The 66366-nt window shown below is 43.2% G+C and overlaps 5 protein-coding genes across 8 annotated transcripts in view; 2 read left to right on the plus strand and 3 right to left on the minus strand.

The window, feature by feature from the left end:
* The window catches only part of LOC311128488 (CAP-Gly domain-containing linker protein 1-like), a 36515-nt gene extending 28745 nt beyond the window's left edge, over positions 1–7770 (minus strand). Inside the window, exons 1-8 of the mRNA XM_084160659.1 lie at positions 7653–7770; positions 5147–5359; positions 4563–5050; positions 4328–4452; positions 3870–4071; positions 3462–3659; positions 3160–3263; positions 2880–2940 (exon numbers count right to left, since the gene is read on the minus strand). Coding sequence (XP_084016785.1) covers positions 2880–2940; positions 3160–3263; positions 3462–3659; positions 3870–4071; positions 4328–4452; positions 4563–5050; positions 5147–5234 — 1266 coding nt within the window. The 5' untranslated portion in view covers positions 5235–5359; positions 7653–7770. The remainder of the gene's footprint in view (positions 1–2879; positions 2941–3159; positions 3264–3461; positions 3660–3869; positions 4072–4327; positions 4453–4562; positions 5051–5146; positions 5360–7652) is intronic.
* A 14102-nt stretch (positions 7771–21872) lies between these two features.
* Positions 21873–22883, minus strand: LOC311128492 (hydroxycarboxylic acid receptor 2-like; the record flags this gene model as incomplete). The annotated part of the gene is made up of 1 exon (XM_084160663.1): positions 21873–22883. One exon carries the CDS (start codon positions 22881–22883, stop codon positions 21873–21875), a length of 1011 nt encoding a protein of 336 aa, XP_084016789.1.
* A 5085-nt stretch (positions 22884–27968) lies between these two features.
* Positions 27969–32113, minus strand: LOC311128493 (density-regulated protein-like). 4 transcript variants are annotated; one of them, XM_084160665.1, is made up of 7 exons: positions 32069–32113; positions 29514–29632; positions 29257–29361; positions 29053–29133; positions 28675–28791; positions 28424–28563; positions 27969–28281 (listed from the first exon to the last, which is right to left on the minus strand). In XM_084160665.1, the coding sequence occupies exons 2-7, from the start codon at positions 29620–29622 to the stop codon at positions 28237–28239; spliced, it is 597 nt and encodes a 198-aa protein (XP_084016791.1). In that variant the 5' UTR covers positions 29623–29632; positions 32069–32113; the 3' UTR covers positions 27969–28236. The 4 variants fall into 4 exon arrangements, with proteins under 4 accessions (XP_084016791.1, XP_084016790.1, XP_084016792.1 ...); XM_084160664.1 differs by having other exon boundaries at positions 31964–32113; XM_084160666.1 differs by having other exon boundaries at positions 32065–32102.
* Positions 32114–32346: 233 nt separating this feature from the next.
* On the plus strand, positions 32347–43584 carry ccdc62 (coiled-coil domain containing 62). Its single transcript, XM_084160661.1, has 13 exons — positions 32347–32741; positions 33022–33062; positions 33246–33416; positions 33757–33946; positions 34245–34411; positions 34592–34693; positions 38726–38897; positions 39240–39341; positions 39817–39905; positions 40275–40375; positions 42042–42201; positions 42339–42617; positions 42835–43584. The coding sequence occupies exons 1-13, from the start codon at positions 32666–32668 to the stop codon at positions 42904–42906; spliced, it is 1722 nt and encodes a 573-aa protein (XP_084016787.1). The 5' UTR covers positions 32347–32665; the 3' UTR covers positions 42907–43584.
* Positions 43585–44096: 512 nt separating this feature from the next.
* On the plus strand, positions 44097–55969 carry LOC311128487 (huntingtin-interacting protein 1-related protein-like; the record flags this gene model as incomplete). The annotated part of the gene is made up of 33 exons (XM_084160658.1): positions 44097–44183; positions 44818–44881; positions 45166–45308; positions 45546–45602; positions 45697–45777; positions 45973–46049; positions 46258–46319; positions 46413–46553; positions 46660–46717; positions 46808–46883; positions 48574–48711; positions 48840–48895; positions 49015–49105; positions 49253–49436; positions 49521–49609; positions 49687–49803; positions 49994–50095; positions 50231–50425; positions 50543–50653; positions 50759–50953; positions 51052–51286; positions 51381–51488; positions 51561–51697; positions 51844–51954; positions 52046–52104; positions 52426–52519; positions 52657–52757; positions 52992–53097; positions 53200–53323; positions 54705–54766; positions 54928–55479; positions 55648–55752; positions 55934–55969. 33 exons carry the CDS (start codon positions 44097–44099, stop codon positions 55967–55969), a joined length of 3954 nt encoding a protein of 1317 aa, XP_084016784.1.
* Positions 55970–66366: the final 10397 nt, after the last annotated feature.

The following is a 66366-nucleotide window of genomic DNA, read 5'->3' on the forward strand; positions in this document are numbered from 1 at the left end:
GAGGACAGGCAATTTTTACGCGCCCCGTGCTTCAGCACTTGCCGGTTCCATTCTGTGAGCTTGTGTGGCCTACCACTTCGCGGCTGAGCCGTTGTTGCTCCTAGACGTTTCCACTTCACAATAACAGCACTTACAGTTGACCCGGGCAGCTCTAGCAGGGCTGAAATTGCCGAATCCACTAATTTGAAGGGGTGTCCACATACTTTTGTATAAATAGTCTATATATACAGTACCAGTCAAAAGTTTGGACACACCTACTCATTCAAGGGTTTTCCTTTATTTTTACAATTTTCTACATTGTAGAATAATAGTGAAGACATCAAAACTATGACATAACACATATGGAATCATGTAGTAACCAAAAAAGTGTTAAACAAATCTAAATATATTTTAGATTTTAGATTCTTCAAAATAGCCACCCTTGATGACAGCTTTGCACACTCTTGTGGTCCTCTGTAGCTCAGCTGGTAGAGCACGGCGCTTGTAACGCCAAGGTAGTGGGTTCGATCCCCGGGACCACCCATACACAAAAAAATGTATGCACGCATGACTGTAAGTCGCTTTGGATAAAAGCGTCTGCTAAATGGCATATTAATTAATTAATTAATATTAATTAATTATCTCAACCAGCTTATTGCGCAATAATAGTGTTTAACATGTTTTTTTAATGACTACCTCATCTCTGTACCCCAAACATACAATTATCTGTAAGGTCTCTCAGTCGAGCAGTGAATTTCAAATACAGATTCAACCACAAAGACCTGGGAGGTTTTCCAATGCTTCGCAAAGAAGGGCACCTATTGGTAGATGAAAAAAAATCTATACAACCAGTCACTACAAAGAGAAAGGCGTCCTTCCTAACTGAGTTGCCGGAGAGGAAGGAAACTGCTCAGGGATTTCACCATGAAGCAAATGGTGACTTTAAAACAGTTACAGAGTTTAATGGCTGTGGTAGGAGAAAACTGGATGGATCAACAACATTGTAGATACTCCACAATACTAACCTAATTGACAGAGTGAAAAGAAGCAAGCCTGTACAGAATAAAAATATTCAAAAATATGAATCCTGTTTGCAACAAGGCACTAAAGTAATAAATACTGCACCAAATGTGGCAAAGCAATTCACTTTTTGTCCTGAATACAAAGTGTTATGTTTGGGGCAAATCTAATAAAACACATTACTGAGTACCATTCTCCATATTTTCAAGCATAGTGGTGGCTGCATCATGTTACTCGTATGCTTGTAATCATTAAGGACAGGGGAGTTTTTCAGGATAAAAAATAAACTGAAGGGAGCAAGCACAGGCAAAATCCTAGAGGAAAACCTGGTTCAGTCTGCTTTCCACCAGACACTGGGAGATGAATTCACCTTTCAGCAGGACAATAACCTAAAACACAAGGCCAAATCTACACTGGAGTTGCTTACCGAGAAGACAGTGAATGTTCCTGAGTGGCAAAGTTACAGTTTTGACTTAAATCTGCTTGAAAATCTATTGCAAGACCTGAAAATGGTTGTCCAGCAATGATCAACAACCAATTTGACAGAGCTTGAAGAATGTTGAAAAGAATAATGGGCGCACAATTGGCCCAGCGTCGTCCAGGGTAGGGGAGGGTTTGGCCGGCAGGGATGTCCATGTCCCATCGCGCTATAGCGACCCCTGTGGCGGGCCGGGCGCAGTGCACGCTGACTCAGTCGCCAGGTGTACGGTGTTTCCTCCTACACATTGGTGCGGCTGGCTTCCGGGTTAAGCGGGCACTGTGTCAAGAAGCAGTGCGGCTTGGTTGGGTTCTGTTTCGGAGGACGCACGAATCTCGACCTTCGCCTCTCCCGTGTCCGTACGGGGGTTGCAGCGATGGGACAGGGACTGTAACTACTACCAATTGGATACCACAAAATAAATATTACAAAAAATATAAAAATGTGATTTAAAAAAAAATGATTTAAAAAAGTGACCAGTGTTGAATGACTATGTACATAGGGCAGCAGTCTCTCAGGTGCAGGGTTGACTAGCAGGTGGTCGCCGGCTAGTAACAGTGACTAAAGTTCAGGGTAGGGTACTGGGCGGAAGAAACTTGAGCAAATGAAATAGCGAAAGAAAACAAATGAATGAACTCATGAATGAGTGAATTGATGAGAGCTGAGAAATGAATGACATTAAAGGAATAGATGATCAGATGAAGAATTGAATTGAATGAATGAAAGAATGTGTGGATAACCAAAAGCCTTGATAGAATTAGAGAATATCATCAGTATCTTTATTAATACAGCAGCAAAAGCCACAATCAAAAGCAGAGTATTGTGAGTACAATGAACTCACCACCATGCCAACATGTACACTGTAGTGGGTTGAGAATACGGGTAAAAAGAAGCACATCCTCAAACTGCTGGAGCTACTGAACCGGAACTCTGACAGAGTAGAGGACATTTATGAAGTAGCTATATCGAAGAGAGACTATGAGAAAGATTTTAAGCTAACCAATCGGATGAGAGTGAGAGAGCTTCAGGTAACCAATCAGATGAGTGAGAGAACTTGAGCTAACCAATGAGAGATGACGAGAGAGCCGTGGTCAACTGGTGAATCTATATTTTATACACACCCAGCATTGTTCTCTGAGTGTATAAAGGGTGTGCCATAGAACAAGACATTGAGTCATGACACAGTACAGATGAGGGAATGATGTATATGATAGACCAAATGAAGTAGCTGATATGAAGGAATTCTGCATCAGTGTTTCATGAGGGGTTGAAATATGAAAGGTCTAACAACTGTGTAACAACATTACATCAGCTCTACGTGGTATTTCATTATGTAAAATAACACTGTCTGGGTTCTGTTAGCAGGTGTGTGTGTGTACAGAGTACTGAATCATTTATTTACCTCTAGGTCACCTTTAGTGATGCAAGCTTCCTCCACAGTGAACTGCAGGTCTTCCACTTTCCTGTCAGACAGGTAGAAAGTGTCATCCTCTCCTCCAACATCCCAGGCTCTATCCCATACCAGGCATCTAAAAACAGCAATGCTTTCCAAACGACGCACATTCAAATACTAACATAGAGAACAATACTGACCTAACCAACCAATATACCCCCTCCATTTACTACAATTCTCATTACCCTCCCTCCCTCACACACACACACACACACACACCACCACCCACCTCTTCTCCTCCTCCAGTTGGTTAAGCAGCTCCACCTTGTCTCTGTCTGCCGTCTCCACCAGTTTACGCAGTTGGTCTAGCTTAGCCTCCATCTCCATAGCATACTAACACACACACGCACGCACATGTGCGCACGCACACACACAAACACACACAATCATGACATGACATGGTTTGCTATAGGTCATACTTTTCAATGGTCAACTACATAAAGCCTGGGTGGGAGACGGATATTCCACATGTGTATTGTATTTTTCTGTGTGTGTGTGTGTGTGTGTGTTGCCTGTGCTTTCTCCCCTCACCTGCTCCTGAACATTCGTGAGCAGTGACAGTTCTTGCTGCACATCCCCAGCATGGCTGGTTGCCTTGGCGACCTCCCCGCGTTCCATGTCCCTCTCGGCCAATAGCTGCTCGATGTGCTGCTGCTTCTCCTTCAGGGCTTCCTGTAGCGCTGTAGTGCCAGAGATCTTACGTGCATACCGCGACGAGGTCTCGGTCAGCTAGAGGGCAAGAGATAGAGAGGGCACATTCAGATAAGACAGACACAAGTAGAGAGAAGAGAGTGCAGGGAGAAGATAGAGAACGCTGTGTGTGTGTGTGTGTGTGTGTGTGTGTGTGTGTGTGTGTGTGTGTGTGTGTGTGTGTGTGTGTGTGTGTGTGTGTGTGTGTGTGTGTGTGTATTTGCAGTAGCGTGTATGTGTGTGTCTCACCAGGCCAGCACGGCTGGGTTTCCCACTAACAGAGGACGTGACAGAGCTCAGGGAGCTCATGGAGGAGGCGCTAGGACTCCTCTTCATGGCGGAGCGTCTCCGTGAGGAGGCCTTGGCTTTAGCCAGGGTGCTGGGGAAGCCGATACGAGTCACCTTGTGGACCGGCGCAAACAGGCCGTACCGCGGCAGGCACTGGAAATACCTGGAGACATTTGAAAGGGATATCAGAGGATGTCAAAAATCCAGAACACACCTGAATTATATGAAAAAGACAGATTCTTAATACATATAATTTTTAAGACTATCTCTATACAGGTCAAGCTTTAACCACTGAATTTCATGACACTTGAATCATTAGAGAAGGACATGTTTTTAATCGTTATCATTATTTTAAAAATACTTTTTCTACAGGTACATCTTTAACCACGGATAATAAACCTGTGTGTCACATATCTAACCTGGATCCAGCCACGGCTCCATCATTCTTCCCAAGTGGTTCGTCCAGCTCCACTCCACACCACTCCCCCTTGGCAAACTCTGTCTCCCCCATGAACCTCACCACCCCTGCCTTATTACCCCCCACCTGGAGAGGGAGAAAGACGGAGAGATAGAGAGGGAGGGGGTAGAGAAGGAACAAGAGCTGTGAGTTAACACATTTGTGAGCCAGAAGCACACACACACACACACACTCACCAGCACGCGGTCTCCCAGTCTCAGTTCACTTCTGGTCTTCTTGGCTGAGTCCGTCTCAGAGAGGTTGGACACTGACCCACTGCCCGTCACGGTTCTACTCAGCGGTGTCTTGGTGCTGTTACCAGTGGTAGTAGCAGCCCCAGCAGCAGCAATGGTAGGGGAGTCTGCTCCTGTCTCGCCAGGGTTAGGCTGTCCACAGTTGGCCTCCATCTCTGGCATGGCTGTCTTGGTCAGCTTGGAGGGCCGTGTGAATATACCTCTGCCATCCTCGCACTGGAAGTACTGGACCCCCGCCACCGACCCGTCGTTCTTTCCGATGGCCTCATCCAGGACGATGCCGGCCCACTGACCTGGGGCAAACTGCGTGCCCCCCAGGAAGTGGACGTATCCTGGCTTGTTGCCGTTGACCCACACCTTCTCCCCCACCTGGTAATCCATTGCTCCATCCTGGGTGGGAGACTTCTCAGGAGGAACAGGCTTTGGAGCAGCTGGAAAAACAATCATCATCATCATCAGCAGTAGTAGCAGCAACAACACACATACACACACACACACACACAATGAGCCCTGCAGCTGATTCTTACCAGAAGAAGGGGAGGTGCGTGTTGGTAACCCAGTTGGCCTGCTTATCTTGCTGGGAGGCTTGATTCCACTGGGCTTGCCTGTGCTCATGGTCCCTGCTCGGTCCTGAAGGGGCTATGGGCTACTGGAGCAGAAGCTGGCCTCTTGTCAGGATGGGGGGCTGGGCCTTCCTGCCCCACCACCCACTTTGCTCTGCCCCACCTTGAGGCCGAGGCCTGGGAGACACAAGACACAGAATAGGTCTTAATAGATTTCATTAAGTTCACAAAAATGACATGCAATTCATTATGATGCTCATTATTGAGCTGAAAATATAATATGCATAAGCCAAATATGAACAGAGAAAATGCTCTTATCAACCCTATAAAGATTGGTTTACGATGCCTGTTATCTCCCCAGGTATTGACCAGCTCTGGACAGTAACAGTGTAACAGTGTGTGTGTGTCTCTGTGTGTGTGTGTGTGTGTCTGTGTGTGTGTCTGTGTGTCTGTGTGTCAGTCAGTCAGTCAGTCAGTCAGTCAGTCAGTCAGACAGACAGACAGACAGACAGAGAAAGAGAAAGAGGAAGAGGAAGAGAGAGAAAATGAGAGACCCCTGGCCTCTAGCCAGGAAGCAGCAGGTCAGTTTAAGGCCAAACACACAGTTGACAGGAAGTCAAGACATTCCAAACCTACCCTGCAGCACTTCAAACTTACAGTGTACACACACACAGGAAACAGCATCATTATAACTCCATTATAATTCCAGACTGGTGCTTGTTTCTGGACAGGCCTGACTAGTGACTAAGAGCTCCAGAATGACATGACTAAATGGTCATAAACAGAGCAGAGAAGAACAGCCATCCTCTATGTAGAGATACTCCCGTCCCATCCCTCATCCAGTCAGGGTGTAGCTTGGGAACATTGGCTACTTGTTCCTTGTCTTCCCTATGGGCGTAGAGACACTAAAACTGAATGTTGGACGCAACTCAACACGAGTTTGACCACAGTCACATCCAGTGATGTAGAGGTTTTTTTAAATAGTAGGTAAACTGATCGCAGTTCACGATTAATAAAGTAACAGACCCTATACTTTCAATGCCTTTTTCCGCAAAAGGTGGGTAAACCCTCGCAAAATAAAAAAGGTGCATCAACTTTTATTATCAAGACAATCAGTTATCCATTCATCTTCAAATGAACAGCACTCATTTGGTGCCAGAACACTCATCACACATCAGCTATGACTGTGGCGGGTGTGACTGTGTGTGAAGAGGGTGTGAAAGGAGTGATGGTGCCATTAATGGGGCCACATTATTCATTCATTATTACCCAGACAGTATTACATGGCCATGGATGGTAGAATAAGGGAACAGCAGGAGGCTCTAGGGAGAGAGAATTGCCATGGGTACTTTCTGAATATTGTGCCTTTATCACAAAGTCTGAGTCTACCAGGTCTTTTGAACTGCCCCAATCAATTCAATTAATTTCTAAATTCAAGTCCCAATATCAAAACGCATGTTGAACGATAAGGCCAGTCTGGTCTGGAGCCATCCATGTAAAAGAAGAATGGCAGATCCGTGGTGACGTAGCCACGGACACTCCTCCCCCTCGGGGTGTCAGACCAAAACAACGCGAGCATGATGCTGTATCTTGCTGATATTAACTCTCTGTAAAACGACTATCTCCAGATCGTAATACACGTATTATAATAAATTAATATTGAAACGAAGCCAAGTTACCTGTTACTTTTAAGCGAATATTGCTGATTACCATATATAGTATAGGTGTCTAAGTCAACTAGATAGACTGGTTCAAGTAATGACTGAGGATTAAGGAATGGTTGCTATTATTGAAACTCAAATATCTAGCTAGCTGACTAAAGCATCAGTTACAGGACAGCTTTACTGAGGATAAATGCAGCTTGCCTTTGCTGAGCTCACCTTTACACGAGTCAGTCTCTCCAAGTACCGGTAGGTGGATTTCTCTCTACATCCCTGGCTTCCATAATAAGATTAGTAAACCAGTCTTCATGACTGGAAGCTATCAAGCTATATGGCTCTTGAGTGATATAGCAGAAAGGCTACTTCTAATAGTTTTCTATTAGCTGGTTAGTTGCTGCTAGCTAACCAGCTGGTTAGAAACAGGGGAGGAATGACAGATCCTGGTCTGAATGTGACGCTTGCTTGTCTAGCTGACACACCTAGCGCGAGCTCTGGCAAAATCAAGTAAGCTGACTCGCAGAAACTTGATTGAACAGTTTAGCTTTATTGAAAGCACGTTATATGCTCTCATCCACTTATATATTGTATTAGAGAATAATAACTTAATTAGCGATAATAACCAGCTAGCTAGCTAACCCGCTACGCACTTCTGCTTTGGACCAGTGGGTGTAATTCCGATACCTTCCTTCCCTGCTCTCCCTCCCTGTCGGAATTTCAGATAGCTAGTCACTATCTAGGCAGCTTTCCCTTGCATAAAAATAAAAACAAATGGGGATATGAGTGGTATGTAAAAAAATATTATTGCTTACCTGAAGTGTAGTCGATAAATCACTGTTTGTTTTGATCGAAGTGATTAAAATAACTGCTACAGTACGCCCGTTAATTCCCAAACCCTGCCCAACACACTGATGTATAATAAGAACCGCCCAGCATTGTGAACATAGCGGCATTAAGGTCACGTGATCATACGGCTAATTTCCAAAATAAAAGTCCCCCTGAAAATGTTTTACTTAACTGTAGTTACTGATTTAAAATCACAAACAATATTGTTGGAACGCCAACTCCAGTAGAAATTCACTTTTTCGAGCAGATAGTTTACCAGAAATGTATAATAATCAATTGGATCATTTGTCAATTTTCACTTATTTTTGAGCTAGTCTGTATTAATATATGTACAGTGGGGAGAACAAGTATTTGATACACTGCCGATTTTGCAGGTTTTCCTACTTAGAAAGCATATAGAGGTCTGTAATTTTTATCATAGGTACACTTCAACTGTGAGAGACGGAATCTAAAACAAAAATCCAGAAAATCACATTGTATGATTTTTAAGTAATTAATTTGCATTTTTGCAAATGTATAATTAAAATATATATATATATATATCACATTTACATACAGTTGAAGTCGGAAGTTTACATACACCTTAGCCAAATACATTTAAACTCAGTTTTTCACAATTCCTGACATTTAATCCTGGTAAAAACTCCCTGTCTTAGGTCAGTTAGGATCATCACTTTATTTTAAGAATGTGAAATGTCAGAATAATAGTAGAGAGAATGATTTTTATTTATTTCATCACATTCCCAGTGGGTCAGAAGTTTACATACACTCAATTAGTATATGGTAGCATTGCCTTTAAATTGTTTAACTTGGGTCAAATGTTTTGGGTAGCCTTCCACAAGCTTCCCACAATAAGTTGGGTGAATTTAGGCCCATTCCTCCTGACAGAACTGGTGTAACTGAGTCAGGTTTGTAGGCCTCCTTGCTCGCACACGCTTTTTCAGTTCTGCCCACACATTTTCCATAGGATTGAGGTCAGGGCTTTGTGATGGCCACTCCAATACCTTGATTTGTTGCCCTTAAGCCATTTTGCCACAACTTTGGAAGTATGCTTGGGGTCATTGTCCATTTGGAAGACCCATTTGCAACCAAGCTTTAACTTCCTGACTGATGTCTTGAGATGTTGCTTCAATTTATCCTCATAATTTTCCTTCCTCATGATGCCATCTATTTTATGAAGTGCACAAGTCCCTCCTGCAGCAAAGCACCCCCACAGCATGATGCTGCCACCCCCGTTCTTCACGGTTGGGATGGTGTTCTTCGGCTTGCAAGCAACACCCTTTTTCCTCCAAAGATAATGATGGTCATTATGGCCGAACAGTTCTATTTTTCTTTCATCAGACCAGAGGACATTTCTCCAAAAAGTACGATATTTGTCCCCATGTGCAGTTGCAAACCATAGTCTGGCTTTTTTATGGCGGATTTGGAGCAATGGCTTCTTCCTTGCTGAGCGGCCTTTCAGGTTATGTCGATATAGGACTCGTTTTACTGTGGATATAGATACTTTTGTACCTGTTTCCTCCAGCATCTTCACAAGGTCCTTTGCTATTGTTCTGGGATTGATTTGCACTTTTCGCACCAAAGTACGTACATCTCTAGGAGACAGAACGCGTCTCCTTCCTGAGCGATATGACGGCAGCGTGGTCCCATGGTGTTTATACTTGCGTACTATTGTCTGTACAGATGAACATGGTACCTTCAGGCGTTTGGAAATTGCTCCCAAGGATGAACCAGACTTGTGGAGGTCTACCATTTTTTTTCTGAGGTCTTGGCTGATTTCTTTTGATTTTCCCATGATGTCAAGCAAAGAGGCAGTTTGAAGGTAGGCCTTGAAATACATCCACAGGTACACCTCCAATTGACTCAAATGATGTCAATTAGCCTATCAGAAGCTTCTAAAGCCATGACATAATTTTCTGGAATTTTCCAAGCTGTTTAAAGGCACAGTCAACTTAGTGTATGTAAACTTCTGACCCACTGGAATTGTGATACAGTGAATTGTAAGTGAAATAATCTGTCTGTAAACAATTGTTGGAAAAATTACTTGTGTCATGCACAAAGTAGATGTCCTAACTGACTTGCCAAAACTATAGTTTGTTAACAAGAAATTTGTGGAGTGGTTGAAAACCGAGTTTTAATGACTCCAACCTAAGTGGGGCGGCAGGTAGCTTAGTGGTTAAGAACGTTGTGCCAGTAACCGAAAGGTCGCTGGTTCTAATCCCCGAGCCGACTAGGTGAAAAATCTGTCGATGTGCCCTTGAGCAAGGCACTTAACCCTAATTGCTCCTGTAAGTCGCTCTGGATAAGAGCGTCTGCTAAATGACTAAAACAAAACAAACAAGTGTATGTGAACTTCCGACTTAAACTGTACACAGTGGGGGAAAAAGTATTTAGTCAGCCACCAATTGTGCAAGTTCTCCCACTTAAAAAGATGAGAGAGCCCTGTAATTTCCATCATAGGTACACGTCAACTATGACAGACAAATTGAGGAAAAAAAATCCTGAAAATCACATTGTAGGATTTATTTGCAAATTATGGTGGAAAATAAGTATTTGGTCACCTACAAACAAGCAAGATTTCTGGCTCTCACAGACCTGTAACTTCTTCTTTAAGAGGCTCCTCTGTCCTCCACTCGTTACCTGTATTAATGGCACCTGTTTGAACTTGTTATCAGTATAAAAGACACCTGTCCACAACCTCAAACAGTCACACTCCAAACTCCACTATGGCCAAGACCATAGAGCTGTCAAAGGACACCAGAAACAAAATTGTAGACCTGCACCAGGCTGGGAAGACTGAATCTGCTAAAGGTAAGCAGCTTGGTTTGAAGAAATCAACTGTGGGAGCAATTATTAGGAAATGGAAGACATACAAGACCACTGATAATCTCTCTCGATCTGGGGCTCCACGCAAGATCTCACCCTAGTGAATGACCTGCAGAGAGCTGGGACCAAAGTAACAAAGCCTACCATCAGTAACACACTACGCCGCCAGGGACTCAAATCCTGCAGTGCAAGACGTGTCCCCCTGCTTAAGCTAGTACATGTCCAGGCCCGTCTGAAGTTTGCTAGAGTGCATTTGGATGATCCAGAAGAGGATTGGGAGAATGTCATATGGTCAGATGAAACCAAAATATAACTTTTTGGTAAAAACTCAACTCGTCGTGTTTGGAGGACAAAGAATGCTGAGTTGCATCCAAAGAACACCATACCTACTGTGAAGCATGGGGGTGGAAACATCATGCTTTGGGGCTGTTTTTCTGCAAAGGGACCAGAATGAATGGAGCCATGTATCGTGAGATTTTGAGTGAAAACCTCCTTCCATCAGCAAGGGCATTGAAGATGAAACGTGGCTGGGTCTTTCAGCATGACAATGATCCCAAACACACCGCCCGGGCAATGAAGGAGTGGCTTCGTAAGAAGCATTTCAAGGTCCTGGAGTGGCCTAGCCAGTCTCCAGATCTCAACCCCATAGAAAATCTTTGGAGGGAGTTGAAAGTCTGTGTTGCCCAGCGACAGCCCCAAAACATCACTGCTCTAGAGGAGATCTGCATGGAGGAATGGGCCAAAATACCAGCAACAGTGTGTGAAAACCTTGTGAAGACTTACAGAAAACGTTTGACCTGTGTCATTGCCAACAAAGGGTATATAACAAAGTATTGAGAAACTTTTGTTGTTGACCAAATACTTATTTTCCACCATAATTTGCAAATAAATTCATTAAAAATCCTACAATGTGATTTTCTGGAGAAAAAAATTCTCATATTGTCTGTCATAGTTGACGTGTATCTATGATGAAAATTACAGGCCTCTCTCATCTTTTTAAGTGGGAGAACTTGCACAATTGGTGGCTGACTAAATACTTTTTTTCCCCACTGTATGTACTCACCCCCTTTGCTATGAAGCCCCTAAATAAGATTTGGTGCAACCAATTACCTTCAGAAGTCACATAATTAGTTAAATAAAGTCCACCTGTGTGCAATCTAAGTGTTACGTAATCTGTCACATGATCTCTGTATGTACAGTGGGGAAAAAAAGTATTTAGTCAGCCACCAATTGTGCAAGTTCTCCCACTTAAAAAGATGAGAGAGGCCTGTCATTTTTATCATAGGTACACGTCAACTATGACAGACAAATTGAGAAAAAAAATCCAGAAAATCACATTGTAGGATTTTTTATGAATTTATTTGCAAATTATGGTGGAAAATAAGTATTTGGTCACCTACAAACAAGCAAGATTTCTGGCTCTCACAGACCTGTAACTTCTTCTTTAAGAGGCTTCTCTGTCCTCCACTCGTTACCTGTATTAATGGCACTTGTTTGAACTTGTTATCAGTATAAAAGACACCTGTCCACAACCTCAAACAGTCACACTCCAAACTCCACTATGGCCAAGACCAAAGAGCTGTCAAAGGACACCAGAAACAAAATTGTAGACCTGCACCAGGCTGGGAAGACTGAATCTGCAATAGGTAAGCAGCTTGGTTTGAAGAAATCAACTGTGGGAGCAATTATTAGGAAATGGAAGACATACAAGACCACTGATAATCTCCCTCGATCTGGGGCTCCACGCAAGATCTCACCCCGTGGGGTCAAAATGATCACAAGAACGGTGAGCAAAAATCCCAGAACCACACGGGGGGACCTAGTGAATGACCTGCAGAGAGCTGGGACCAAAGTAACAAAGCCTACCATCAGTAACACACTACGCCGCCAGGGACTCAAATCCTGCAGTGCAAGACGTGTCCCCCTGCTTAAGCCAGTACATGTCCAGGCCCGTCTGAAGTTTGCTAGAGTGCATTTGGATGATCCAGAAGAGGATTGGGAGAATGTCATATGGTCAGATGAAACCAAAATATAACTTTTTGGTAAAAACTCAACTCGTCGTGTTTGGAGGACAAAGAATGCTGAGTTGCATCCAAAGAACACCATACCTACTGTGAAGCATGGGGGTGGAAACATCATGCTTTGGGGCTGTTTTTCAGCAAAGGGACCAGGACGACTGATCCGTGTAAAGGAAAGAATGAATGGGGCCATGTATCGTGAGATTTTGAGTGAAAACCTCCTTCCATCAGCAAGGGCATTGAAGATGAAATGTGGCTGGGTCTTTCAGCATGACAATGATCCCAAACACACCGTCCGGGCAACAAAGCAGTGGCTTCGTAAGAAGCATTTCAAGGTCCTGGAGTGGCCTAGCCATTCTCCAGATCTCAACCCCATAGAAAATCTTTGGAGGGAGTTGAAAGTCCGTGTTGCCCAGCGACAGCCCCAAAACATCACTGCTCTAGAGGAGATCTGCATGGAGGAATGGGCCAAAATACCAGCAACAGTGTGTGAAAACCTTGTGAAGACTTACAGAAAACGTTTGACCTGTGTCATTGCCAACAAAGGGTATATAACAAAGTATTGAGAAACTTTTGTTATTGACCAAATACTTATTTTCCACCATAATTTGCAAATAAATTCATAAAAAATCCTACAATGTGATTTTCTGGAATATTTTTTCTCATTTTGTCTGTCATAGTTGACGTGTACCTATGATGAAAATTACAGGCCTCTCTCATCTTTTTAAGCGGGAGAACTTGCACAATTGGTGGCTGACTAAATACTTTTTTTCCCCACTGTATACACCTGTTCTGAAAGGCCCCAGAGTCTGCAACACCACCAAGCAAGGGGCACCACCAAGCAACCGGCACCATGAAGACCAAGGAGCTCTCCAAATAGGTCAGGGACAAAGTTGTGGAGAAGTACAGATCAGGGTTGGGTTATAAGAAAATTTCATAAACTGTTAACAATCCACGGAGCACCATTAAATCCATTATAAAAAAATTGAAAGAATATGGCACCACAACAAACCTGCCAATAGAGGGCCGCCCACCAAAACTCATGAACCAGGCAAGGAGGGCATTAATCAGAGAGGCAACAAAGAGACCTAAGATAACCCTGAAGGAGCTAGAAAGCTCCACAGCGGAGATGTTTATTTGTGTATATTTTAGCTTTAGGACATTTTATTAATATTTGTTATTACATTCATTATTTCAGCTGGAAAGTTGAAAGCTTCCAAAGTTTTGAATAGAAAAAGCCATTCAAGAAGGTCGAAAGCCTAAAATCTCAGGATATAAATCTTTGGGGGGGGTTTTGACCCTTTTTGTCGCCAATTTCGTGATAACTACCAATCGCTGCAACTCCCGTACGGGACACGGTAGCCGTGCGTCCTCCGAAACACAACCCAACTGAACTGCTTCTTGACACAATGCCCGCTTAACCCGGAAGCCAGCCGCACCAATGTGTCGGAGGAAAAACTGTACACCCGGCTACGGTGTCAGCGCCACAGGAGTCGCTAGTGCGCGATGGGACAAGAATATCTCTGCCGGTCAAACCCTCTCCTAACATGGACGACGCTGGGCCAATTGTGCGCCGTCTCCCGGTTGCGGCCGGCTACGACAGAGCCTGGACTCGAACCAGGATCTCTAGTGGCTTAGACCACTGCGCCACTCAGGAGGCCCATGATTAAAAAATCTATATGATTTGCCCATGATTGATAAATCTATATATTTATAAATCTTTATATTTTTTGAATATTGTATTAAACTGAAACATGTTCTTGTGTTTGTTTGTAAGTGTCTAGTTTTAATTGATATGTATCAAGTCTGGTAAAACTTTTGCCATTCTATTTCGTATGAGCTTTGTTATTTTTTTATTGTCACAATGTATTAACCCTAAGGGTCTGTAATCAGCAGGAGACTCTCCAGATTTTCCTGGTTTTAATATAACTGAAATAACTGTTTGATACATGGAACTAGGAAGCACTGAATTGAGTGACATGTGTGTTGTCGTTTGTGTAAATAGGGTTGATACTTTGTCCCAAATTGTTAAATACAATTCTATGGGAAAGCCATTAATTCCTGCTGCTTTTCTCTGCGCTAATGTATTAACAGTGTCTAAAATGTCTTTATGGGTGTCTGCTGATAATTACTTCAGGGTTGTTGAGTCTAGATGTCTTAACATGTGCCTGTACTAGAGAAGCTGTACATGTTGTAACATAATGTGGCGGCAGGTAACTTAGTGGTTAAGAGCATTGTGCCAGTAACCAAAAGGTTGCTGGTTCTAATCCCTGAGCCAACTAGGTGAAGAATCTGTTGATGTGCCCTTGAGCAAGGCACTTAACCCTAGTTGCTCTGGATAAGAGCATCTGCTAAATGACAAAAAGAAGGCAATAGGATCCGTCCTGCTGTTGTTTAATATAGAGTTTCCTAGAAGCTTTTAACATTTTCATTAATCGCATTGTTGTTTCTGATTAACGCATCTGTATCTTTATCTTTTAAGATTATAACTTATTTGGCGTGTATTCGTTTTGTGAGGGCTGCGAGATGTTTACCATGTTCATTTGCCATTAAGTAGTGTGCTTTATTTGACTTTAACCTGTAGTTGTTGGCTCTCTTCAAAAGTAAAATATCATATTCCTGCTTAAATTCTTGAATAGCTTTCTGAAAGCACTGTACATCTCATTTGCAGCGTGCATGATCATGAGCAAAGTCATTGTAGCCTATCATTTCCCTTCCCCTGTGAGAAGCATGAGCAAGGGCTGACTTGGCTTTGCTGTACCGCTGCCTAAGCCTGACTGCAGCCTACTTACGAAAGGTTGCACCGTGTCCATTACAATGTAGAAAAACGCATATAATCTTCTTTCAATAGTTATCTACAGTGAGGGAAAAAAGTATTTGATCCCCTGCTGATTTTGTACGTTTGCCCACTGACAAAGAAATGATCAGTCTATAATTTTAATAGTAGGTTTATTTGAACAGTGAGAGACAGAATAACAATAACAAAAATGAGGGAAATAAGTATTTGACCCCTCTGCAAAACATGACTTAGTACTTGGTGGCAAAACCCTTGTTGGCAATCACAGAGGTCAGACGTTTCTTGTAGTTGGCCATCAGGTTTGCACACATCTCAGGAGGGATTTTGTCCCACTCCTCTTTGCAGATCTTCTCCAAGTCATTAAGGTTTCGAGGCTGACGTTTGGCAACTTGAACCTTCAGCTCCCTCCACAGATTTTCTATGGGATTAAGGTCTGGAGACTGGCTAGGCCACTCCAGGACCTTAATGTGCTTCTTCTGGAGCCACTCCTTTGTTGCCTTGGTCGTGTGTTTTGGGTCATTGTCATGCTGGAATACCCATCCACGACCCATTTTCAATGCCCTGGCTGAGGTTTTGATGGTATCACCCAAGATTTGACGGTACATGGCCCCGTCCATCGTCCCTTTGATGTGGTGAAGTTGTCCTGTCCCCTTAGCAGAAAAACACCTCCAAATCATGTTTCCACCTCCATGTTTGACGATGGGGATGGTGTTCTTGGGGTCATAGGCAGCATTCCTCCTCCTCCTAACATGGCGAGTTGAGTTGATGCCAAAGAGCTCGATTTTGGTCTCATCTGACCACAACACTTTCACCCAGTTCTCCTCTGAATCATTCAGATGTTCATTGGCAAACTTCAGACGGGCCTGTATATGTGCTTTCTTGAGCAGGGGGACCTTGCGGGCGCTGCAGGATTTCAGTCCTTCACGGCGTAGTGTGTTATCAATTGTTTTCTTGGTGACTATGGTCCCAGCTGCCTTGAGATCATTGACAAGATCCTCCCGTGTAGTTCTGGGCTGATTCCTCACCGTTCTCATGATCATTGCAACTCCACGAGGTGAGATCTTGCATGGAGCCCCAGGCCGAGGGAGATTGACAGTTCTTTTGTGTTTCTTCCACTTGCGAATAATCGCACCAACTGTTGTCACCTTCTCACCAAGCTGCTTGGCGATGGTCTTGTAGCCCATTTCAACAATCTTGTCCCTGACATCCTTGGAGAGCTCTTTGGTCTTGGCCATAGTGGAGAGTTTGGAATCTGATTGATTGATTGCTTCTGTGGACAGGTGTCTTTTATACAGGTAACAAACTGAGATTAGGAGCAGTCCCTTTAAGAGTGTGCTCCTAATCTCAGCTCGTTACCTGTATAAAAGACACCTGGGAGCCAGAAATCTTTCTGATTGAGAGGGGGTCAAATACTTATTTCCCTCATTAAAATGCAAATCAATTTATAACATTTTTGACATGCGTTTTTCTGGATTATTTTGTTGTTATTCTGTCTCTCACTGTTCAAATAAACCTACCATTAATATTATAGACTGATCATTTCTTTGTCAGTGGGCAAATGTACGAAATCAGCAGGGGATCAAATACTTTTTTTCCTCACTGTATATTACTGGAGCTTCATCTTATTATTTCTAACTATTTCTGAGGATACTTAAATACCCCCCTTTATTGCTGACAACTTGTATAGATTAAACAGTAGAGTAGTAAACCGCTGTGTAGGGCTGTAACGAAGGCCTTTATTGATAATGTCAATTTTCGTCAGCGGTGACAGTAGATTTCTGCCTAAATAAGTATCTTACGCGGCCAATGTCTAAGGTATGTCACTGGATCTTATTAGTAAAAGGTCAGAGGATTCTGAAATACCCCCTTTTATGCTGACAACTTCTTTAGTTTAAATAGTACAGTAGAAATTAGATATGTAGAGTTATAATAATAAAATGATTTAGAGGGTGCAACAGTTCAACACCTCAGGAGTCAATAGCCATGCATTTCATAGCCATGCATTCAGAGGTTGAAACAGCAGGTCCGGGAGAGCGAGACACACGGTAGCACACCGGTGAATCAGGTCAGGGGTCCACAGCTGCAGGTAGAACAGGGTCAAGTGCCTTTTGGACTTCATAACTTCACAAAAAGGACATTTGACTTTCAGAAAAATATATTGGTCAAGCTCAGGCACTTAAATCAATTTTAGGTGCATAATCCCGTACAGTTATTGCATAATACTAACAAGGTGGAACCTTATGGTGAAAATGTGGAGCCTAAATTAGCCATAGCTCTGTGGGTGATTGAGATTAAACTAGCATAATTGTACACACTTAAGAGGATTTTAACTTAAATATGAAATTTATTAAAACAATTTTTTTTATATATATTTGTTTTTTTCTTCTGATTTTTCAGGGGGTGCTGCAGCACCCTCAGCAACCTTACTTCCCGAGACTATGACCTCTATACCAGGTGGTGTCAGAGAAAGGCCCCAAGCCAGCTTCTACCCCCAAGCCATAAATAGTTAGTTCACTAGTTAACCAAATAGCTACCCAGACTATCTGCATTTACCCTTTTTTTACTTATCATATATGCTGCTGCTACTGTTGACTATCTATCACTTTAAGCCTAGTTATATGTACATATTTACCTCAATTACCTCGTACCCCTGCACATCCACTTGGTACTGGTACCCTTTGTATATACCCAAGTTATCATTACTCATTGCGTACCTATTATTACTTGTATTATTATGTGTTTTGCTTTTCTATTATTGCTCTATTTTATTTCTCCCTACATTGTGTCTCGCTCTCCCGGACCTCTGCTCTTGTCCTTCTAGACCTGTCTGCTGCCTTTGATACTGTGAACCATCAGATCCTCCTCTCCACCCTCTCCGAGTTGGGCATCTCCGGCGCGGCGCACTCTTGGATTGCGTCCTACCTGACCGGTCACTCCTACCAAGTGGCATGGCGAGAATCTGTCTCCGCACCACGTGCTCTCACCACTGGTGTCCCCCAGGGCTCAGTTCTAGGCCCTCTCCTATTCTCGCTATACACCAAGTCACTTGGCTCTGTCATATCCTCACATGGCCTCTCCTATCATTGCTACGCAGACGACACACAACTAATCTTCTCCTTTCCCCCTTCTGATAACCAGGTGGCGAATCGCATCTCTGCATGTCTGGCAGACATATCAGTGTGGATGACGGATCACCACCTCAAGCTGAACCTCGGCAAGACGGAGCTGCTCTTCCTCCCGGGGAAGGACTGCCCGTTCCATGATCTCGCCATCACGGTTGACAACTCTGTTGTGTCCTCCTCCCAGAGTGCGAAGAGCCTTGGCGTGACCCTGGACAACACCCTGTCGTTCTCTGCTAACATCAAGGCGGTGACCCGATCCTGTAGGTTCATGCTCTACAACATTCGGAGAGTACGACCCTGCCTTACACAGGAAGCGGCACAGGTCTTAATCCAGGCACTTGTCATCTCCCGTCTGGATTACTGCAACTCGCTGTTGGCTGGGCTCCCTGCCTGTGCCATTAAACCCCTACAACTCATCCAGAATGCCGCAGCCCATCTGGTGTTCAACCTTCCCAAGTTCTCTCACGTCACCCCGCTCCTAAAGTGGTTATCCCACTGGCTATAAGGTGAATGCATCAATTTGTAAGTCGCTCTGGATAAGAGCGTCTGCTAAATGACGTAAATGTAAATGTAAAATTGTTGGGAAGGGCCCATAAGTAAGCATTTCACTGTTAGTCCACACCTGTTGCTTACAAAGCATGTGACAAAAACAATTTTATTTTATTTGCTAGCTGCTCAGCCAAAATATACTAAAATGTGTGGTATTGTGTTCAAGTAAAGGTAAGACTTTTATTTTGAAACTTTTTGCGCGATTTGGAACTGTTAATGCCGCTTAATGCCGCTAAAATACGCTAATTTCACGGAGCTACGCTGCCCAGCTAGTTTTCTCTAGCAGCCAGCCCTTCCCAGCGCCAGACTGTGACGTCACCTGCGAAGCATCGGTTCTCCCTCCATCCACCAACTGTGTTATTGGCATAACTAAACATTGGCCAAATATAATAAAATAGTTTTATATATGTACAGTGATCATTAAAAGCATATTGTACATGTTATATAACAACTGATATAATCACATTTGCATTTATGCAAACACATTGCCAGCGTACCTATTAAACCATAGACAACCTCCTCTGGTCCTCTGTAGCTCAGCTGGTAGAGCACGGCGCTTGTAACGCCAAGGTAGTGGGTTCGATCCCCGGGACCACCCATACACAAAAATGTATGCACGCATGACTGTAAGTCGCTTTGGATAAAAGCGTCTGCTAAATGGCATATTATTATTATTATTACAACCTCACAAAACACACTTGTATCACTTGGAAAGTCATTGTATTTGACAAATAAGACTTTCAATGAAAATAATCTCTCTGGAAATAATATATTTGAATCATTCCTTTGTGGAAATCACAATTAATTAATGTGCTTGCTGAAGGCAAGAACACTTTAGTTTTCTTATGCACAGTTTAGACACAGAACTTATGGCAAGTCAAACTGAATAAAAATTATGAGCAGGCTGGCAAGGTTAAGGGTTTTTCTTGACATAGGATTGGTCTCATCCAACCACTCCTCAACACTGCAGGCTTCCTAGTTGGTTTTGGGTCGAATTCAGGCATAACAGCGAAATAGCGTAAAAAGGAAATAAAGACGATTCACACACCTGTGCAATGCTGAAGTTAATGTTTCAAACAGTGATTATGATCGGTTTAATGTGTCTTGGCTAATGTAACTTGTCTTCAGATTTCATAACTCCCTTTTACTAAGGAATCGCAGTCTCCTCATCCCTAAAATACACCATGAGATATGTTAGAGATAGTGATATTACTGTGCAACGTAGACATTCTATTTTCTCCCACAAAACAATTTGTATGTTGATGTAGTGCCCATTGGTTATGAATGTTTCAACCTCTGTTGAGAAGTTGTGTTTTTACCGTCAGTTGCTGGTTTCAAAGAGCACAAAAAATGTCAAAAACCATGAGCCTTTTATCATTTCAACCGCCACAGAAACAGACCCTGGGTCTGTTCTATGCGTCCACCTGCGAATCCGAGGCCATGATTGTGCAGGTGGACCTTTATTTGCCATGACCTTTATTTGCATGCAATTAACTTATATTAATATGCATTACCATTTCTCCCGACAGTGGAAGAATTGCTCTCTAAAACTTTAAGCAAATATACATTATTTTAATTTGTATAAATTAGCATACAACTTAATGTTTTCAAAGCCAAACAACAACACAGTGATATACATTTTAAATGCTACTGCTCTTTCACCATTTCAGCTACAAACATTAAAACAACTTTAAAACATTTTTTAACTTTATACATTATAACTATTTAAATCATTTTAAATTATCATAAAACAACCCACCAACAGTAATAGTAACTCTTAAACTGTTAAAGCTAGAGACACCAAACCAACATTCTCATGTTAAGGCTATCCTATCAATCAATCAATCTTTCCACCTATCTATACTTTTTGAACTATAACAATGAAAAATATGCATAAATGAACATGGGTTTGAATGAGAAACATAGGAATAAAGTGGTAGCTATTCAAAACGGTCCTGCTCCTTGGCCAATTAAGCTACAAAAACAACTTTAAAACATTCAGGCTATCCTAACGTCAAATTATCTAAAACCTTCATGAACTATAAACTATTTTGATTGGCATAAATTAGCATAAAACTTCATGGATTCAATGCCAACCATAAGAACACAGTGGTAGACAATTTAAATGCTACTGCTCTTTGACCATTTCAGCTACAAATATTAAAACAACTAAATTAGCATAAAACAACCCACCAACAGTAATAGTAACTCTTGAACTGTTCAAGCTAGAGACACCAAACCAACTTTCACATGTTCAGGCTATCCTATCCTATCAAATAATCAATTTGTCCATCTACCTACTTTTTCAACTATAACCAGTCACTATCATTACTACTGCAGTCACTATTACTACTATAACTTACAGTATTTCACAACCATAAATACTTTAAGACAAGCTAGCAAGCACACACATTTTCTTTAGGAAATGTACTTTTCTAGTTCACGATGAATTTACTTGAATCACCAGCAAATACATAAAACTCATCAAAGACAAAGTATTGTAAATATGAAATATTACATTAAAGATGCCACTGTTATACTGCATACACATTCTTAATTGATCAAACCTATTAATTCATTTCTACTTTTAGCTATAGAACATCAACATAACATTTAGGTGTTGGCTATACAGCAATGATAAAAAAAAAAAGGCATTCTAATCTAACAGACACCTATCTCCACCCTCATTGGATTCCTTCACGTCTGGTTGATATTCTTCATTGACAGAACACACCAAAGCGTCTCAGAGTAGGCCTAGGAGTGCTGATCTAGGATCAGTTTTGTATTTTAGATCACAATGAATAAGACTTAGTCTGAGACACTTTGCAAGTACAGGCCCTGACCCTGGATCAGTGGTTAGAAGTTACTACTTCATCAGATCCTCCCTGACACTGTGTTCGGACTGCCGGTCCCAGTTCCAGTCTCAGGCGAGGCTGGCTGTTCCTCCTCCTCTTTCCTCCCCAGCAGTCTGTTGAACAGCTTCAGGAAGGTCTGGCTGAAGACAGGGCTGGAGAAGTAGTACACAATGGGGTTCAGCACGCTGTTGAAGTAGGTGAAACACACAGAGGTGTAGAACGCCAAATTGGCCTCTTTGAAATATCGGCACTCGTTGTACCAGGCCTTTAGGATCCACACAGCGATCCGAGACACCGTACTAGGGAAGAAGCAAATGATGAAGATGAGTGCCACGGCCATGACAAACTGCACCGCACGTTTGATCTTCCCCCCGGTGTCGATCGTCTTGTTCTTCAGCTGCCAGGTGATGCAGAAGGTGCAGAAGGTGACAATGGCGGTGGGCAAGAAGAACTGGATCACGTAGAAGGTGTTGTGCCACGTAGAGAGCGGGCTGAAGCCCATGCAGATGTTGAAGCTCTCGCACTGCGTCCGGTTGTTGCGGATGAAGAAGTGTTCGTTGGCCAGCAGGTACCCGGTTGCAGCAATGATCAGGCCCCACAGGCCCAGAGACACCCACAGAGCGTAGTTCAGGCCCATCTGGTTGATCTTGTTCATGGGGTGAACGATCTTGAAGTAACGGTCGACAGCCACCGCAGTGAGGAAGAAGATGCTAGCGGCGCGGTTGGCCATCAACAGGAACAGCATAATCCGGCACAGGATATCACCATGGATCCAGTGCTTGCCACGTCGGTAGTAGTCGGCTCTGAATGGAAGACAGAACAGGACGATGGAGTCGGCCATGGCCAGGTGTGTGAGGTAGATAGAGTTGGGGTTCCAGGTGTCCATGTGGAAAATAAACATCCACAGAGCCACAACATTCCCCATCAGCCCAAACATGAACTCCAGCACCAGGATGGGAGGCAGGACCCGGTCCAGGATGGGAGACTCAAAGGCACAGCAGTCGTCTTCCGTAGTAGTGAAGTTTTCCATGGGTCAAACGATACGCTACGGACTGGAGAGACCGTCTGTGTGTGGCTTTGCTCCTCTCTAAAGAAAGTCAATATAGATAGGGTTGTCTTGGCACCTGCTGCATGGGACCGGGGATTTTACTATTTGCGGACATGCAAACGATCTTTCCGGTGCCAACAATGTGGAGAGTGTGTGTGGGTGTACAGTGTGTTATCTCTTGTATCTCTTGTTCTATAGGCAGATGGCTCTGAGTGTGTACACCAACAGCCCAGGGATTATGGGTTCATTATAAAACTATTATGCTGGTGGAAAGATTATACTCATGGGTATATAAGGGACCCCAAGGTTTCCCAGAATACAACTAATTTAAAGGTCACACCACCTGGTCCTGTTCAGTAGGCACAAAATGGAAGAAGAAAAAAATGCTCCTAAAGAAGCGGTTTCAAAGGGAGGTACTCTCTGACCTTGACCCTTATCTATTCTTTATAATTGTTTTAGGAGATTTGGCAGTTTGGGGGAAACACCATCCATCTTTTTCATCCTGAGATGCCAGTTAGCCTTATCCAATAGTTAGACAAATAGATCCTGGTAGATGTGATTTCAAATCCTTTCTGCAAATTATCCCCCTGATTATGTGCCGCCCAAATTCCTAAATAATGTCACCATAATACATATTTCCCATTATACAATGGGTGGGTCTAATCCTGAATGCTGATTGGTGTCTATTCCACAAGTTACCACTGGCTAAATCTATGACGTTAAAATGCCTATTTACTCTGTTCCATCTGACTGCGCAATCCACTGTCTCATCATCCCAGGCAGGGAAGTTATAAACTTGATCTCCACTATAAAAAGCATCTAGACATTATCTCACATTTCTTTTAAACTAACATTTAGTTTTCAACAGCTGAGATTTGTATAAACCTTACTGTCTGTCTCTCCGACTTTTGCAACATTGTTTCAATATTCAAATTCGATCTCTAACTGTCTAATAGTAATAAACGTGTATGGGTCCAGAGTCGGGACGAGAGAGCGAGGCAGGCAGCGTTTCTCAGCCAGTCGAAATCATGAATCAACTGGCATCATTTTTATGGATATACACAAAGAAATGTTCATTGAAAAAAGGTGAAACGAAGTGCAGCTAGTTTGCAGTCTTTCCAGCTTCAGTTTGAAGTTATTGTGTTACCTGTGTTGTTGGCTAGCTCCTCTGAACAACAGTGTCCTGAGGAGTGAGCACATTTTTTATGCCAGGCGAAATCGCGCCTAATTAGCTAATTGTTATGGATGTATCCAAATAAATGTCACAAGAAAACAGCTTCAACAAATGCAGCTACTGTTGTAATTCTGTCTGCACTGTTTGATGAGACTGTAAGTTAGCCGTAGTTGGCTAGCTAGGAAGCAAAGGACAAGAACGTCGCCAGCCAGTATGTCAATGGAACATTTAGAACCAACAACTGGATCGCGTCCATAGATACAGTGGCTAGCGAAAGTATTCACCCCCCTTGGCATTTTTCCTATTTTGTTGCCTTACAACCTGGAATTAAAATATATTTTTTTTTTTGGGGGGGGGGTGGGTTGTATCATTTACACAACATGCCTACCACTTTGAAGATGCAAAATATTTTTTATTGTGAAACAAAACAAGAAATAAGACAAAAAAATAGAAAACTTGAGTGTGCATAACTATTCACCCCCCCCAAAGTCAATACTTTGTAGAGCCACCTTTTGCAGCAATTACAGCTGCAAGTCTCTTGGGGTATGTCTCTATAAGCTTGGCACATCTAGCCACTGGGATTTTTGACCATTCTTCAAGGCAAAACTGCTCCAGCTCCTTTAAGTTGGATGGGTTCCACTGGTGTACAGCAATCTTTAAGTCATACCACAGTTTCTCAATTGGATTGAGGTCTGGGCTTTGACTAGGCCATTCCAAGACATTTCAATGTTTCCCTTAAACCACTCGAGTGTTGCTTTAGCAGTATGCTTAGGGTCATTGTCCTGCTGGAAGGTGAACCTCCGTCCCAGTCTCGAATCTCTGGAAGACTGAAACAGGTTTCCCTGTTCCCTGGTGTTCTCGGGGTGATGAGAGGTGTTGGGTTTGCACCAGACATAGCGTTCTCCTTGATAGCCAAAAAGCTCAATTTTAGTCTCATCTGACCAGAGTACCTACTTCAAAATGTTTGGGGAGTCTCCCACATGCCTTTTGGCGAACACCAAACGTGTTAGCTTATTTTTTTCTTTAAGCAATGGCTTTTTTTCTGGCCACTCTTCCGTAAAGCCCAGCTCTGTGGAGTGTACAGCTTAAAGTGGTCCTATGGACAGATACTCCAATCTCCGCTGTGGAGCTTTGCAGCTCCTTCAGGGTTATCTTTTGTCTCTTTGTTGCCTCTGATTAATGCCCTCCTTGCCTGGTCCGCGGGTTTTGGTGGGTGGCCCTCTCTTGGCAGGTTTGTTGTGGTGCCATATTCTTTCCATTTTTTAATAATGGATTTAATGGTGCTCCGTGGGATGTTAAAAGTTTCTGATATTTTTTTATAACCCAGCCCAGATCTGTACTTCTCCACAACTTTGTCCCTGACCAGTTTGGAGAGCTCCTTGGTCTTCATGGTGCCGCTTGCTTGGTGGTGCCCCTTGCTTAGTGGTGTTGCAGACTCTGGGGCCTTTCAGAACAGGTGTATGTATACTGAGATCATGTGACCGATCATGTGACAGTTAGATTGCACACAGGTGGACTTTATTTAACTAATTATGTGACTTCTGAAGGTAATTGGTTGCACAGATCTTATTTAGGGGCTTCATAGCAAAGGGGGTGAATACATATGCACGCACCACTCTTCCGTTATTTATTTTTTATAATTTTTTGAAACAAGTTATTTTTTTCATTTCACTTCACCAATTTTGACTATTTTGTGTATGTCCATTACATGAAATCCAAATAAAAATCAATTTAAATTACAGGTTGTAATGCAACAAAATAGGAAAAACGCCAAGGGGGATGAATAATTTTGCAAGGCACTGTACAGAATAAAAAGACTGAAAGACTGGGTCGCGTCTCTGGCAACCGAAGCAATAGAACGAACGATCAGCCGGCTTGGTTAGCAACCCTAGATTTGTTTCGGGACTATAGCTTGTGGAAGGATGAAATATCCATTCATTCATCAAAATAACATTTTTAAATTAAATATGTAAATAATTATTTGAATATGTTGGTAACCGGTTGTATAAAAGTGATAATGCCCTCGAAGCCGGTGTTCGGAGGATATATGGCACGGTTTGCCTAACAACACCTGTGCCAGTATATCCTCCAAACACCGGCTTCTCAGGCATTATCACTTAAGTATGTCATTGAGTTCCACTGGCCCTGCCCCTTGCCCACAGAATAGAATCCCTTAAATGCGTCTCATTAAATGAAATAAAACAATGGCAGCATGAACATAGTGTATTCGGAAAGTATTCAGACCCCTTGACTTTTTCCACATTTTCTTACGTTACAGCATTATTCTAAAATTGATTAAATTAGTTTTTTTCTCATAAATCTACACACAATACCCCATAATGACAAAGCAAAAATAGGTATTTTGACATTTTTGCAAATGTATATGTATTTAAAAAAAACTGAAATATTAAATTTACATAAGTATTCAGACCCTTTACTCAGTACTTTGTTGAAGCACCTTGGGCAGCGATTACAGCTTGAGTCTTCTCGAGAAGGGCCTTGAAAGAGAGAGTTCCTCCCCTTCTTCTCTGCAGATCCTCTCAAGCACTGTCAGGTTGGAAGGGGAGCGTCGCTGCACAGCTATTTTCAGGTCTCTCTAGAGATGTTAGATCTGGTTCAAGTCCGGGCTCTGGCTGTGCCACTCAAGGACATTCAGAGACTTGTCCCGAAGCCACTCCTGCGTTGTCTTGGCTGTGTCCTTAGGGTCGTTGTCCTGTTAGAAGGTGAACCTTCGCCCCAGTCTGAGGTCCTGAGCGCTCTGGAGCAAGTTTTCATCAAGGACCTCTCTGTACTTTGCTCCGTTCATCTTTCCCTCGATCCTGACTAGTCTCCCAGTCCCTGCCGCTTAAAAACATCCCCACAGCATGATGCTGTCACCACGCTTCACCGTAAGGATGGTGCCAGGTTTCCTCCAGACGGGACGCTTGGCATTCAGGCCAAAGAGTTCAATCTTGGTTTCATCAGATCAGAGAATATTTTTTGTCATGGTCTGAGAGTCCTGTAGGTGCCTTTTGGCAAACTCCAAGCGGGCTGTCATGTGCCTTTTACTGAGGAGTGGCTTCCGTCTGGCCACTCTACCATAAAGGCCTGATTGGTAGAGTACTGCAGAGATGGTTGTCCTTCTATAAGGTTCTCCCATCTCCACAGAGGAACTCTGGAGCTCTGTCAGAGTGACCATCAGGTTCGTGGTCACCTCCCTGACCAAGGCCCTTCTCCCCCGATTGCTCCGTTTGGCCGGACAGCCAGCTCTAGGAAGAGTCTTGGTGGTTCCAAACCTCTTCCATTAAGAATTGAGGCCACTGTGTTCTTGGGGACCTTCAATGCTGCAGACATTCTTTGGTACCCTTCCCCAGATCTGTGCCTCGACACAATCTTGTCTCAGAGCTCTGCGGACAATTGCTTTGACCTCATGGCTTGGTATTTTCTCTGACATGCACTGTCAACTGTGGGACCTTTTTATATAGACAGGTGTGTGCCTTTCCAAATCATGTCTAATCAATTGTATTTCCCACAGGTGGACTCCAATCAAGTTGTAGAAACATCTCAAGGATGATCAATGGAAACAGGATGCACCTGAGCTTAATTTCGAGTCTCATAGCAAAGGGTCTGAATACTTATTTACACAAGGTATGTTTATTTTTAATACATTTGCAAAAATCTCTAAAAACTTGTTTTCACTGTGTAATTATGGGGTATTGTGTGTAGATCGATGAGGAACATGCTTTATTTAATCCATTTCAGAATAAGGCTGTAACGTAACAAAATGTGGAAAAAGTCAAGGGGTCTGAATACTTTCCGAATGCACTGTCCATTGCAGACAGTACAGTGAGACAGGTACTTACAGAGTGGGATGATGAAGAGCGGTTTGAAAGAAGGACTAAAGAATGAACAAGTGAATGAGACCGACATTTATTACCCTAAAATGTTGCTGAGTGAAAAGCGTTTTGGAAGGATTCACTTCATCAGACCAGACCTTTGGCAACCGAGAGAGAGAGCAGCTATCAAGAACTGAAAAATGCCAAGGAGGATGGCCGAGTCCACAGTTTCTATACAGTAAATAAAATAGATATAAAACGACTCCTTTTTAATGTTAATGTGTACATTTGGCCAGGTTGTTGTTACATGTTGCATCCATTTTCAGTAAAAGTGCACGTCGGGTCTTCACTTCTTGACTTCTCCAAGATCATCAATGCTGTCGTCATCCACCTACAATGGAGAGACACACAGATGGTTAGAGTGTGTGTGTATAATGTCTCATTGAGGTACACACAGACTACTCGTCTATTTCCTGTAACTAACTTTTTTCAGCCATCTATTTGGTGTGGAAGAGTAAACGCAGCCGTCTTACCTCAGGCCACTTTTCCTGAATGACATCGATGATGTCATCTGTAAAATCTCCCTGAATGATGATTTCATCCTCTGCAGTCACCGAGGCTCCGCAGGAGAACTTCTGGGCAAAGAATCTCTGAGCCTCTTTAAGGTCAATTTCTGCAGGGAGGAAGTCCACAGTCACAAGATAGAAAAACAAGGTTATGGGTCTGTCCATGTATTTAACAAGGTGGTTACAGTAACAGTGTGTGACACAGTCAGCAGTCTTACCAAAGGTGTTCATTCCACAGACTCGTGTGACATATTTCTTCTTGGCACGGGGGATTTTAGCTATCGTTATTTTCTGAGGGACAGTCTTCTTTTTCTGTTTGATCTGTCCTCTGCCACCTAGAGTCGGCACAGACAGGTTAGAACAGGGGTCTCCAATGCCAGTCCTCAGACACCCACTAGCCGTTGCACATTTGTTCTATTTCAGCACTAAACACACCTGATTCAACCAATTAATCTTGGTGATTTAGTCTGGAATAGAGCAAGTATGTACAAAGGCTGGGGGGTCCCTGAAGGTTGTGCTGGGAAACACTGGGTTAGGATTTGAGGAGGAAGGATGCATTTAAGAATTCAAAACTGAAAATGAAGAGGAACTCGGACCTCTCTTCTGCTTCTTCTTCTCATCCTCCTCTCCAACAGGGGGCGCCTCTACACCGCCGGTGTCCTGCTTGGGAGCATTTCCTACCGGACCAGTAAGGCAGAAGAAAAAAAGTATATTTTAATACGACAGCATTCATTATTGCCCATCTTCCTGATAGGAAACAGAGAGAGAGAAAGAACAAGAGACTGTCTGATGGAACTCACCTACACTCATCCTGGCAAACACATCTGGGAAGTTCTTCTCCAGCCACTGTCTGCATTTGGACGGCTCAGGCATGTACTCACAGTACTCTGTTGGCAAGGAGCACACTGGAAAAAAGACATGAAGTGTTAGACCTTGACAATCATGTGACATTGCAAAACAATGTTTTAGGAATTGGCCATGATCATGTATAGATCACTAGAATAGGGTGCCATTTTGGACGCTGCCCGGATACTACCTTCTACTACGTAGTACTTACCTCCACAATACTGGACTTTCATTGGGTACTTTGTGTCCGGGTCAGCACTCCCATGATGGTCTCTCTTGTTTTCTGGTGAACACGTCTCTGCATTCTCAGTAGTAGCCATGACAGATTATCTGAACACATAGGTGAAAAAAGGTTAATTGGGTAAAGTATGCCTTCAAATCGAACGAAAAGTGAGAATCATAGACAATCAGTCTTTCACCATAGACAACTTGGCTTAGTCAAGATCCTGGACCCTGGACAATGGATTGGTCTGACGACAGCAAACATACATTGTCAAAGCACTGAAAACAGATGCTGGAGATAAAAAGATAATGGAGCTATATATTTTTTTATAAGATCATCTTTGAGAACTAACAACCACCATAATAAAAACTAGACAGTCAATCTAAAATTCCAAATATATCATGGCATGGTGGCCCCCATTGATTTTGTTATAATGTTTGAGTCATTCAGATAGCATAAGAACACAGCATAAGCCATGGCAAAGTGTAGAATTGCAGGAAATTAGCTATAAAACTGCAAATTCTCTCTCAGCCCAATGGCAAAACATGTAAAATTTCAGGAAATTAGCTTTAAAACTAAAATGTTCTCTCAGCCAGTTTTGGAAACATAAGTAACATATCTTTCATATCAGCTAGAATTGTTTTCTCTCCAAAAAACAAAAAGGTTAAATTACTACACACCGTTTTAGAGATAGGGTTCCCACACGGCCATATTTCAATTTTAGAGCGCTTGTTTACAGAAAACAGATGGAAGACGTAAAGTGAAATGTGACCCTCACTATGAAATAAACGTCTGAATCCAACTTTTGTCAGAACTGCACCACCTGCTGTGTAGACAGTGGTAGATTTTGAGGTAGGAAGTATCGCGTGACGTGCGGGGTCTAATGTCAGTACAGGTGCATCAAAGCTGGGACGGAGTGACTAAAAAAAACAGCTTCTGTCTCAAGGCCATCAGACTGTTAAATAGCCATCACTAGCAGCCTCCACCCAGTACCCTGCCCTGAATTTAGTCACTGTCACTAGCCAGCTACCACCCGGTTACTCAACCCTGCACCCTAGAGGCTGCTGCCCTATGTACATAGACATGGAATCACTGGTCACTTTAATAATGTTTACATACTGTTTTACTCATTTCATATGTATATAGTGTATTCTATTCAATGCCATCATATTCAACTATTGCTGTATATATATACACACACTATTCTATCCTATGTATTCTACAGATATACTAAATATTCTATCCACACTGTCCATAATGTCTATACATCCCATCACACACACCAGACTCCGACATTGCTCGTCCTAATATTTATATATTTTATAATTCCATTATTTTACTTTTAGATCTGTGTGTATTCTTGTGAATTGTTAGATATTACTGCACTGCTGGAGCTAGGAACACAAGCATTTCGCTACACCCGCAATAACATCTGCTAAATATGAGTATACAACCAATAAAATGTGATTTGATTTAATGGCAGCCCGCCGTTTAACAACAGGAAAATGGTGTTGTTCGGACAAAAGTTGGATTCAGATGGTGTTGTTCGGACAAAAGTTGGATTCAGACGTTTATTTGATAGCGAAGGACACATTTCACTTTACATCTGGTAAATAGAGTTCCTAAAGATTATACATATGCCTTTGTTGACTGGAAACGTTTTATGGTGAAGCCGGTAGGGTTATTTTCTGTCGCCAGCCACCAGAAAGATGCACAACTCAGCGAGTCCAACCAATAAACAGACTCCCTATGTTGTGTTCCAAAGCTAGAGGGCTATATGTTTCTACTAGAACCGTACCGCAATTGAGAATCGATTCACGTTTAGATGGAGTATTTGGCTGTTTTGGCTGCCAGAGCAAATTCGACTCTAAATAGAACATGTAAGGTCCTTGGACTATAAGGAGTAACGTTAGGCTCCTTTAGTCAATTATTGGGCAACGTGAGGTTCTAAACTGGGACATTTGGCATGTCATACCTTGGCCTTAGCTAGTTAACAGGCAGAGGAGCAATATCTAGCTTGACAACAAAGAAGATTATTGTTATTAATTCAGAGGTAGAATTGTATGACAGCTTTCCTTACAGCTGCTGTTAAAACTCAAATCAGGCTGTCAGACATAATTAGCCAGCAACCATTAGCTTGCAAACTTGCATGCTGCCTATGTGTTGTTGGTGCCTTTGCCAGACACAATTAGGATATATCCAAGACTACAAGTTAGATAAGCAAAACTCGTGGTAGTATGTTAATGTGAGAGCTAGCAAGCTTCAACAGCAGGCCAGCCAGCTAGATAATATTTTTGACAACTGGTTTCTTGGCTGAGACTTAATTCATAGCTAGTTAGCTAGATATGCTAACTAACGGCGCGGCTAACGTTAGATAGCACATTGAGCTAGCATCACCTCCAAGTCAATCAATGGAAAGACAACAACATGATACATACCCCTCGAAAACGACCTTAATATTGTTGACTGTTTAACAAAACAAGCATTATTAAGTAAAGTTGAAACAGATTAATGCTCAATTATTACAGCTTGAGCACACCTACTGCCTGATTTGGCTAGGGGTCCCGTCAATACCTCTTGAAACGCACGCACGTCTAAGAAATAATAGGTGTTCACTTAGTTGCCTGCATTATGACTTCTATAAAAATAAACATTTTGTTTAAAAAAAATATGCTATGAATGACATTTTATAACAACATTCCGATCTATTGGAAAATAAAGTAAAACACACCTCATATGTAACCCCTATTATGATTTAAGTTTGACGTTATACGATAGGCATTCACGAGTATGCCTTGACGTCCACTCCTCCGCGGCCATCACAACAAGTGATTTGAAAATTTGCAAACTTTCAACAGGGATTTTATGCTAGGCTATCTGGTTATTTCCATTTCCAAATTAACTTAGTGTTAGATAATTGTGGAGTAATCCATTTTATTTGATTATGCTCTGTATTTTGCTGTCAATGTATTTATGTAAATGGTACCATGATTTGAATAATAGACAATGATCATGAGATGCCCATCTACATCTGATTAACGTTAGCTGTTAGGCAAGTCGTGATGTAACTAGCTAGCGTTAAAGTTAATCAAAACTGTAACATTTCATAAATTACAAAAAAACGCCATGACTGAGTGGAGATGGACCAAGGCAGTAGAAGAACAATCAATCCAAATGGAGGCTCTGGACACTCATCATCATCGCACAGCTATTATGGTGTGTCCTTCTGATCTCACAGTTATTCTGGTGTCGAGATAGCCGGTTCAACGATTTACGAGGGAGTTGAGCGGCGACTAGTGTGGGCGGACTGGAGTTCCAACATCACATAAAATGACGTTTTTATTAAAAACGACGGATTTCAGCACCCAAAGAATAGCATGGACAATGTCTCTAGTTTGCCCACACTAGTCGCCACTCAACTCCATTGTAAATCGTTGAGTTTAGTCGGCTATGTCTGAGAAAGCTGTAATACAAAAACGTGTATTTGTGTTTTCAGTTACTCCATGTGATCCCTGGCACAGCACACCTGTGAAAAAGGTAATAGTGAGCAAATCAATGTTATTGGACCTGTTATATTTCATCCAAATAAAAATGTTATTTGACCATACATTTTGAAAACTCATTTGATACGTTTTTATTTTGTCTTATTGCCTTGGTTAGGCTACTAGTCTAATAAAATGAGAAATTCTAACATGAATGACAATGGCTCCATTTTTGCAGAAGAATGTGGGAGCGTTTATCGAGGAGCCCTCCCTAGTGTCCACCTCAGCTCAGAATGAGGGACAGAAGATGGCCAGCCAGTCAGCCAGAAGTCCCCCAGGCCTTAGTCCTACAGGCAGCCTCTACACCCAAACCCCCTCCCTGTCTCTACCCCTCCTACAGGACAGAAAGGTGGGAGGTGCTGCTGTTTACACAACACAGAGCCAGATGCCTCATTTTTCAAACATTGTGGAACACACTGCTCATGTTCTCCTTTGTTACATCATTGCATCCTTGATAGAATCACAGAATGCAAAATAGAATGTTAATGACAGTAAGGTGTGCCCATGGTAGCTAAAGGCTGGTTGATAAAATGTGAAACTATTACTATGGGCTAGCAAGGCTACCATTATAGGTAGCAGGTCAGTACTGGTACTCTCTACATGTTTGTACGTGTGTGTGTGCGCATGCCTACTCACTCCTGTATTTACATTTGTGTATGTGTGTGTCTGTTCTGTGTGTGTTATAATAGTCTCTTGGTGAGATGGAGAGTGCCACCATCCAAAGGCAGAGGCGGGAGCTGCAGCTGCTTATTTCTGAACTGAAGGACCGGGACCAGGAGCTCAACACCATGGCTGCTGCCCACCACAAGCAGCTCACTTCCTGGGAACAAGACCGCCAAAGAGTCCTGACCCTGGAGCAGAGGTGTGCTCGCCTGGAGGGTGAGAGAGGGGACATAGGCCTCAATCCCAAATTAACACGAAATATTCCATCCATCATCTGTGTGTGTGTACATTCCCAAAATAACCTTAATGATGGGTAGTTACATCCAGACCTAGATGGTGAATTGTATCCTCTGTATTATTTTATGATGTTTGCTTTGCATATGATGGGTCTGGGAATAGCATTGATAAGATCTCTGGTGTTTGTGCGTGTGCATGCATGCATGTTGTGTGTGTGTGTTTTTTTGCTTGTATGTGTATCAATCTGTGTGTCATAATGTGTGTTTGCTTGTCTTAGATGAGCTTCAGAAGCGTAATGAGGTGATCAGAGCTGTGACTAAGAGGGTTCACGTCGTGGAGGCCCGGGAGAAGGAAGGCCACAGGGAGCTCAACTCTACCCAGCAACAGCTGCTCGAGCTGGGGCAGAAACAGCAGCACGCCAGCCAACACTGTCACGACCTGAAGGTACAAACACACACACAGCCAATTTGGTGTTGTACTGATGTAATTATTTGCAGTCCAATTTTGTGTTGTACTGATGTGATTATGTGCAGTCCGTGAAAGAAAGTGTTTCCGGTGTTGTTGTTAAACAGGACTGTGAAATAAAGTGTTTCTGGTGTCGTGTTGTTTTGTCTCCCCCACCAGGAGAAGAACCAAAGTCTGAACTCCACAGTGATGTCTCTGTCAGCCCAGCTGGGCTCTCTGCAAGTCAGAGGGGAGGAGCTCAGCGCCATGCTCAGACTCAAGGTACGCTTCACTTGCTTTCTTAAACCTTCGTCTCTAACTCTGATGACCCTGTAATAGAGTAGTAAAGCCGTGCAGTTACAGACCTGCTAGTCTCTCACGACAGCCTAGCTGATTTGGTTCTGGGTGCCGAGATTCAGGGGCGCAACTTTGGTTTTAGAAGTGGGGGGGACATTATTTGTTTGTTTTTTATCCAGTCGGATAAACACTCCAAACAGCCTAGCCGACCACTCGGAGGCGTCCGCATGGTCCTAAAGCACACCATTGCCTCGTTTTGTATCACATTCCAATTATAAAACTGGGGGGGACAAAATTGCAATTTCATGTCCCCCCCGTCCCCAGTGAAAGTTGCGCCCCTGCTGAGATTACAGACATGCAGACTGTAAATTGTACAGTGGTTATCATAAGTACTCATCCCCCTTGGATTTTTTTCACATTTTGTTGCATGACAAAGTGAGATTGAAATGGATTTAGTTTTTTTGTCATTGATCTACACAAAATATAGTTGTTGCAAAATTATTCACTTGTTTTGTTTAGGCAAGACTAAATTAGTTCAGGAGTCAAATTTGGCTTAACAAATGGCATAAAAAGTTACATGATTTTTGAATGACTACCCATTCGTCTGTCCCCCATACACACATCTGTAAGGTCAAGTATTGAATTTCAAGCACAGATTCAACTACAAAGACCGGGGAGCTTTTCAAAAGCCTCAAAGAAGGGCAGTGATTTGTAAAATAATAAATAATATGCCATTTAGCAGACGCTTTTATCCAAAGCGACTTACAGTAATGCGTGCATACATTTTTTTTGTGTATGGGTGGTCCCGGGGATCGAACCCACTACCTTGGCGTTACAAGCGCCGTGCTCTACCAGCTGAGCTACAGAGGACCACCGTTAGGTAACAATAACAAATCAAACATTGAATATGTATTAAACCACCCAGACACAACGGAGATACAGTCGTCCTTCTGAACTGAGGTGCAGGACAGGAAGGAAACTGCTCAGGGATGTCACCATGAGGCCATTGGTGATTTTAAAACAGCTACAGAGTTCAATGGTTGTGAAGGGAGAAAATTGATGATGGATCAACACCATTGTAGTTACTCCACAATATTTTTGTAAAAATGTTTTAGTCATTTTAGCAGATGCTCTTATCCAGAGCGACTTACAGTTAGTGAGTGCATACGTTTTCATACTGGTCCCCCGTGGGAATCGAACCCACAACCCTGGCGTTGCAAGCGCCATGCTCTACCAACTGAGCTACACAGGACTACTAAATGACAGAGTGAAAATAATAATAATAATATACAGTGCCTTCAGAAAGTATTCACACCCCTTGACTTTTTCCACATTTTGTTATGTTAAAAAGTGGGAAGAAAATTGATTTAATTGTCATTTTTTTGTCAACAATCTACACAAAATACTCTGTATTGTCAAAGTATTTTTTTAATATTATTTTTGACAAATAAAACACAAATACTTTATCTTGATTAGATAAGTATTCAACCCCCTGAGTCAATCAATACATGTTAGAAAAATTCTAACATTTTCATTTCTTGCCATAGATTTTCAAGCAGATTTAAGTCAAAACTGTATCTCGGCCACTCACTGTCTTCCTGGTAAGCAACTCCAGTGTAGATTTGACCTTGTGTTTTAGGTTATTGTCCTGCTGAAAGGTGAGTTCATTTCCCAGTGCCTGGTGGAAAGCAGACTCAACCAGGTTTTCCTCTAGGATTTTGCCTGTGCTTAGCTCCATTCCGTTTATTTTTTATCCTGAAAAACTCCCGTTCTTTTTAATGTTTTGTATTTATTTATTCATATACACTACCGATCAAAAGTATTAGAACACCTACTCATTCAAGGGTTTTTCTTCATTTTTACTATTTTCTACATTGTAGAATAATAGCGAAGACATCAAAACTAAAAAGATTGTTAAACAAATCAAAATATATTTTGTATTTGAGATTCTTCAAATAGCCACCCTTTGCCTTGATGACAGCTTTGCACACTCTTGGCATTCTCTCAACCAGCTTCATCTGGAATGCTTTCCAACAGTCTTGAAGGAGTTCCCACATATGCTGAGCCCTTGTTGGCTGCTTTGCCTTCACTCTGCGGTCCAACTCATCCCAAATCATCTCAATTTGGTTGAGGCCAGGTCATCTGATGCAGCACTCCATCACTCTCCTTCTTGGTAAAATAGCCCTTACACAGCCTGGAGGTGTGTTGGGTCATTGTCCTGTTGAAAAACAAATGATAGTCCCACTAAGCCCAAACCAGATGGGATGGTGTATCGCTGCAGAATGCTGTGGTAGCCATGCTGGTTAAGTGTGTCTTGAATTCTAAATAAATCACAGACAGTGTCACCAGCAAAGCACCCCCACACCATAACACCTCCATGCTTTACGGTGGGAACTACACATGCGGAGATCATCCGTTCACCTACACCGCGTCTCACAAAGACACAGCTGTTGAAACCAAAAATCTCCAATTTGGACTCCAGACCAAAGGACAAATTTCCAGCGGTCTAATGTCCATTGCTCGTGTTTCTTGGCCCAAGCAAGTCTCTTCTTATTGGTGTCCTTTAGTAGTGGATTCTTTGCAGCAATTCAACCACGAAGGCCTGATTCACACAGTCTCATCTGAACAGTTGATGTTGAGATGTGTCTGTTACTTGAACTCTGTAAAGCATTTATTTGGGCTGCAATTTCTGAGGCTGGTAACTATAATGAACTTAAAACTCTGGGTCTTCCATTCATGTGGCGGTCCTCATAAGAGCCAGTTTCATCATAGCGCTTGATGGTTTTTGCGACTGCACTTGAAGAAACGTTTAAAGTTCTTGACATTTTCAGTATTGACTGACCTTCATGTCTTAGTAATGATGGACTGTCGTTTCTCTTTGCTTATTTGAGCTGTTCTTGCAATAATATGGACTTGGACTTTTACCAAATAGGGCTATCTTCTGTATACCCCACTACATTGTCACAACACAACTGATTGGCTCAAATGCATTAAGAAGGAAAGAAATTCCACAAATTAACTTTTAAGAAGACACACCTGTTAATTGAAATGCATTCCAGGTGACTCCCTCATGAAGCTGGTTGAGAGAATGCAAAGAGTGTGCAGAGCTGTCATCAAGGCAAAGGGTGGCTATTTGAAGAATCTCAAATATAAAGTGTATTTTTATTTTTTTAATACTTTTTTGGTTACTACATGATTCCATATGTGTTATTTCATAGTTTTGATTTCTTCACTATTATTCTACAATGTAGAAAATAGTAAAAATAAAGAAAAACCCTTGAATGAGTAGGTGTTCTAAAACTTTTGACCGGTAATGTATATATATTTTTTACCCCTTTTTCTCCCCAATTTCGTGATATCCAATTGGTAGTTACAGTCTTGTCCCATCGCTGCAACTCCCGTACGGACTCGGAAGAGGCATGCGTCCCCCGCCAAGCCACACTGCTTCTTGACACACTGCTCGCTTAACCCGGAAGCTAGCCGCACCAATGTGTCGGAGGAAAGTACTGTATAGCTGGCGACAGAAGTCAGCGTGCATGCGCCCGGACGCCACAAGGAGTCGCTAGAGTGCGATGGGACAAGGACATCCCAGCCGGCCAAACCTTCCCCTAACCCAGACGACGGTCGCAATATATTAGTGTTTTATTTTTCATAATTTCTTTACAAATATTATAATTTTTCTTCTACTTTGACATTACAGAGTATTTTGTGTAGATCGTTGGCAAAAAATTACAATTAAATACATTTTAATCCCACTTTGTAACACAACAAAATGTTGAAGAAGTCAAGGGGTATAAATACTTTCTGAAGACACTCTAATCAAGGTATATTACTGTTTTATTTTTCATATATTTAACTTATTTTTTAGATTTGTTCTGCCACGTAGATCAATGATACAAAAAAATCACAATTCAATTAATTTCAATCCCACTTTATAACACAACAAAATGTGGAAAATTCCAAAAGGTGTGAATACATATGGTACCCACTGTATATAACCTCTTCTTCCCCCACCAGGACAAGGATGTGACGGAGGCAACCAATCACATCGTAGATCTGTCTGGGCGCCTGCGGGAGATGGAGGGTTTGCTGAAGGAGAGTCGATCACAGGAAGCCAGGGTGCTCAGGGAGTTCGAGGAGCACAAACGGCGATACAGAGAGGCCCGGCACGAGAACACACGGCTCAAAGGTACAGGTGCCTGAGTACATGGCTCAGAGATGTGGTCCTCTGTAGCTCAGCTGGTAGAGCACGGCGCTTGTAACGCTAAGGTAGTGGGTTCGATCCCCGGGACCACCCATACAAAAAAATGTTTTATGCATGCATGACTGTAAGTCGCTTTGGATAAAAGCGTCTGCTAAATGGCATATTATGATTAGATACAGTACACTACAAAAGTTTTGTAGTTTTCAGTAAGACTGAAAAAGCTAGTTGTCATATACCTGTGCACTCTTAAATTATGCGCTCTCACTCTCCTTCTTCTCCCTCCCTCTCCCTCCCTCTCTCTCTCCATCCCCCGTGTTGTGGTTCTAGAAGAGTTACAGCAGCAGGTGACAGAGGGCAGTGCCCAGAGAGAGGACATCATCCGTCTGAAACAGGAAGGACAGCTGCTGCGCAGGGAGCTGGCTCTCTCGGGTACCTCGCATTCAACCAAGTTTATTTATATAGGACTTTTGAGTGAAACGTTTTCACAAATATATTTGTCACAATGTTATTTACAGCTGCCTAAACCCCTGTCTTGTCTGGTACCGACCTCTAGAGGCAAGGTTTTCCAATGTAATGACAGGAGAAGCCTGTGAACATTGTATATGGTGCATGTAGGGCCTCCTCTGGAACAGTAGGGAGGGTGCCTGTAGTGCTATAGTTCCAGGTCATTGTTTCCCTCAACAGGAACATCTAGTTCCTCTTGCTAATCGCTGTTATTCTCTGCCCTAACAGTCTTTATTGACTGTATTAACATAGATAGACTGACTGATTGAACCACTCCAGCTTCTCTCGTCTCATAGTGCATTATTTTAGACAGCTCACTAAGAAAATAAATTATACATTTCTACCAAACTATTAATAAGAAACTATTGTGACTGCTTTTGACATGGTTCCTGTCTGCCAGGTGAGGGGGAGAGCTGGAAGGATGAGCTGCTGGGATTGGCTCGTTCCAAGCAGGAGCGCACAGAGTCAGAGCTGCACTGTCTACGCCAGGTGTGTCACCTCTTACCTTATCTCTACCTCCACACTTTTACCCACAGCGCATTGGGCTGGGCTGTCGGTCAGGTTCTACAGCATACCTGTGGAACTTCAGGAATGTTCTCTACCTTGGCTGTTTGGCGCTGTCTGTGTTGGTGGTGTGTCACATACCTGGGCCTTGACTCAGCCCTGACACAGTTAACCTGAAGAGGCTAAGGAGCTGTATTTGGCCAAAGTTACCCAGACTAAGATGAAATATTGATGTAAATTAATAATCATTTACACTGGGTCAACCAATGAAAGTATAATTTACCCTGACATGATATGCATGAAATCTATGTTGAAGTGTCCACAATCCTAAGTGTGTGTCTGTGTGTGCTCCAGGTGTGTGAGAACCAGCAGAATGACCTGCAGCTGCTTCAGCTGAACCTGGAGAGCACCCGGGAGGCCCTGAAACAGGCTGAGGGACAGGGGCCAAATGGAAGGTGAGCTGGGTGTGCGTGCATGTGTATATTTATTCAACTCAGTTGAACAGTGATGTTTTGCACAGCAGTGCAGTTTTAGTGTTGCTGTAGGTCTCAGATATTTTGCTGTTGTTTCTGTGGCTTTAGAGGAGGTGCTGAAATGGTGTCTATGACCAGTCAGGGAACAGAGAGAGGAGAAGGAACAGAGAGACGAGCAGCAGGGTCAGTCTACAGACAGGCTTTAAGCAGGAGTATAGACCCCCACCCAAACCAACCAGAACCCCCCTTCCCCCTCCTCGTCACAGGAGAGAGACAGGCACCCCAGCAGGAGGAGGAAAGTAGTGTTTCAGGTTTGACCTCTGACCTCACTGACGGTACAGTGGCAACCCGGGACCTCACTGCTGCTGTCCCCAGAGAGTTGCTGAGTCACTCAACGGTCCAAGCTAGCAGCGTTAGTGACCGTTTGTCATCAACGGAGAGAGAGAACCAGAACATATCAAACCCCCGTACTCACAGTTCCTACACCAAGCGAGAGTCAAGTCACCAGGAAACAATGGCAGGGAGAGAGAGTAGAGAAACCATGGATACACCTAGCATAGCCGGCGCCACAGGAACGCTTAGTCGAACTCGATCGCCAGATCAAGCTAGCATCAACTTCAGCGACTACCTGTCTACTGTTTCAGGAACCCAAAGCACGTCTCTTAGGCAACAAGAAAAACAACAACTCACCAAACTCAGCGAACATGAATCAAACTACAGCAGCCAGGAAACACTAGGGAGAGCTAGCAAGGAAACCATGGCAACCCGTAGTAGCCTAGCCGCTGGAACCACCACACTGTCGCTGAGCGACCGCATTGCTAGCTATCGCAGCCAACAGAAATCAGCAGGGAGAGAAGGCAGAGGGATACAGAGTCAGATTGGAGTTAGTGGGAATAATAGTGGGAATGAGGGTTCGTTAAACCGCACTCCCGATCAAGTTAGCATTAGCGACAGAGTCTCGAACTACAGCCGCCAGGGAGCTTCAGGAAAAGAAGGCAGAGGGACACGGAGTCAGAGTGGAGTAAGCGGGAATTTCAGCAAGAATAACAGCGGGAATGTGGGTCACACTTCTGGTAAAGTTAGCGACAGAGTCTCGAACTACAGCCACCAGGGAACATCAGGAAAAGAATGCAGGGAGTCATTGTGTGAGGATGGAATCGGTACGAATGCCGGTTCCCTGGTGGAGAGGACTGAGTCCCCTGAATGTGGGTGTAGCAGTATGGTTGAGGGACAGACAGGACCTAGCTCCTATAAGACAGCTAGTTGTGGTAGTATGACTGAAGTACAGGCAGGGCAGAGCTGTGGCTTTGGTAGGATGGTTGACGGACAGACAGGGCCCAGCTGTAGGTGTAGATATACATCTGAAGGCCAGGAACAGAGTGAACCTAGCCCGTCTGAAGCAGGCAGCTCTGAGACAGGGACAGAGGCAGGGCCAGGTGCAGGGATGGAGCTCCTAGCTGTGTTTAATGGAGGACCAGAGACAGAGGACTCCTCCATACTGCTGGTGGACATCAGCCCTTGTAACACCTGGTAGGGACAGAATATACAGAGAAAGAATGGTACACTCTATTATATTGACCCCAAATTTGTCTCACAGATAGTAAGGTTTGATTGATTGGATTGATTGATTGACTGACTGCTTTCCCAGCCAAGGTGATCTCACCTGTGTGTACCTGGATAGCCCCTCCCCTTCCTCCCGGAGTAGGAGGAGCCTTGGTCCTGCAAATGACTCCACCTCTCCAACAACCACCAATGAACGAGGTGTTGTCAACGGCAACCTGGGAGGCCTTTTTACAGCTTTAGAAGATGTGAGTGAACCCCGTTACCTGACAGGAAAAAACTTCTGATTTTCATAATAAATTCCTACTGTGGAGATAAAGAAAAGTAATTGGCCAGGATTCAGTTTTAAAGTTTAAACTTCTTTATATTTTGTCCATTCCCCCAGGAGGACCAGCGTTCCTCAACCAATCATCTACAGAGGCTGCTAGCTGAGTCTCGTCAGATGGTGGCTAGCCTGGAACGCACAACCCTACAACCGTTATGCCCCTCCCACAGCCCGGCCTCTAACTGTGACGCTATCATCAGCCTCAGCATCGGCCAAAACAGTGGCAACAGTAGCTATGGAAACCACAGTCATAGCTGTGACAGACGTAATCACAGCGATCCCGATCACCACCCCAACCAGAGCTCCACCCACACCACAAGACCCAGTCAAACAAGCCGGGTACGTGCTTTTTTGTGTTTTATACTATAGATACAATCATTATTCAGACCAAAATACGAAAATACCACAGATAATTTCATATTGTTGGGCCTATGACCATTAAGACATCCCATAATACTATGGAAGTGTGGGGTGAAACCTTGGGGTGTGGCGTAGTCAAGGGTGTGAACTGGTAGTGATTTACAGTGCTCCTCCCATCTCTCCTGTTTTCACCCAGCTGGATGGTGGTACTCCACCCAGGAACACTCAGCCCTTCCAGAGGAACAAGGAACCAGGGGCGTCTACCTAAACACACCTTTACACACCTGGCCTGGAAGGTCTAGGAGGGGTGATGGTGGAGGCTGAAGACTACTCTGTTTTTTACTGTAGACATTGAGACTGGAGTCACATTGTTATGGCTTTAACCCCAGTCCCAAACCTATATCAGCCTAGTCAGAATCCAGGAAGTGACACTTGGGGTCAAAGGTGAAATCTCCTCCAATCAGAACCAGGGACACAGCGATAGCCAGCCAATGAATGAATTAAACTGCTTTTTTAGGAAACCAAAGAAGGACTTACATTTCTTTATGTGAAAACTTATGTTACGTTATACGATACATTAAACTTTTTAAACTATTGTTTTAACAACTTTTAAAACATGTTTAGTGTTATATGTCCAATGTCCTGCCCTTCTCAGACCTGATCATAAGCTATTTAGGAACCATTTAGTAATATGCAGGTGAGATGTGAAACCAGTCATTCAGGCCTGTTGAATGGTGCTTTGGGTTATTGTCATTCCGGTTTCACTGCCTGCAAACCTGCTGGATGGCTCCAATAAGATGACTGATTACTTATGAGGACTGAGAGACTGCTGCATTGAAAAGGAACTTGAACCTCTCACATTGCATTTTGTATTTTTTATGTCAACATTTTGTATTTTTATGTCAACATTTTGTAGGTAATGTTTTTGTAATCATTACTTTTTATAAAATAATTTATATAATAATATTCAGTCAGCCTATGCAAATACTAAGAAAAATGTACCACTGCAGTAAAATGTTTGATAACCACATCAAATTCCAGGTATTATGTGATTTTGATAACATGATGAAGGAAAAATACGATTAATATTTGCTTCTTGTTTATTCTTTTTTTGTCACGTAAAATGTTGGAGAGATAAGCGTAATGGAATGAAGATTACGCACAAGAATGCACAGTGCGTGCCCAAAAATAAGCGACCTCAGCATATCATTTAGAGAATTCATAATTTCCATTCATTAATACAGTATTTCCACCTGTAATTTGCTCCTACTATCATTCACTCTGTCACTAATCCGTGAAGGAATTGATACACCGCCTTGAGCGTCGCGTGCTTCTGACGTGCCTTCGCCATTGTCGATTGACTACCCAGAGCAGACAGGTATTGGCAAACGGTTGGTGTGGAGTGGCTGGGACAGCAACTAGTCGGGTAATTTCATCCCAGTGGATTACAGCGGCAAAATGAACTCCAGTAAACCGAAAAACAAAAGCGAGAATAAAACAGAGAAGCAATTGGCTGCTGAGAAAGAACAATTTGAAAAACTACAGGTACATTTAAACCAAGCTTTTTTGTAAAAAAAAATTAAAATACTCTCCCTCATTTACAGATTTATTTTAAATCAAGGATTATTTTGAATGGTGTTTGTGTCAATGTTGTATGGTGGTAAGGGTGTGAACATGCCTTTAGATAATGTATTTCTGTGACAACATACATAATATCTCTGTTTTCTTTCAGTATTAGTGTTATAATGAGTAAAGTTTAGTCGGACAAGGAAATATACTCTAGAAACATCTGTATCATTACATTTACATTTTAGTCATTTAGCAGACGCTCTTATCCAGAGCGACTTACAGTCTTCCTATCATAAATATAATTTCAACAACAGATATATTTTTTAACATCGACTCGTTCTAGAAAGAACTGGGGGAAAACGTTGGAGTTATAACAATGCAGTGCACTTAATTTTGACTAGATGTATGTTCAATTATAAAAAAGATTCAATGGTGACATAATTTCCTCATGCCATACCTCACTTTGAAAACAATTATTCTTCGAATTCCGCCTATCAATGTCATGTGCTGTGTCTTTCATTGTTCTCGGAGATGTAGCCAGGTGGTGACTGATTCTCTCCCTCTCCCACTGTCCTCCCCCCTTTCCTCCCCTCTACTTTCTTCCTCTCAGCTCCACAGCATCAGTAAAAGCATCACCTCCAGTGAGACACCGCTGAAGGAGAAATATGCACGCAGTATCCTTTCCAAACATGTCTTAGACACTCACTTTAAACACACTCCAAGCAGACCATCTGGAGAAATGTGTGTGTTAGGCTACCTCTAAGTATATCCACCATGTATTGATAATATGCATCATTTACCATTACTCCCAGGGCTATTCATATTCACACCCATAATTTGAGATGTAAACCGTATAAATATTAGTTAGTTTCTTGGTCTTGCGGGGTGTCTGTCTGTTGGTGTGTTTATATACATAATTGGTTCAGTCGGTCTGTCCGTTTCCTTGACGACGGTGCTGACATCATCATGGGGACCCATAAGGAGGGTGGAGCCACAACATTCTGGTCGTACATCTGCAACCTGCCGCTCTCCTCCAACGCCATCATCAGCTGGAAGTTCTGCTACATGCTGCACAAAGTTCTCCGGGATGGACACCATAACGTTAGTCATCCCATTCCTGTCCCTCATATAGCATTTCTTCTTCCTCCTCTTCCTTTATAAACATCCTCTTTCTCTTTATTTTCCCCTTCTATCTTCCTTCATGAGATCTCTCCTCCCGTCTTCTCCTCTTCTATCTCTTCTTCTTGCCAAACTTCCCTGTACGTCTAGTGTCATCTTTAAAGTCTCTATTTGCTGTAATGTCCTGTGAGTGACTCCTCTCTCCTGTGTGTTCCTCAGGCTGTGAAAGACTCTCATAGATACTGCAGGATGGTCAAAGACATGGGCGTACTCTGGGTGAGTACTAGGTTGATGCTACCTTTTTATGAGTTGATGACATTGAAACTTAGGACGTATTATGACAGTGGATTTTGACCATATGTATTTCCAGGGGAACCTGCATGATCGGTACGGCCATATTGTGGCCCTTTCGGCCAAGTTCCTGTCCCTCAAAATTGAGTTCCATGTGAAGGTGAGACCCCATGCATTGCATACATACACCACCTAGAATCTACTGTATCCTTGTGATACCATTGCATTCTCTGTACCGGGGGAGGTGCTATTATGTTAATTAATAGTAGATGTAACATCAAAAGTTGTCATGGGGTCAACACTTTCTCCTGTAGACAAACCTTTCTGGTATGTACATGGATTCTTTCTTCCCCAGCACAAGGTTATTCCAGGTAACCTGGAGGCCACAGATGAGACGGTGGAGAGAGAGGCAGGAACTGACGTCAACAAAATGTGAGTTTCTGTTCCCTCCGCCAAAACACAGTCAATAGCACCATACTGTACCCCAAAACTCCTATGATACTATGGGTGCAAATGACTTTCTCAACACCAAATCAGGGTTTGTTGAGCTGTTTCTGAGGTGAGCTACATTTGCAGGTGGTAACAGTGATCTCTGTTAAGGTGTTCTCTGTAACACTGTAAGGGGTTCTCTTCTCTACAGATTTGATATGACTCAGGAGCTGTTAGATTACCTGGATGCTGCTCTGAAAATGTCAGAGACAGGTGGGTCTTTTAGCTAAGGCTTTCATTCTCCTTTATACATTGATTCTCAGTTGAATGAAGCCATAACCATCTGTGCCTGTGTCTTCCTAACAGTTTGGCGGCAGCTGGATGCCAACGCGGGCAAGTCCACCACTCCGGCCGGACAGTGTCGTCTGGGACCTCTTATTCCTGTTATACTGGACTGCAGCTGGCTCTACCACTTCTCCGTCAAACTACTGTTCAAACTGCACAGCCGTCAGTCACACACACATACACAAAACCCCAGTTCTGTAGCCCTCTGGATTTCTAAATCTGACCTGTACTCGTCTATAAACATGTGTGGTCCTGCTCTGTGTTCCAGGTGTATCAGCTGACTCTCTTCTAGGACACCGGGAGAGATTCCGTGATCTGTTCAACAGGTCGGCCTACACAACTATCAACTGTTGTGTGTGTGTGTACCGGTATGCATGGTGTATGGTTTGAATGATCTCTGCCCTGTTGTCTTCCAGCCTCACTAAGTTCTTTGATCGAGCCAGAGAGACTGAGTTCTTCAAAAAGGTCATCCAGATCCCTGACCTGCCAGATGTAAGCGATGTACAGTCATGGTCAAAAGTTTTGAGAATGACACAAGTATTGGTCTCCACAAAGTTTGCTGCTTCAGTGTTCTTAGATCTTTATGTCAGTAGTTACTATGGTACACTGAAGTATAATTACAAGTATTCCATAAGTGTCAAAGGCTTTCATTGACAATGACATTCAGTTTATGCAAAGAGTCAATATTTGCAGTGTTGACCCTTCTTTTTCAAGACCTCTGCAATCCGCCCTGGCATGCTGTCAATTAACTTCTAGGCCACATCCTGACTGATGGCAGCCCATTCTTGCATAATCAATGCTTGGAGTTTGTCAGAATTTGTGGGTTTTTGCTTGTCCACCCGCCTCTTGAGGATTGACCACAAGTTCTCAATGGGATTAAGTTCTGGGGAGTTTCCTGGCCATGGACCCAAAATGTCGATGTTTTGTTCCCAGAGCCACTTAGTTATCACTTTTGCCTTATGGCAAGGTGCTCCATCATGCTGGAAAAGGCATTGGTCGTCACCAAACAGTTCTTGGATGGTTGGGAGAAGTTGCTCTCAGAGGATGTGTTGGTACCATTCTTTATTCATGGCTGTGTTCTTAGGCAAAATTGTGAGTGAGCTCACACCCTTGGCTGAGAAGCAACCCCACACATGAATGGTCTCAGGATGCTTTACTGTTGGCATAACACAGGACTGATGGTAGCGCTCACCTTGTCTTCTCCGGACAAGGTGTTTTCCGGATGGCCCAAACAATCGGAAAGGGGATTCATCAGAGAAAATGACTCTACCCCAGTCCTCAGCAGTCCAATCCCTGTACCTTTTGCAGAATATCAGTCTGTCCCTGATGTTTTTCCTGGAGAGAAGTGGCTTCTTTGCTGCCCTTCTTGACACCAGGCCATCCTCCAAAAGTATTCACCTCACTGTGCGTGCAGATGCACTCACACCTGCCTGCTGCCATTCCTGAGCAAGCTCTGCACTGGTGGTGCCCCGATCCCGCAGCTGAATCAACTTTAGGAGACAGTCCTGGCGCTTGCTGGACTTTCTTGGGCGCCCTGACGCCTTCTTCACAACAATTGAACCTCTCTCCTTTAAATTCTTGATGATCCGATAAATGGTTGATTTAGGTGCAATCTTACTAGCAGCAATATCCTTGCCTGTGAAGCCCTTTTTGTGCAAAGCAATGATGACAGCACGTGTTTCCTTGCAGGTAACCATGGTTGACAGAGGAAGAACAATGATTTCAAGCACCACCCTCCTTTCAAAGCTTCCAGTCTGTTATTCTGACTCAATCAGCATGACCGAGTGATCTCCAGCCTTGTCCTCGTCAACACTCTCACCTGTGTTAACGAGACAATCACTGACATGATGGCAGCTGGTCCTTTTGTGGCAGAGCTGAAATGCAGTGGAAATGTTTTTTGGGGGGATTAAGTTCATTTTCATGGCAAGAGGGACTTTGCAATTAATTGCAATTCATCTGATCACTCTTCATGACATTCTGGAGTATATGCAAATTTCCATAATCAACACTGAGGCAGCAAACTTTGTGGAAACCAATACTTGTGTCATTCTCAAAACTTTTGACCACGACTGTAGTGTGTGTCTGTGGGGAATTGGCCATTCCCACCAATACCTGTTTTACTTTTCTATCTCTGTGTTCCGTATGTTCACTTGTGTGCGTTGTGTGTGCGCGACACCTGTAGTCTCCTCCGAACTTCCTGCGTGCCTCTGCGCTGGCGGAGTACGTGCGGCCGGTGGTGGTGATGCCCAATGAGGAGTCTTATGAAGAAGAAGAGGCGGAGCCACAGCCAGACCATAGCCAAGCACCCAAGATGCCACAGGTACGACTGCACACTCTCCTGTTACTCTCCCATTACTTTATTTTACACTATGCTATTGAACCTAGGATTGTTATTTACATGATAATTATCAATTGCCTCATAACTGTCTGCATCCATTTGTTTGACAGCAACCGTACTACATGTTCAGTCAGCTGGGAGCTCCTGATGCTGGATTTGATCAAAGGTAAATGAAAGATCTTCTCTTTTCACTGAGCTAACAAAACACTTATCTAACAAAAGTTTGAAGGAGAAATGATTATGTGAAATAATACCAGTTTCTGGTTTGCCTCTGATATCCCTCAGAAGATCTCCATCTCCAGGTCTGACGGAGGCAGAGACTCTGAGGAAGGAGCTGGAGGTCATCAAACCAGAGCTGCAGCTCCTCAAAACAGAGGTGTGTGTGTGTGTTTGCTTGCATGCGTGTCTGTCTGTCTGTCTGTTTCTCTGTCTGTCTATCTGTCTGTCTGTGAGCAGGTGTATGTGTAACTAAGAATGTATGTGTGTGTTTGACCCCTCCCCCTCCTCCCCTCTCTCTCCCTAGGCCCAGAGGTGTGTGACCCAGCTGAAGTCTCAGGTGAACAGGCTGGAAGCAGAGCTGGAGGACCAGAGGACCCATAAGCAGATGGCTCTGGTGGACAATGAACACCTGCGCATGGAGGTAGGGGCCTTACGACAGGCCACCGCAGCCATACCAGGGGTACAGGCTGGATACCAGGAGGCTGATGGTGAGTATACACACAGACGCAGACGCAAACGGACGGACATACACACACACACACACACCTGTTAACCCCGTCCTCCCCCTACAGGTCGAGCCCTGGCAGCTGAGCTGCGTTTCTCTCAGCTCAAAGACAGACACGCTGAACTGGTCACCAGCCATGCTGAGCTACTGAAGAAGGTACGGACACTGCACACTGGGGATTTCTATGTCTTTAAATATTCTTCTTGTGAGCTGACACAATATTGTGTGTTCAGAATGCAGAGACAGTCAGGTTCTTGTCCAGCACCCAGCAGAACCAGGAGGAACTGGCCACGGCCAAACAGCAGCTGGCCAGCGAGGTGGACCACCTTCGACAGGAGAATAGACTCAAGGTACTATAACTGTTAACCCCTGACCTCTAACCCTGATCTCTAACCCCTAGAGTATGTAGCAAATATGTAGCAGGTTCAGGGTTTATTTCTCCAGGATGATCCTTACTCTTGTAATGTTAAAGGATTATTTATACTTTTCCCATGTGTTTCCTGACTTCTCTCTGTGTGTTTTCTCTGTCCTGTCTTGTAGCTGGAGCAGCAGAAGCAGGAGATAGATCGGCTGAACAGAGAGCTGTTGGACCAGAGAGCAGCGTTAGGTGAAGTCCACAGTGCCCTGGACAACAAAGAGATGGTAGGCAACAACGACATGGTAGGCTTTTGAAGGTAGAAGCATGAAACTGTGTTTTTCCGTCTCTCAATCTAGACTCTACCCTTTATTATTTTGTGTGTCCTTCTTGAACCAATCAGAACCCTTCTGCTTCCACAGGCTGGTTCCCAAATGACTAGTGCTCTGCAGGGCCTCCAGCGAGAGAGGGAGGAACTGCTGCGCTGTTTGAGGGAGAAAGAGGGTGAAGTGTCCTCCCTACAACAGCAGGCTCAGCTCCATCACAGCTCCATAGAGCAGGACAGGGACAGATCAGCCAGAGAGATAGCCAGCCTGAAGCAACAGCTACATCAACAGGTACGGGCTGTCGACACACTAGACTTGAACTTGAAGTCGAACTTGTGCTGCATAGTAAGACATTGGAGGAAATTCTGATTAATTGACGTGTGTGTGTGTGTGTGTGAGAGATTACAGCTGGCTATAAACGCGGAGCAGAGAGTGGAGATTGACAGACTGAAGCGAGAGCTGGAGCAGAGTCGAGCGGAGGTGTCACGCGCTAACAATGCCCTGCAGAACAAGGAGACGGTAGGAACCTTTCTGCTGGTCCCTGGCAAATGGAGGACCAATACTTGTCAGTCCTTGGTACAAATAAGGTTGAGAGACATGTTTATGTATCTGTCTCCCCTTCAGACTGGTTCTCAGATGAACAGTGCCCTGATGGGTCTCCAGACAGAGAGAGAGGGGTTGCTGCGCTCTGTGAGGGAGAAAGATGCTGAGCTGTCCTCTTTAAAGCAGCAGGCTCAGCTCCAACACAGCTCTCTGGAGCAGGTCAACGACAGGACAGCCAGAGAGATGGCCAGTCTGAGGCAACAACTACAGCAACAGGTATGGGCTGTGTGTGTGAGGCGGTTGTGCATGCATACGAGCGTGTGTGTATAGGTGTGTTTTAACCTGTAATCTTTCTGGTGTGTGTGTTACTCCAGGCGTCTCGTGAGGGTGAGCTGACCAGGAAGCTGCAGGAGGAACAGTTCTGTCTGCTCCAGTGTGCCGTGGTGGAGGCTGAAGGCATCATACTGGACGCTGTGTCCAAACTGGACGACCCCATACACGTACGCTGCACCTGCTCTCCAGAGTACCTGGTGAACCGAGCTGAGATCACCCTGGGTTCTTTAGACAAGATGCAACAGAGTCACATGGTCTACCTGGGAAATATGGACGGTGTGTATCCACCTTGTGTGCGCGTATGGCATGCGTGCGTGTTTGTGTGTGCGTGTGTGTATATAATCTCCTGTCTCTGTCCTGTCTGTATCAGATGCCAGTGGTCTTCTGAGGGCTGTGACACAGTTCTCCCATCTGGCTTCGGACACCATCGTCAACGGAGGAGCTACAGCACACACTGCTCCTACTGACCAGGCCGACCGTAAGACACACACTGCACGCACGCAAGCATGCTCACAGACACACATACTCATCCCTTAATCTCTCCCTCTAGGTCTGACTGACAGTTGTAGAGAAGCTTCCACCCACTGTCTGCAGTTCCTAAACGAGCTGAAATCCAGCGCCACGCTACTTAGAGCCGACCCTACTAGTATACGCTACGTAATGCAACGTATACTCACTATGGGACAGGTACGGGGTCATCACACACAGAGAACTACAACTAGGGGAATAAACATTCCTATTGAAAGCAACATTCTGTTGGTCAGTGCACTGGCAGCCATTTTGTGTCAATGCAGGATAGGACAGGATGTAATGTAAGTGTATTTCCTGTGTAGGATCTGCGTCTTAAAGGGCAGGATGTTCTAAAAGAGGAGCTGGGAGACATGGTGGAGAAAGAGATGACTGCTACCTCTACTGCAATAGAGGAGGCTGTACTCCGCATGGACGTAAGAACATAAATGGACGCATACACACACACACAGAGCATATCATTGTTGAGGACATTCCTTATGTATTTTCTACCCATGCTATGAACAGGAGATCCTGAACCAGGCCAGGAGAGACACGTCTGGGGTCAAACTGGAGGTCAACCAGAGGTCAGTGAAACACAGTAGAACACAGAACACAATAGTACAAAGTACAACCCAGAAGTACACAGTAGAACACAGAACACAATAGTACACAGTAGAACCCAGAACACAATAGTACACAGTAGAACACAGTAGTACACAATAGTACACAGTAGATCACATAACACAGTAGAACAAAGAACACAGTAGAACACAGTCGATTAACTCACCAATAACTCTGGAGTTACTAACTAACGTTATGTGCTGGAGGAGCTATCACTGTAGTTTACAGTGTCAATATGCTTTTTCTCTGTCTCCCTCTCAATTTCTCTCCTCTCTCCCTCTCAGCATCCTTGGCTCCTGTTCAGACCTAATGAAGGCCATCCACATGCTGGTGACAGCTGCCACTGACCTACAGAAAGACATTGCGGAAAGCAGCAGAGTGAGTTCTAAATATTACATTTGTGTTTAGAATAGGCTGTACTTCCATACTTATCAACAAAGTCAAATAGTGGACCTCCAAAAGGTTGAGCACATCTGTATTAGGCACTGGGCTGCAATGACATGTTTTCTCCACAGGGGGCAGCATCAGTGAAGGAGTTCTATGCTAAGAACTCTTGTTGGACTGAAGGACTCATCTCTGCCTCCAAGTCAGTGGGCTGGGGTGCCACTCAGATGCTGTAAGTACTGACTGGATATACACATTACACACGTGTATTATATACAGCGAATTGTTGTTACAGCAGTGATACTAGTCATGTTGTCATAGGGCTGAATCCTAAATTGAGATATTTGTGTGTAAAACCCACATTTTGCCCACACAAATGGAAAAATAACATGCATATCTGAGCACAGTCTTGCAGGGGGATAAAGTCAAAAGCAATATCTTGTTTCCTCTCTCTCCCGGCTGGCAGAGACTCGGCTGATAAGGTGGTAACTAGCGGGGGTAAATACGAGGAGCTCATCGTCTGTTCACATGAGATCGCTGCTAGTACTGCCCAGCTGGTCGCTGCCTCCAAGGTAAAACACATACACACACACTTAACACACAGCTGATTCCGTCTTCATGTTCTCTAACTTGACATTTGACCCCTCGTCTCCCCTGTGTTGCCATGGCTACAGGTGAAGGCGGACCGCAACAACAAGAAGCTGTCGACGCTGCAGCAGGCCTCGAGACACGTCAACGACATGGCTGCCATAGTGGTGACCTCCACCAATCACGGACAGAGGCAGATCACTGAGAGAGGTGAGAGACAGGAGGAGGAGAAGGGAGGAAGAGGGAAGGACAGTGAGAGAAAGTGGGATGCGGAGAGAGAGAGAAAGATAAAGCCCTTTTGAAATGAATTGAAAGCGAGAGGTGACATGGCTACCATAGTGGTAAACACAACCAAACATGGACAATAGTCAGCAGATCACTGAGAGAAGTGAAAAGAGGGAAGGGAGGAAGGTTGTCTCAAAAACCTGACCCTAGGCAACCGTGACTAGGGTCGGGTTTCAATGTCGGACTCTTTTGGCATAGAGGAACTACGTCAAAACCTTATCCACTTGAATAAAATACAAAATAGTAGCTAGCAAGATGGAGATCACAGCGGTTATTTTTAATGAGGGCATTTTGCAAATGTCTAGTTTGTATCAACTACCTTCCCTAAAGCCACTGCAAAGGTTTTCCCTGCAAACTTTGATTTCGAATTGCGACATTCTGTTGTCTGTCTGAAGAGGACCCACCCCGGAACAATTATTTTCTCTAATCGAAGTTGCCAAAAGAGTCTGTCATTGAAAGCAGACCCTAGTCAATGTTGCCTAGGATCGTTTTTTGAGACTATATTAATAATAAAAAATAATAAAAATATCACAGTACTAGTATTAGCGGACCAATATAGACGTCTGTAGCTCTGGCCAAAAATTTTTTCAGCATCTCCGCTTTGGCAAGAAAGGTAGTTGTATAATTAAGAACAGTATCTTGCAGGATTCAATAGTTAGAATTGTAAGAGTTGTTGCCCTGATCCTTTCTCTGCAATTGTCATTTTAATGGAATCCAGAAAGAACAAAACCCTGTCCTCAAACATTTCCATCCAAAGGTGCAAAGACACAAAACATCCACATCAAATTAAATATTTTTCTTGATCAAATAACACGGAAAACAACCACTTTTTGTGCAGTATTAATTTACCATCCTTACAAACCACTTAATGTAAATGTACATTACTGTATTGTACATAGGCTGGTCATCTAGGTTTGTACCTGTAGACTTTCCATCACCATGAAGAAAAACAATGCACAATACAGTAATTGAGTACATTGAGACATCAAGTGGTTTGTGATGATGATATGGTTCAGTTGGTAGAGCATGGCGTTTGCAATGCTAGGGTTGTGGGTTTGATTCCCACGGAGGACCAGTACGAAAAAGTATGAAAATGTATGCACTCACTACTGTAAGTTGCTCTGGATAAGAGCGTCTATTAGTCCTGTATTAGCGGACCGATATAGACGTCTTTAGTGCAGGCATTTCTTTCTCTGCAGCACCTACACCCCCGAACTACTTCCCACAGCTATGGGAAGGAGGATTGTATAAAATAAATGTTGTATAAAGGTGTGGGTTTATTCCCCTTGTCCTCGCTTCTCTCCAGACCCCATGGACTTCTCAGGCATCTCCCTGATCAAAGTGAAGACTCAAGAGATTGAGTCTCAGGTATGTCATTGCAGCGGCTCTGACTGCTCTGCCTACAGCCACTTATAGCTGTTTGTGTATTTTGTGTGTGTGTGTGTGTGGGGCCAGGGACATATTATTCCATGTGACCAACTGGTTGTGTGTGTATGTGAACGTCCTCTTCTCTATTCCCGGTGCTGTAGGTGAAGGTGTTGGAGCTGGAGAATCAGCTGGAACAGGAGAGAGTTCGTCTGGGAGAGCTGAGGAAGAAACACTACCAGCTGTCTGGGACTGGTACACCCCACGAGGGGGAGGTAGAGGGGGGAGACTGGGACGACAGCTTCCCACCCCCTCCCCCACCCACCCTCTTACCACCCTCCACCCTGCTGCCCCAGTCCTACTCCCAGACACAGCCCTACCTAAACACACAGCCCTTCTCACAGACACAAACCAACTCACAACCTTCAGCTCAGTCCTACTCACCACCCAAGTCCTACTCACAAACTCAACCCTATTCACAAACAAAACCTTACTCTGAACCTGAATCCTACTCACAGCCTACAACTCACTCCTACTCACCACCCCAATCCTACTCATCGTCCCAAACCCAATCTTACTTACCACCTCAATCTTATTCTCAAACCCAATCCTACTCACAGCCCCAAACATACTCTCAAAGCCATCCGTACATAAACACCAATCCCTTCTCCCAACCCCCGCCCCTGTCCCAGCCTCTCTCCCTGCCTCTGTCCCAGCCCCTGTCCCTGCCTCTCTCCCTGCCTCTGTCCCAGCCCCTGTCCCAGCCTCTGTCCCCGCCCCTGTCCCAGCCTCTGTCCCAGCCTCTGTCCCAGCCTCTCTCCCAGCCTCTCTCCCAGCCTCTGTCCCAGCCCCTGTCCCAGCCTCTCTCCCTGCCTCTGTCCCAGCCCGAGTTCTTTCCCCTTCCGAATAACTCAGTAGAACTTACCAAGCCAACCCCCACTTCAAAGAAACCTTCCATCTTCCAGAAAACAGGAAACCTGTTTAGTAAGGTACAAATCATTATTACCTGCTGTCGTATTAATCAGCCTCGTCACAGGCATTAAGGTTATAGGTATACGAACAGGGCAAGGGCCTAAGGATAGAAGAGAGTGGTTGTATTGGAGCCAGGTCAACATCCCATAAGGCTTGAATTGTGATGTCATTGGTGATCCGTTTTTTTCTCTGTTGCAGTTCCGAAGAGGTGAGGCTGGAACAGAGGAATCCTAAATCCAGAATGAGAAGATTCTACCTGTCTGCATACCTTATCATGTGAACTACTGTATATGCAGTTTACTCAGTTTCCTCAGGTGCAGTGATTGAAGAACAACCCTTTTTGAAGATAGCAACTTTATTGTAATATTAAAATTGTTTTATTCGATTTTTTCTTAATGTCTTGATAAACTATTTGATTGCAAAAAAAACATCTGGGTAAATAACGATTAATAATATTATTATTATTAACATAATTCCCTAAATGTGCTAACTTATGTCCTTTTACTTTCTTTAAGAATGTGTATTATCTTTCTATTTGAAAAAGCAGTCATCTCTTACTGACCACTGCCGTGCTTGTATGAAGAATGGTGTCTAAACCAACATACCAATGCTTTGTCCAAATGCCTTAAAACTGCTTGAATATGCAACATGGTAAACAACCAATCAACATACAGCCGCCTATTAGTCTTTACATTGTTCCTTGTATGTGAGTCTACTTACTTTACATAGATTTGGATATTTGTAACATGTATTGAGATAAACAGACGTTTTAAATTAATATATACATTTCCATTTGTCCTGAAGTGTAGATTTAGTCTTTGTGATTGACAGGAGAGATGACCAATGGGGCTTTATTGCGACTGTGATTGACGCCTGGGCTGAAGTATGGATAGAGCGTGTCAGCAAAGTTGTAGCCCATGTAGAAGTAGATATGGCATCGAGCTACCAGGTCATAAAACGACACCCGGCCTTGTTCGTAGTCTGTGTATACCCCGACCTTCGAGGGTCTGTGGGTCAAGGAGAGAGGAACAGGAAAGTCACTTCGTATTTGCTCCCATCTCTCAGCCATATCACCCAGTATCCATTCTCAGGGTTTAGTAGCACACTGCCTTTCCTGTTGAAGGACTCTGTGGCCACTCCTAACGTCCAGTCAGTCTTCCCCTCACCGTCACCTCGTAGTAACACCTCCCTGAGGAGAAGCCCTCCTTTTCCAGGACACTGATGGACAGGACAAATCTTCCTGAGTAGTCTGGAAGATTATTTCTTTGCTCTTCTTGGGTCTCTCCGTGTCACTTGTTTCCTGTCCGCAGACAGAAGGAGAGAGGGATGAGCTTTATCAGGATCCAGAGTCACATCCACTGTGGAGAATAAAGAAAGAAAGAGTTACCCTCTGAGCAATGTGTATATACTGTACTGAATACAGTGTGTACGTAGTGTTACGTGCAATGAGGTGATGAATGTAATGTACTGGTTATTCATTACAGTATCTTAGGTACAGTATGTATGGTGGGAATGTACCTGCACTTTGAAAAATACAACAACATACAGTGGGATCCAGAATGATTGAATTATTGGCACCCTTGATAAAGATGAGCAAAACAGACTGTATAAAAGAAATAATACAAATACTGAGCTGCTGTACTGTATATTGTATGCTCAAAGAAATATAATATTATTTTATGTTATACTAATACAGTTGCTAAGTATATATATATTTTATCTAATAAAGATAGGGGTCAAACTTACTCTGCTACTCTGGCACCCTTCCATTGCAAGGATAACGACACTGAGCCTTTTTCCTAAAATGTTTTATGAGATTGAACACATTGGGAGGGATCGTAGACCATTCCTCCATCCAGAATCTTTCCAGATCCTTGATATCCTTCATCTGCGCATATGGACTGCCATCTTCAATTCAAACCACAGGTTTTCAATGGGGTTCAAGTCCGGAGACTTGATTTTGTGCTCAATTAACCATGTATTTGTGGATTTTTATGTGGGCTTGGGGTTATTGTCTTGCTGGAAGCAATATATACAGTTGAAGTCGGAAGTTTACATACACCTTAGCCAAATACATTTAAACTCAGTTTTTCACAATTCCTGACATTTAATCCTAGTAAAAATTCCCTGTCTTAGGTCAGTTAGGATCACCACTTTATTTTAAAAATGAGAAATGTCAGAATAATAGTAGAGAGAATGATTTATTTCAGCTTGTATTTCTTTCATCACATTCCCAGTGGGTCAGAAGTTTACATACACTCAATTTGTATTTGGTAGCATTGCCTTTAAATTGTTTAACTTGGGTCAAACGTTTCAGGTAGCCTTCCATAAGCTTCCCACAATAAGTTCGGTGAATTTTGGCCCATTCCTCCTGACAGAGCTGGTGTAACTGAGTCAGGTTTTGTAGGCCTCCTTGCTCGCACACGATTTTTCTATAGGATTGAGGTCAGGGCTTTGTGATGGCCACTCCAATACCTTGACTTTGTTGTCCTTAAGCCATTTTGTCACAACTTGGAAGTATGCTTGGGGTCATTGTCCGTTTTGGAAGACCCATTTGCGACCAAGCTTTAACTTCTTGACTGATGTCTTGAGATGTTGCTTCAATATATCCACATCATTTTCCTTCCTCATGATGCCATCTATTTTGTGAAGTGCACCAGTCCCTCCTGCAGCAAAGCACCCCCACAGCATGATGCTGCCACCCCCGTGCTTCACGGTTGGGATGGTGTTCTTCGGCTTGCAAGCAACACCCTTTTTCCTCCAAACATAACAATGGTCATTATGGCCAAACAGTTCTATTTTTGTTTCATCAGACTAGAGGACATTTCTCCAAAAAGTACAATCTTTGTCCCCATGTGTAGTTGCAAACCGTAGTCAGGCTTTTTTATGGCGGTTTTGGAGCAGTGGCTTCTTCCTTGCTGAGTGGCCTTTCAGGTTATGTCGATATAGGACTTGTTTTACTGTGGATACAGATACTTTTGTACCCGTTTCCTCCAGCATCTTCACAAGGTCCTTTGCTGTTGTTCTGGGATTGATTTGCACTTTTCGCACCAAAGTACGTTCATCTCTAGGAGACAGAACGCGTCTCCTTCCTGAGCGGTATGATGACTGCATGGTCCCATGGTGTTTATACTTGCGTACTATTGTTTGTACAGATGAACGTGGTACCTTCAGGCGTTTGGAAATTGCTCCCAAGGATGAACCAGACTTGGCTGATTACTTTTGATTTTCCCATGATGTCAAGCAAAGAGGCACTGAGTTTGAAGGTAGGCCTTGAAATACATCCACAGGTACACCTCCAATTGACTCAAATGATGTCAATTAGCCAATCAGAAGCTTCTAAAGCCATGACATCTGGAATTTTCCAAGCTGTTTAAAGGCACAGTCAACTTAGTGTATGTAAACTTCTGACCCACTGGAATTGTGATACAGTGAATTATAAGTGAAATAGTCTGTCTGTAAACAATTGTTGGAAAAATTACTTGTGTCATGCACAAAGTAGATGTCCTAAACGACTTGCCAAAACTATAGCTTGTTAAAAATAAATTTGTGGAGTGGTTGAAAAACGAGTTTTAATGACTCCAACCTAAGTGTATGTAAACTTCTGACTTCAACTGTATATATACAATATATATATATATATATATATATATATATATATATATATAGTGTGTATATATATATACACACACTACCGTTCAAAAGTTTGGGGTCACTTAGAAATGTCCTTGTTTTCGAAAGAAAAGCAATTATTTTGTCCATTAAAATAACATCAAATTCATTAGAAATACAGTGTAGACATTGCTAATGTTGTAAATGGCTATTGTAGCTGGAAACGGCTGGTTTTTAATGGAATATCTACATAGGCGTACAGAGGCCCATTATCAGCAACTGAAACTCGTCAGTCTATTCTTGTTCTGAGAATGAAGGCTATTCCATGCAAGAAATTGCCAAGAAACTGAAGATCTCGTACAACGCTGTGTACTACTCCCTTCACAGAACAGCGCAAACTGGCTCTAACCAGAATAGAAAGAGGAGTGGGAGGCCCCGGTGCACAACTGAGCAAGAGAACAAATACATTAAAGTGTCTAGTTTGAGAAACAGACACCTCACAGGTCCTCAACTGGCAGCTTCATTAAATAGTACCCGCAAAACACCCGTCTCAACGTCAACAGTGAAGAGGCGACTCCGGGATGCTGACCTTCTAGGCAGAGTTGCAAAGAAAAAGCCATATCTCAGACTCGCCAATAAAAATAAAAGATTAAGATGGGCAAAAGAACACAGACACTGGACAGAGGAAGATTGGAAAAAAGTGTTATGGAAAGACGAATCGAAGTTTGAGGTGTTCGGATCACAAAGAAGAATACAGTGGGGAAAAAAAGTATTTAGTCAGCCACCAATTGTGCAAGTTCTCCCACTTAAAAAGATGAGAGAGGCCTGTAATTTTCATCATAGGTACACGTCAACTATGACAGACAAATTGAGAAAAAACTATCCAGAAAATCACTTTGTAGGATTTTTAATGAATTTATTTGCAAATTATGGTGGAAAATAAGTATTTGGTCACCTACAAACAAGCAAGATTTCTGGCTCTCACAGACCTGTAACTTCTTCTTTAAGAGGCTCCTCTGTCCTCCACTCGTTACCTGTATTAATGGCACCTGTTTGAACTTGTCATCAGTATAAAAGACACCTGTCCACAGTCACACTCCCCACTCCACTATGGCCAAGACCAAAGAGCTGTCAAAGGACACCAGAAACAAAATTGTAGATCTGCACCAGGCTGGGAAGACAGAATCTGCAATAGGTAAGCAGCTTGGTTTGAAGAAATCAACTGTGGGAGCAATTATTAGGAAATGGAAGACATACAAGACCACTGATAATCTCCTTCGATCTGGGGCTCCACGCAAGATCTCACCCCGTGGGGTCAAAATGATCACAAGAACAGTGAGCAAAAATCCCAGAACCACACAGGGGGACCTAGTGAATGACCTGCAGAGAGCTGGGACCAAAGTAACAAAGCCTACCATCAGTAACACACTACGCCGCCAGGGACTCAAATCCTGCAGTGCCAGACGTGTCCCCCTGCTTAAGCCAGTACATGTCCAGGCCCGTCTGAAGTTTGCTAGAGTGTATTTGGATGATCCAGAAGAGGATTGGGAGAATGTCATATGGTCAGATGAAACCAAAATATAACTTTTTAGTAAAAACTCAACTCGTCGTGTTTGGAGGACAAAGAATGCTGAGTTTCATCCAAAGAACACCATACCTACTGTGAAGCATGGGGGTGGAAACATCATGCTTTGGGGCTGTTTTTCTGCAAAGGGACCAGGACGACTGATCCGTGTAAAGGAAAGAATGAATGGGGCCATGTATCGTGAGATTTTGAGTGAAAACCTCCTTCCATCAGCAAGGGCATTGAAGATGAAACGTGGCTGGGTCTTTCAGCATGACAATGATCCCAAACACACCGCCCGGGCAACGAAGGAGTGGCTTTGTAAGAAGCATTTCTAGGTCCTGGAGAGGCCTAGCCAGTCTCCAGATCTCAACCCCATAGAACATCTTTGGAGGGAGTTGAAAGTCCGTGTTGCCCAGCGACAGCCCCAAAACATCACTGCTCTAGAGGAGATCTGCATGGAGGAATGGGCCAAAATACCAGCAACAGTGTGTGAAAACCTTGTGAAGACTTACAGAAAACGTTTGACCTGTGTCATTGCCAACAAAGGGTATATAACAAAGTATTGAGAAACTTTTGTTATTGACCAAATACTTATTTTCCACCATAATTTGCAAATAAATTCATTAAAAATCCTACAATGTGATTTTCTGGAATTATTTTTCTCATTTTGTCTGTCATAGTTGACGTGTACCTATGATGAAAATTACAGGCCTCTCTCATCTTTTTAAGTGGGAGAACTTGCACAATTGGTGGCTGACTAAATACTTTTTTTCCCCACTGTATTTGTGAGACGCAGACCAAATGAAAGATGCTGGAGGAGTGCTTGATGCCATCTGTCAAGCATGGTGGAGGCAATGTGATGGTCTGGGGGTGCTTTGGTGGTGGTAAAGTGGGAGATTTGTACAGGGCAAAAGGGATCTTGAAGGAGGAAGGCTATCACTCCATTTTGCAACGCCATGGCATACCCTGTGGACGGCGCTTGATTGGAGCCAATTTCCTCCTACAACAGGACAATGACCCAAAGCACAGCTCCAAACTATGCAATAACTATTTAGGGAAGAAGCAGTCAGCTGGTATTCTGTCTATAATGGAGTGGCCAGCACAGTAACCGGATCTCAACCCTATTGAGCTGTTGTGGGAGCAGCTTGACCGTATGGTACAGAAGAAGTGCCTCTCAAGCCAATCCAACTTGTGGGAGGTGCTTCAGGAAGCATGGGGTGAAATCTCTTCAGATTACCTCAACAAATTGACAACTAGAATGCCAAAGGTCTGCAAGGCTGTAATTGCTGCAAACTGAGGATTCTTTGACGAAAGCGAAGTTTGAAGGACACAATTATTATTTATATTAAAAATCATTATTTCTAACCTTGTCAATGACTACATTTCCTATGATTTTGCTATATTTCCTATTCAAACTAATTTCATGTATGTTTTCATGGAAAACAAGGACATTTCTAAGTGACCCCAAACTTTTGAACGGTAGTGTATATACAGCTCTGGAAAAAATTAAGAGACCACTGCAAATTTTGCAAACCTCAAGCCTGGCTCTTCTTTGCTTCTCATTGATGAAGGGCTTTTTTCTAGCTTTGCACGACTTCAGCCCTGCCCCTAGGAGCCTGTTTCGAACCGTCCTCGCTGTGCACTTCACCCCAGCTGCTGTTTGCCATTCTTTTTGTAGGTCACTTGATGGCATCCTACGGTTGTTGAGTGACATTCGAATGAGTTGGCGGTCATCCCGGTCAGTAGAGAGTTGTTTTCACCCTCTGCCGGTCTGTAGCTTTGTTGTCCCCAATGTCTGCTGCTTGAACTTGTTCTTATGAACCGCCGTCATTTAAATTTTAAGGGTGGAAGCAACCTGACGCTCACTGTATCCCTCTGCCAGTAAAGCCAGAATTGAACCCTTCTTTTCCTCACTCAAAACTTTCCTTTTCAACTCTTTTGGCATGGTCAATAGTTATTTTTCGATTAATATTACTTTTGAGGTACTATTAGCACTGTTTTTGCCATCCAACTGGTCCTATTGCAGAAGAGTAGTGATGACCACAGCAGTGGTTTTTATACTTTTCCTCGTTAAATAAGATTTGGTTCAGGTCACCTAATCAGTACCTAATTCAGTAGAATGAGGTGTGCCTGTGTTGGAATTCAACAGACACTGGAATGGAATGGCTGTCATACATTTAGATATGCTGATTTAAGAAACATTTCCAGTGGTCTCTTAATTTTTTCCAGAGCTGTATATATATATATTTTTATATATGTGTGTGTGTGTGTGTGTATATATATATATATATATACAGTGGGGAGAACAAGTATTTGATACACTGCCGATTTTGCAGGTTTTCCTACTTACAAAGCATGTAGAGGTCTGTAATTTTTATCACAGGTACACTTCAACTGTGAGAGACGGAATCTAAAACAAAAATCCAGAAAATCACATTGTATGATTTTAAAGTAATTAATTTGCATTTTATTGCATGACATAAGTATTTGATCACCTACCAACCAGTAAGAATTCCGGCTCTCACAGACCTGTTCGTTTTTCTTTAAGAAGCCCTCCTGTTCTCCACTCATTACCTGTATTAACTGCACCTGTTTGAACTCGTTACCTGTATAAAAGACACCTGTCCACACACTCAATCAAACAGACTCCAACCTCTCCACAATGGCCAAGACCAGAGAGCTGTGTAAGGACATCAGGGATAAAATTGTAGACCTGCACAAGGCTGGTATGGGCTACAGGACAATAGGCAAGCAGCTTGGTGAGAAGGCAACAACTGTTGGCGCAATTATTAGAAAATGGAAGAAGTTCAAGATGACGGTCAATCACCCTCGGTCTGGGGCTCCATGCAAGATCTCACCTCGTGGGGCATCAATGATCATGAGGAAGGTGAGGGATCAGCCCAGAACTACACGGCAGGACCTGGTCAATGACCTGAAGAGAGCTGGGACCACAGTCTCAAAGAAAACCATTAGTAACACACTACGCCGTCATGGATTAAAATCCTGCAGCGCACGCAAGGTCCCCCTGCTCAAGCCAGTGCATGTCCAGGCCCGTCTGAAGTTTGCCAATGACCATCTGGATGATCCAGAGGAGGAATGGGAGAAGGTAATGTGGTCTGATGAGACAAAAATTGAGCTTTTTGGTCTAAACTCCACTCGCCGTGTTTGGAGGAAGAAGAAGGATGAGTACAACCCCAAGAACACTATCCCAACTGTGAAGCATGGAGGTGGAAACATCATTCTTTGGGGGGGCTTTTCTGCAAAGGGGACAGGACGACTGCACCGTATTGAGGGGAGGATGGATGGGGCCATGTATCGCGAGATCTTGGCCAACAACCTCCTTCCCTCAGTAAGAGCATTGAAGATGGGTCGTGGCTGGGTCTTCCAGCATGGCAACGACCCGAAACACACAGCCAGGGCAACTAAGGAGTGGCTCCGTAAGAAGCATCTCAAGGTCCTGGAGTGGCCTAGCCAGTCTCCAGACCTGAACCTAATAGAACATCTTTGGAGGGAGCTGAAAGTCCGTATTGCCCAGCAACAGCCCCGAAACCTGAAGGATCTGGAGAAGGTCTGTATGGAGGAGTGGGCCAAAATCCCTGCTGCAGTGTGTGCAAACCTGGTCAAGACCTAAAAGAAACATATGAGCTCTGTAATTGCAAACAAAGGTTTCTGTACCAGATATTAAGTTCTGCTTTTCTGATGTATCAAATACTTATGTCATGCAATAAAATGCAAATTAATTACTTAAAAATCATACAATGTGATTTTCTGGATTTTTGTTTTAGATTCCGTCTCTCACAGTTGAAGTGTTCCTATGATAAAAATGTCAGACCTCTACATGCTTTGTAAGTAGGAAAACCTGCAAAATCGGCAGTGTATCAAATACTTGTTCTCCCCACTGTATATATATATATATATATATATATATATATATATATATATATATATATACTATATACTACCATTCAAAAAGTTGGACACACCTACTCATTCAAGGGTTTTTCTTTATCTTTACTATTTTTTTCATTGTAGAATAATAGTGAAGACATTAAAACTATGAAATAACACATATGGAATCATGTAGTAAACAAAAAAGTGTTAAACAAATCAAAATATATTTATATTTGAGATTCTTCAAATAGCCACCCTTTGCATTGATGACAGCTTTGCACACTCTTGGCATTCTCTCAACCAGCTTCACCTGGAATTCAAGGCACACTTAACCAGCATGGCTACCATAGCATTCTGCAGCGATACGCCATCCCATCTGGTTTGCGCTTAGTGGGACTATCATTTGTTTTTCAACAGGACAATGACCCAAAACACACCTCCAGGCTGTGTAAGGGCTATTTGACCAAGGAGAGTGATGGAGTACTGCATCAGATGACCTGGCCTCCACAATCACCCAACCTCAACCCAATTGAGATGGTTTGGGATGAGTTGGACCGCAGAGTGAAGGAAAAGCAGCCAACAAGTGCTCAGCATATGTGGGAACTCCTTCAAGACTGTTAGAAAAGCATTCATCATGAAGCTGGTTGAGAGAATGCCAAGAGTGTGCAAAGCTGTCATCAAGGCAAAGGGTGGCTATTTAAAGAATCTAAAATATATATTTGATTTGTTTAACACTTGTTTTGTCACTACATAATTCCATATGTGTTATTTCATAGTTTTGATGTCTTCACTATTATTCTACAATGTAGAAAACAGTAAAAATAAAGACCCTTGAATGAGTACGTGTCCAGACTTTTGACTGGTACTGTACGTTTTTAAGGATGTGCGGATGACCACAAACTTTTCTAATAACCCCAAGCACACATCAAAATCCACAAAGAAATTGTTAATTGAGCACAAAATCAACATTTTGCAATGGCCATCTCAGTCTCCGGACTTGAACCCCATTGAAAACCTGTGGTTTGAATTGAAGAGGGCAGTCCATAAGCGCAGATGAAGGATAACAAGGATCTGGAAAGATTCTGTATGGAGGAATGGTCTACGATCCCTCCCACTGTGTTCAGTCTCATAAAACATTTTAGAAAAAGGCTCAGTGTCGTTATCATCACAAGACGAGCAGGGGCATCAATTGGGTATGACAGGGTAGTACCCTTCGATTATGTAGTGCTTACTTTAGAATGTTGTAGTATACTGTAGAATACTATACTAAACACTGTAGTATCCCTCGATCATGTGTAGTACTTACTATATAATTGTGTAGTATACTGTAGAATACTATAGTAAATACTACAGTATTATCCGCAAATAAAAACTGTAGTAAATACTACAGTAATGTATGCAAAAACACTTGTTTTTTAAACTATAGTAATACTACAGTATTTAGTTTGCATGTACTCCATCCATTCCCATCCCCCATGTCTCAATTTGTGCCACCCATGAGTGAGAAACCTACATACCAAGTATAGACCATATACAGTGGCTTGTGAAAATATATACCCCC

This window comes from Coregonus lavaretus (assembly GCF_964263955.1).
Source record: "Coregonus lavaretus genome assembly, chromosome: 4".
NCBI classification, from domain to species: Eukaryota; Metazoa; Chordata; class Actinopteri; order Salmoniformes; family Salmonidae; genus Coregonus; species Coregonus lavaretus.

Excerpts from the sequence above, each read along its gene's own strand:
- ccdc62 (XM_084160661.1), top strand. The coding sequence starts at position 32,666 with ATGGACCAAGGCAGTAGAAGAACAATCAATCCAAATGGAGGCTCTGGA. Across the intron at positions 33,063-33,245 it reads ACAGCACACCTGTGAAAAAG|AAGAATGTGGGAGCGTTTAT; the intron begins GTAATAGTGAGC and ends CCATTTTTGCAG. Across the intron at positions 33,947-34,244 it reads GAGGTGTGCTCGCCTGGAGG|ATGAGCTTCAGAAGCGTAAT; the intron begins GTGAGAGAGGGG and ends TGCTTGTCTTAG.
- LOC311128493 (XM_084160665.1), bottom strand. The coding sequence starts at position 29,622 with ATGGCTACTACTGAGAATGCAGAGACGTGTTCACCAGAAAACAAGAGA. Across the intron at positions 28,792-29,052 it reads GAAGAAGAAGCAGAAGAGAG|GTGGCAGAGGACAGATCAAA; the intron begins GTCCGAGTTCCT and ends TGCCGACTCTAG. Across the intron at positions 28,282-28,423 it reads TTCAGGAAAAGTGGCCTGAG|GTGGATGACGACAGCATTGA; the intron begins GTAAGACGGCTG and ends TCTCCATTGTAG.